Source organism: Paroedura picta, chromosome 11 (genome assembly GCF_049243985.1).
Source record: "Paroedura picta isolate Pp20150507F chromosome 11, Ppicta_v3.0, whole genome shotgun sequence".
Classification (NCBI taxonomy): domain Eukaryota; kingdom Metazoa; phylum Chordata; class Lepidosauria; order Squamata; family Gekkonidae; genus Paroedura; species Paroedura picta.
In genome coordinates, this window is record NC_135379.1 from 27286695 (window position 1) to 27358783 (window position 72089).

At 43.4% G+C, this 72089-nt stretch overlaps 1 protein-coding gene across 6 annotated transcripts; it reads right to left on the bottom strand.

Moving 5' to 3' along the window:
* Positions 1–12885: 12885 nt before the first annotated feature.
* TMEM196 (transmembrane protein 196) lies at positions 12886–32105 on the bottom strand. Of its 6 annotated transcripts, none has more exons than XM_077303830.1 (6): positions 31166–32105; positions 20460–20516; positions 19168–19422; positions 16522–16595; positions 14674–14755; positions 12886–13593 (listed from the first exon to the last, which is right to left on the bottom strand). In XM_077303830.1, the coding sequence occupies exons 1-6, from the start codon at positions 31313–31315 to the stop codon at positions 13531–13533; spliced, it is 681 nt and encodes a 226-aa protein (XP_077159945.1). In that variant the 5' UTR covers positions 31316–32105; the 3' UTR covers positions 12886–13530. The 6 variants fall into 6 exon arrangements, with proteins under 6 accessions (XP_077159945.1, XP_077159944.1, XP_077159943.1 ...); XM_077303829.1 differs by having other exon boundaries at positions 31154–32105; XM_077303828.1 differs by having other exon boundaries at positions 14674–14752; positions 31148–32105.
* Positions 32106–72089: the final 39984 nt, after the last annotated feature.

Genomic DNA, 72089 nt, shown 5'->3' on the forward strand with positions numbered 1-72089 from the left:
TTAAAACGATGAAAGACTTAAAATGACTTAATTTCTGCTCTACATCCATCTCTTTTCTTTCTCATTTGAATTTTTCACTCTGTGTATGCGTGTGACCGGGGAGGTGGGCGAAAAAATAATATCCTGTTTCTTGGAATATGCCACCAAACTATGCATCTAAGCTACTTGAATGTTCCGCATGTGAAACAAAAATGGATTTCCCTTAGGGCTACAATTACCACAAGTACACTGAGATTAATAATGGAATAATGGTGTGTGGGTGTCTGAGATCATTATTAAGCAATAAATAGAAGATTAAAAACTGGTTAGAGGATTTAATGGCTACATGAAAGAAATTGAGCAAAAGTCTCACTAAACTCCTCCACCCCTTGGTTTTCATTGGTCCTAGAGACCTGGCTACCTGGAGTGCTTAGTCATATCATTTATTTTTAGAAAATAAATCCAGGCATAATAACATATAGTGTATTTTTTCTCCATTTGTATTGCCTGTATAGCTATGACTTTATATCAGAACCTTTCTCTCTTTGTCTTGCATTCATATATGAACACAATCCAGCCAAGCTTAATTAATTTAAACTCCACTGATTTCCATGAAAGAATTAAGCAAGTGCTGAAAATCTCATCCTTTTAAATCAATAGTAATGTGAAGTACTTAACTTTGGCTAGAGGTGCCCTGCGTTATTAAGATAGGTGTATATATTTGTGTAGGCCTCTCTGAAGTCAAACTAAACTATTTCCTGGCATGCATATTTCTGGGGAAATGTGCCCAATTGTAATGTCAATGGCTTTGCTTTAATCATGCATTTGTAATTACTTTCACTTCCCCTACATTAATGAGAAGATCGTACAGCACTGATGTATTGATTTAGAATGACAGATTCTTGGCTATTATATGACTGTAGTAAGAAATGGGAGATGGGTTTCCATGGTAAAGAGGCAAGAGTTCATAGGTTTAAAAATGAATGTGCAGCTGCCAAGTTACAAAATAGTGTATAGAAGTAAAAGTTTGTTTTAATTTCTGCCCTGCTATTATAAACATGAGAAGTATAATGTCAAAACCTGGTGCCTTTGAACAAAGAGGTTAGAACTAGACTCTTGATTTTAAATAAATGTACTGTTTTAACAATCATGTTAATATTTGCCAGGAAACTAGGGAGGACCCTCAAAAAGGTCAAATATTAACTAAAACATCACTTCAGATAATGTAAGAGAACACCAGTGTGCCCCACATAAAACACATTCTGGCTTTAGTTGAAAGCTCTGTGGAATAAAACTTAACTTGCCTTATCGAAATGAGGATATCAAAAATATGATCATAGAATCAAAGAGTTGGAAACTATCTTGAGGGTCATCTAGTCCCACCCCCATACAATGCAGGAACTCACAACTACCTGCCCACACACAGTGACCCTAATTTCATTTCCAAGTGATTTGCCCCACCAAAAATCTCCAGAATCCAGACTGGTCTGGAGGAAATTCACCTACCAACCCACAGTAGCAATCAACAATTCCCTGGGTATGCAAGGAAGGGCCACACGAGACAAATGCTGATACATCCCTTCCTGCCCACCCACTCACAATCTGCCTAAGTTCATAAATTCATCATTTCTGTCAGATGACTGACTAGCCTCTGCTTAAAAACTTCCAAAGAAGGGGAACCCACCACCTCTCAAGGAAGCCTGTTTCACTGAGGAACTGCTCTAACTGTCAGGAACTTCTTCCGGATGTTTAGCCGAAAATTATTTTGAATTAATTAAAACCCATGGGTTCTGGTCCGCCCCTCTGAGGCAACAGAAAATAATTCTGCTCCATCTTCTATATGACAGCCCTTCAAGTATTTGAAAATGATTATCATATCACCTCATAGGTGCATGAAAATGTATCTGTTCCACTTAGTATTTCTGGTAAGGCCTAGGAGGAGAAGCTGGTCTCATGGCTTAACTCAATGCTTCACACCCACTCAGGGCGGCTGTCCTGCCCCTGAGTGCCTCCTCCTCCAGCCAGTTTGTCTGTCTGTCCAGCAGCCACCCAATCACCTTCCGTCCCCCACCCCTGACCACCCCCTCCTCCTTCCACTTCCCTCTGAGGCTGGGAGGCTGCAGATCCCTGCCATGTGAGAGCTGCTCCTGCCGGTGAGTTCCCTAACAGCTGCCTGCAGCCTTTCCAGGAGGGGGAGGCCATCTGCAGAGTTCTTCCACCCAACCCCCTAATCTAGTGCCTGTTGTATTCCAGTCTAGCACTTGGATGGGACACCTCCAAGGAAGTCCAAGGTTCCTACAGGCAGGCAGGCAGGCCATGGCAAACCAATATCATACTGACAGCCCTTGCCCAGCAAGTCTCTGAAGGCAAACAATGGGTTTTTCTGGAAACCATGGACCACATCTTCTTTATTTTTATGTTACATACTGTAATCATATCATAGAATTCAGAGCAGTCAGTGTGGGGTATTCTTATCTGGTCAGTAACCAGATCCAACCTTGTTCAGCTTCAGTGGGGTTGCTGCACCATGTTTCTTCTGACCACACTCTGCGACCCTCAGCTTTAGTTGCCAGGGGATGAGGCATTTGTGTGATATTCTGTATTTCCTGTTTCTGCAGTCCCATATATGAGTCTTGGTATATTTTCTCGTGCTGTATCTGTAGAGTCAGCTTTGCCTGTGTGCCCTACAGTGGCGTGGCAATTTGGAGCACAGATGAATTCCTATCTCGTCCTCGAAAAATGGAAAAATTCAGGACTAAGCAGGATTTATTTTAAGAAAGCTGTGTTACCAAGCGATATTGCTCAGAATCCAATCATATCACAACTCTTTATTACAGGCTGACAGTTGAGAAATAACTTGGCAAGGAGAAATCATGGCCTCAAGGCAGGCTCTTGATCTGCCTGTGGGCCTGGGAGTCTGATTCCAAATTGCTTTGGAGAAGCCTGGCCTGGAACTTCAGCCTCTTTCTGCCCAAGCAGTTGGTAATTCACCTAAACCCAATTAATCCGTACTGTAGACAGGACAGTGCCAATCTGCTAGCCGTATATCATAGGCCCCAATTTGTTCCTCATAATCTGCGCTGGGTTTTTTCTTATAATTGGCCAAATTCAAACCATCATTGCTCATGAAACAAAGTAACTAATGTTGCATAAATCAGTAGGCATTAAGCATTCTGCAGACTGTCAAAACGTTAACAAGCACCATAAGGGAAATTTCACATCATTCGGATACACTCAGCTTAATCTTCGGGGAGTCACTTGAGGCTATCTTGAGACTGTATTGCAAGTTACAGAGAAGGGCTGATTCATGCAGTACCTAAAATAAGAAGTCAGGGAGGCCCTGAGGTATATCTTTTTCACTCTCTGATAGACAGCAGAGATAAGGCATTCTCATTTGTGGCACCCATATTTATGGAAGAGTAACAGGAACATCTTGCAAGTGAGATCTTGATAAGTGAGTTGCTGGAGTTATCTCCACATAGGAGCCTACTTGTAAACCAAATCTTAATTTGGGGCATGAATGTACACCATGTACACCAGCAATGTGATTCAGTTCTGCTTCCAAATTGGTCAAGGACATGCTCAGAACTCTGATTTGATTTTGTTTTATTAATTACATAATGTACACCCTGCCTTTCTGCCTTCATCAGGCTCATCTATGTGGTTAAAACAATTTGTTGTTGTTGTTATGTGCGAAGTCGTGTCCGACCCATCGCGACCCCATGGACAATGATCCTCCAGGCCTTCCTGTCCTCTACCATTCCCCGGAGTCCATTTAAGTTTGCACCTACTGCTTCAGTGACTCCATCCAGCCACCTCATTCTCTGTCGTCCCCTTCTTCTTTTGCCCTCGATCGCTCCCAGCATTAGGCTCTTCTCCAGGGAGTCCTTCCTTCTCATGAGGTGGCCAAAATATTTGAGTTTCATCTTCAGGATCTGGCCTTCTAAAGAGCAGTCAGGGCTGATCTCCTCTAGGACTGACCGGTTTGTTCGCCTTGCAGTCCAAGGGACTCGCAAGAGTCTTCTCCAGCACCAGAGTTCAAAAGCCTCAATTCTTTGACGCTCGGCCTTCCTTATGGTCCAACTTTCGCAGCCATACATTGCAACTGGGAAGACCATAGCCTTGACTAAACGCACTTTTGTTGGCAGGGTGATGTCTCTGCTTTTTAGGATGCTGTCTAGATTTGCCATAGCTTTCCTCCCCAGGAGCAAGCGTCTTTTAATTTCTTTGCTGCAGTCCCCATCTGCAGTGATCTTGGAGCCCAGGAAAATAAAATCTGTCACTATCTCCATTTCTTCCCCTTCTATTTGCCAGGAATTGAGAGGGCCGGATGCCATGATCTTTGTTTTCTTGATGTTGAGTTTCAAGCCAACTTTCGCACTCTCCTCCTTCACCCGCATCAACAGGCTCTTTAGTTCCTCTTCACTTTCGGCCATTAGAGTGGTATCATCTGCATATCTGAGGTTGTTGATATTTCTCCCTGCAATCTTGATCCCAATTTGTGACTCCTCTAATCCCGCATTTCTCATGATGTGCTCTGCATACAAGTTAAATAGGCAAGGCGACAGTATACAGCCTTGCCGAACTCCTTTCTCAATTTTGAACCAGTCAGTGATTCCATGTTCAGTTCTCACTGTTGCTTCTTGACCTGCATATAAATTTCTCAAGAGACAAATAAGATGCTCTGGTATTCCCATCTCTTTAAGAACTTGCCACAATTTGTTGTGCTCCACACAATCAAAGGCTTTAGCATAGTCAATGAAGCAGAAGTAGACGTTCTTCTGGTACTCCCTAGCTTTCTCCATGATCCAGCGTATGTTGGCAATTTGATCTCTAGTTCCTCTGCCTCTTCGAAATCCTGCCTGTACTTCTGGAAGTTCTCGGTCCACATATTGCTGGAGCCTAGCTTGTAGGATTTTGAGCATAACTTTGCTAGCATGAGAAATTAGTGCGATGGTGCGGTAGTTTGAACATTCTTTGGCATTGCCCTTCTTTGGGATTGGAATGTAAACTGACCTTTTCCAATCCTGTGGCCATTGTTGAGTTTTCCAAATTTGCTGGCATATTGAGTGTAGCACTTTTACTGCATCGTCCTTTAAGATTTTGAATAGTTCAACTGGAATGCTGTCACTACCACTAGCTTTATTGTTGCTCAGACTTCCTAAGGCCCATTTGACTTCACATTCCAGGATGTCTGGCTCCAGGTCAGTAACTACCCCATTGTGGTCATCAGGGATGTTAAGCTCGCTCTTGTATAGTTCTTCTGTATAATTTTGCCACCTTTGTTTGATCTCTTCTGCTTCTGTGAGGTCCCTACCATTTTGGTCCCTTATCATACCCATCTTTGCATGAAACGTTCTCTTCATATCTCCAATTTTCTTGAAAAGATCTCTGGTCCTCCCCATTCTATTGTTTTCTTCTATTTGTTTGCACTGTTCATTTAAGAAGGCATTCTTATCTCTTCTAGCTTTTCTCTGGAATTCTGCATTCAATTGGGTGTATCTTTCTCTTTCTCCCTTGCCTTTCACTTCCCTTCTCTCCTTAGCTATTTGTAAAGCTTCCTCAGACAGCCATTTTGATTTCTTGCATTTCTTTTTCTTTGGGATGGTTTTAGTTGCTACCTCTTGTACAATGTTGCGAACCTCCGTCCATAGTTCTTCAGGCACTCTGTCTATCAGATCTAATTCCTTAAATCTATTTGTCACCTCCACTGTGTATTCGTCAGGGATATGATTTAGTTCATACCTGAGTGGCCTAGTGCTTTTCCCTACTTTCTTCAATTTAAGCCTAAATTTTGCAACAAGAAGCTCATGATCTGAACCACAATCAGCTCCTGGTCTTGTTTTTATTGACTGGATAGAACTTTTCCATCTTTGGCTGCAGAGCACATAGTCAATCTGATTTCTGTGTTGACCGTCTGGTGATGTCCATGTGTAGAGTCGTCTCTTGGGTTGCTGGAAAAGAGTGTTTGCTATGACCATTGTATTCTCTTGACAAAATTCTACCAGCCTGTGCCCTGCTTCATTTTGTACTCCAAGGCCAAACTTGCCTGTTATCCCGGTTATCTTTTGGCTTCCTACTTTAGCATTCCAATCCCCCATGATGATAAGCACATCATTTTTGGGCGTTGCTTCTAGAAGGTGTTGTAGGGCTTCATAGAACTGATCAACTTCATCCTCTTCAGCAGCAGTGGTTGGGGCGTAGACCTGGATCACTGTGATGTTGAATGGTTTGCCTTGGATTCGAACTGAGATCATTCTGTCATTTTGGGGATTGTATCCCAAGACTGCTTTTCCTACTCTCTTATTGATTATGAATGCTACTCCATTTCTTCTGCGAGATTCTTGTCCACAGTAGTATACCTGATGGTCATCTGAATTAAATTCACCCATTCCTGTCCATTTTAGTTCACTGATTCCTAAAATGTCGATGTTCAGTCTTCTCATTTCTTGTTTAACCACGTCCAGCTTGCCTTGATTCATGGATCTGACGTTCCAGGTTCCTATGGAATAAAAATCTTTACAGCATCGGACTGTCTTTTCGCCACCAGTTACTTCCACAACTGAGCGTCCTTTCGGCTTTGGCCCAGCCGCTTCATTCATTCTGGCGCTACTCGTACTAGCCGTCTGCTCATCCCCAGTAGCATATTGGACACCTTCCGACCTGAGGGGCTCATCTTCCAGCGTCATATCGTTATGCCTATTGGAACTGTCCATAGAGTTTTCATGGCAAAGATACTGGAGTGGTTTGCCATTGCCTTCTCCAGTGGATCACCTTTTGTCAGAGCTCTCAGCTATGACCTGTCCGTCTTGGGTGGCCCTGCACGGCATAGCTCATAGCTTCACTGAACTACGCAAGCCCCCTTGCCACAACAAGGCAGCGATCCTTGAAGGGGGGGTTAAAACAATAAAAACATACATTTTCAAAGCCTCATCTTAAAACCCACCCAAACCAAGCTAACATTTTAGATGTGCTTGGGGTATTTTTTTTAGTTCTTTTAAAAATATTTCTCTTTATTATCCTTCCGATACTTCTTTCTTTTCTCTCTTTTTAGTTATATTTTGGCTTTTGTTTCCTTTAGCAATGCTTCCATTTCCCCCAAATGACACAGCAGAATAATCAGATTTCCCTTGCTTACAATGGCTGTAATTACTTGTGTGCTTCATGCACTTCACACTGATAATTCGTGCCAAATTCCAAAGAGTGAGTAGTTCAGCCTCTGAGTGGCTCTGCACATTTGAGCTGTATTCAGCATGGCACATCACTGAGCAGCCACTATGGGCATGTACTCAATATGATTGGAAGTTTGACAAGCCGGAAGATTCCTTAGGTCAGAGACAGATGGATGATGTCATTGATGGACTGTGCATCATTTGAAATCAGCTGCATTTCAAGCATCTGCGCTGATTTTGTAACTAAATGATCAGCAAAATTCATCATGTTGCCACATGTTCAGAAGTTATTGACCAAACTGTGCTTCCCTGGCCCAAAGTATTTGTGGTCCCGTGTAGAACACACAGTGAACACACTCAGCTTTGGGAGTCAGGCAGGCACAGTTAAGAAAATCCTTTCTTCAGGAACTATTTTTTTCCCTACCAAGTGGGGAGCAGGGAGCAGCTGTAGGAAAGCATCCTGAGAATGAGTGTGCTCAGAACATCGGAAATAGAAGGAAGGGAGGGGGAGGGGGAGAGTTGGTTCTTATATAACACTTTTCTCTACCCGAAGGAGGCTCAAAGCGGCTTACAGTCGCCTTCCCTTTCCTCTTCCCACAACAGACACCCTTTATCAGCGCTGTGGCGAGCCCAAAGTCACCCAGATGGCTGCATGTGGGGGAGCGCAGAATCGAACCCGGCATGCCAGATTAGAAGTCCGCACTCCTAACCATGACACCAAACTGGCTCCATTTAGAACAATGCCATTTAGAACACTATTTTTTTCCAGTGGTTTGAGGGTGCTGCTTTTCAATTGGACAAGGAATGGTCATCCATCCTCTGATTTTGATGAGAAACCAAGGTTACGTGGTAACTCCCCTGATCCAATTGAGATGAAACCCCAAGGAAAGGTCCTGCCTGCCAGGTTTGAGACTGACAGGAGAAAGTCTTGCTGTTTCAGAGACAATTACATTTTGACTTGCAGAGCAAAGTGTGACTGCATTGGCCTGCCCCTGAGTTTTCCCAGCATCCTCAACTAGTCAGTGGGCAAGGGCCTATTGTTTACATTCTTAAATAAAGTTTGCAAGGGCAAGCAAGGATGCTGTGTAGGATTGCCAGCCCCCGCTGCCTGCTGGCCACCGGTGGGAGACGAGGGGCAGGGTTGCCAGATCCAGGTTGGGAAACACCTGGAAATTTGGGAGTAGAACGCGGGAATGACAGGGACTTCAACTGGGCACCCTCCAAAGCATCCATTTTCTTCAGAAGCACTAATCTCTATAGTCTTCAGTTATGCTTCTAATACCAGGGGATCCCCAGATCCCTCCAGGAGGCTGGCATCCCTAACGCTTCATCATTCTCCACTTCACCATGCTGCAGGGGATTAGTTCCAGCATGTTTCTAAGACAGCAAAGAATCAGCAGTCATTTCCCAAGACTAGTAATTACCATTATCTAAGACAGGGGTAGTCAAACTGCGTCCCTCCAGATGTCCGTGGACTACAATTCCCAGGAGCCCCTGCCAGAGAATGCTCCTGGGAATTGTAGCCCATGGACATCTGGAGGGCCGCAGTTTGACTACCCCTGAAAGAAAACTGGATTTGAAAAAACAACTTGGTATCTGTTTGGATTATTTAATATCCAAATGCACAGGCAACATGGTGGTCCATACAATTCATGGTACAAGACCATCTGGATTTCTTAAGTTAACATGTTTCTCCCCTGCTGTCACAATAAAATGTCCTTGACGTGGGCTCGTTCTATTGTAGTAATATGAATTATTGGAGAGAGAAAGCTATTCAAGGGTATTTCAAATTGTCAGGGGAAGGCTGTTTATATAACATTTTATGCATCTAGTGAAATAATATATAGTCTACTCCATTTGAATAATATTTGAATAGGCTTCACACATTTGCTATTCTAGCTGAAGATGTTTAATATATGGTGATACTTCCATTTTTTTAATGGAATCTCTGGCATATTATTCTTGGCAGCTGGTTTTGCATGTGTCAGAGGTTTCATCCTGAGCATAAATGTATTACAGAGTCCTTTGCCTACCTGTCTGTATTTCGTAAACTTGGCAGCAATGTCTGAGAAGGCAATTTAATTATATTTCAGGTTTATTGTCCTTGGACCAAATCCCACGTCTTCAAATATACATAGATGCATGTGTCCTGAAATGTTGCAGAAGTTGTGTCATTTTAGTCCATGACCTGCATGTCGTCCAGTTCACCTTTCTCCGTCAGCAAAAGCCAGCATGGTTCCTGTAGCTTAATGTGCAGAGAAACTCACCCTGCAGTGATCACGTTGCCCATGGAATACCTCAGCAACAATGGTATGGCATGAGCTAATGACTGCACAAGTGGATGAATTCCGACCAAAGAGTGACCATTTCAGGCTGCAGCTGGAGAGTGGAGACAAGAAAGGCCTGTGCCCCTAGTGCAAATCCCATCCATCAGTGGAAATTAATGATGGATCCAAGGTTCATGTGAGAAACACCACAATGACAGTGGCAACCATGCCATTCCAGGTAGAAAATTCCCTGGTATCTTTGATTTCTTGGCAGCTAAAGTGGCAAAAGAGCCTCTTGTGGCGCAGAGTGGTAAGGCAGCCGTCTGAAAGCTTTACCCATGAGGCTGGGAGTTCAATCCCAGCAGCCGGCTCGAGGTTGACTCAGCCTTCCATCCTTCCGAGGTCGGTAAAATGAGTACCCAGCTTGCTGCTGGGGGGTAAACGGTAATGACTGGGGAAGGCACTGGCAAACCACCCCGTATTGAGTCTGCCATGAAAACGCTAGAGAGCGTCACCCCAAGGGTCAGACATGACTTGGTGCTTGCACAGGGGATACCTTTACCTTTACCTTAAAGTGGCAAAATAATTTACCACTCTCATCATTCTGGCCATGTAATGTCCTGCCATGAACCCTTCCATAAGTTACCTGCCACTCCTGTATCTTATACCTTGCCCTCATCTTCAGCTACCATGATCTTTCCCTTCTCCAATCCCATCCCCTAATATATTTCTAACTATGACTTTTGGTTCTCTAGCTCCAGCATCTGCTCAGCCATCTGTCCTCCTCAGGCAGTTCCTCTCTTCCTTCCCACTTCCTTTGCCTAGAAGTGTCTCCCAGAAAATATGCATGATGGGCTTCTCTTACATCTCCCCAATCCCTTCTCAAAAGCCTACTTCCTCTCTGAAGCCTTTGCACAACTCATTCCTTCCCTATTTTTTATGCAGTTGAAATGAATGAGGACAGCATAAGAGCATAAGAAGAGCCCTGCTAGGTCAGACCCATAGAGCAGTGCCTCTGAATGTGGAGACTCCCGTCGGTCACCATAGCCATTGAGAGACTTATCCGTCATTAATCTATCTCAGGGGTAGTCAAACTGTGGCCCTCCAGAGGTCCATGGACTACAATTCCCAGAAGCCCCTGCCAGCATTCGCTGGCAGGGGCTTCTGGGAATTGTAGTCCATGGACCTCTGGAGGGCCGCAGTTTGACTAAAAGTAAAGGTATCCCCTGTGCAAGCACCAAGTCATGTCTGACCCTTGGGGTGACGCCCTCTAGCGTTTTCATGGCAGACTCAATACGGGGTGGTTTGCCAGTGCCTTCCCCAGTCATGACCGTTTACCCCCCAGCAAGCTGGGTACTCATTTTACCGACCTCGGAAGGATGGAAGGCTGAGTCAACCTTGAGCCGGCTGCTGGGATTGAACTCCCAGCCTTATGGGCAAAGCTTTCAGACGGCTGCCTTACCACTCTGCGCCACAAGAGGCTCTTTGCAGTTTGACTACCCCTGATCTATCTAATCCCCTTTCAAAGCTATTTGTTCCTGTGGTCATCACTATGTCTCTGGCAGCATTAAAACACACATTTTAAACAGACTCTGTTTAAGGTATTTTCTTTTGTCAGTCCTGAATCTATTGCCCATCAGCTTCATTGGATGCCCTCAATTTCTAATATGGGTAGAGGAAGAAAAAATGTAGATAAACAGCCAGATAAATCTGCACCCCAAATTTTTGTTAGGAATTGGTGGAGGGCCACATGCTCTGATTCAGATGAGGAATACATTATTATTATTATTATTATTATTATTATTATTATTATTATTATTATTATTATTATTTGATTTATTACCCACCACTCTTGGCACACTGGCTTATGGTGGCTCATGCCCAGAAGGCAGCAGTTCTCCAGGAATTAGATTGATGGAGCAGTTGTAGGGATGGCGAGGAGGGAGCCAATCAGTCGCTCTTTCCTCAAACATGTTCCCAAAGCTTTGTACTGGGTCAGAATTGTTGGCGTGCTTTGGCAGAGTACCGCCCTGGAGAGCATGGTTCTGAGGCAATCAGCCCCAGGCAAACAGGCTGTGCTCAGTGAGCAACAGATCAAACAAAAGACCTCAACAGACCCAGACAAAAATATCACTCTCCAGCAGGCTACAAGCATCTATTCACCCACAAACTCTGTCTCTCACAAAGCAACTCAATTAATACTCCCCACTTTCTCAGAAGTTCTCAACTTTTTTACCATTGAGAATCCCCTGAAACATAGTTCAGTAGAGAAACCCCAGAAGTGGCGCAACCATGCAAAATATGATCAGGAAGCATAGCTGTGAAGCACCTGCCCGGGGCTCCCCCCCTTCCCACTCCATCAAGGTCCATTGTTGGCCATTTGGGGAGGAGTGGGTGGTCATGTCACTCAATAAATGTTTAACAAATTTGAAAAAGATATTAAAATTAATTAATTCCCTCATTCAGAAAACCTTTCCAGGGCTGTCCAGAAACCCCAGGGTTTCACAAAACCCTGGTGTAGTAGTTAGTAACAGCTGCGTCTAATCTGGAGAGTTGTGTTTGATTCCCCACTCCTCCACAGGAAGCCTGCTGGATGACCTTGGGCCAGTCACAGTTCTCTCAGAACTCTCTCTGTCCCAACTAACTCGTACGGTGTCTGTTGTGAGTAGAAGAAGGAAAGGCCATTGTAAGCCACTTTGAGACTCCTTTGGGTAGAGAAAAGTGGGGTATAAAAACCTCCTCTGTCTGTCTTTCTTAATCACAAGGGTATAAACATGTTAGCAATGATTATAACGATGTCAAAATGTAATGTGAGATTATCTTGTCTAGACTGGACCTCCTCATCTTCATTTTAAGTTTTATGTGATACTTTTGAGCCAGGGGTCACATTTGTCAAATCAGTACCCTTGACTTCCCTTCAATCTGTTTCATATTCAGGTTGAATCCTCCGGGTCCAGGCACTTAATCAGAACCTTTCCCTGTTGCAAGACTCTCCTTGCACCAGAAGAGTGCAGTGTTAGCAGAGTGAACTCCTGGGAATCCAACTCCCTGAGCAACGTGTACAGTGCCACAGAGATGTATAAATGACCCTAGACAGGTAGCAGGAGTGTGAGGACAGCAGTGCAGTCCTAAGCAGCATACCCATGACCATTGTCTTTAAATGAGTTCAAAAGGTGGGTTGTAGTGTCATGGACTGGAAGTCCTTCTCCGCATTGACAGGTAATCTGCTCAGGACAGCAACATGGCTGTTATTAAATAATTATAAGATATTTTGGTTTGATTAATGATACTATATTGTGCAGACTTTTTTGTATTTTGTTTACTTCTCTATTTTGGGAGTCTCATGTAATGAAGACAGGATCGATAAGTATCCTATCAGCCCCCACAGAGAGGGGATAGGCCAGCTAGAATCAAGGTGTTTAAGGAACATTTCCCATACTGATCTAACATGATAACAAGAGAAGTCATTACATTTTTGAAGGTTTGATTTTATTTGACATCTTTTATGAACGTTATGAAATATACTTCACAAATTGGAAATATTTACAGTTTCTTTTTTAAATATTTACAGGCTCTTTACAGCAAGGCATTATTCAAGTTTTGACTTATGGCATCCTTAAAGCATTCTGTCTTTCAAAACAAAGACATCAGTGTGGTTGTGGCATGCTCAGAATTCATTCATTAGTCTCTGCATGTGAAAGGCAAGGCTTTCATTCCTACCATTGTGCAATCCAGCATTTTTGAACCCTCTCCATTTCCCTGTGCAGGCCGAGAGTTTTTAAAAATCAACAAGAGAGAAATAGTCCACAAAGTCAGTTTTCAATAGTTCCAAAGATCTATGAAAAATTATTTGGACCAAAAAAAAATTAGGGAAGTGATCATTTCCACTTATCTTCCAAATACGCAGTAAAATATATCTCTGGCATATAGAAGAGGAAATCCAAGAAACCAACTGAATGGGGATGCCACTGTGCCATTTTGAAAACTGTGAAATTGTTGCAGATCAAAGTGGACATTTGTTTCCATGCCTTTATTCAAAGTTGTTGGCATCTACTTGTTTTCCCTGTAAAGAGAATCCTGAAAATAGTTGTCCCGTGAACATAGTGAATCATTCAGTATGCTTTTCCATTATAAATTAAATGTGGTCCTCCATTGCTCATGTTGTCTGTCATTTCCTGTAAGAATTGAAATCATTAATTAAAATTCATGTCTCATTCATACGTAGCCAATTGGAAGGTTTAAGCATTGTAAGGTCTGCAGACTGGATTCAGCTCATTCTCACTTTCCTTTTGAGAAATGTCCCCCATGCACATGCACATGCAATAACCACCCTGATGTGAGGGGCTCTATGGCAACAGTTTAGTCATCTACAGGGGAAAGCCTTGATAAGCTGAATGCAGATCACCTCAGCGATCACCGAAGCCCGAGGCAGCCAGCGCTGCAGTGGAGAGGGGAGAGGTGCAAGCTGGGGTGCCACCACTGGCGCCTCCCCTCCGTGCTGTGGTGCTAGATCCCTCTGGCTTCAGTGATCACCAAGGCAGCCGAAGCATGCCAAAGTGCTCATCCCAGTCTAAATATTTAGATACATACTCTATGATGCGATGCTGGTTATCATAAATTGTGATTGGAAGAGCTCTGTTGGTGAACATCCTCCAGGCACAAACTGATACTCTTTTACAAGAGCAGCAGAATCTTCTGTACCAGTGCCAACCTTAACCATTCCAGCATGCAGTCAGAATGTTAAACTAGACCATCCCCTAACAGCCCTTTGCCAAACCTTAAGGTTTGGGTGGCCAGGGAGGTGCCTCTATGTCTTGTCAAGACTTAGCTAGTCTTTCCTTGCATTCCTCCCCTGTAACTTTTCCTTCACAGTGGTCTTAATGCTGCAGATTCTCTCCAGGTTACGACAGGTTGCCGCTGCTTACCTACATGGATCTCATCTCAAAGCTGGGCTCTCATTCCTACTTCTGCTGGGATCTCTTCCCTGATTACTTCATGCAGCTACACAGCATCTAGCCCTCTGCGGCTCTTTCACCCACTGATGTTCCTCAGCACCAGATTATTCTTGAGTACAGGCAATATAGCTAATGAAAAGCCTTCACCTACTACAAGCAACTCTAGAAATGATTTCCCTAAGCAGCTCTTCCTTGCAAGTCTACTCCTAGCCCTGCCATTTTAGATGTCTTCAGGAAGATATTGGGTCTATGTTTGAATCATGAAAGAAATGGCAGTTCAGTTTCAGTGAGCACTTCTACCTTGGTCTCGGCTAGGATTTCCAGAAAAGGTGCCAGATAATGTCGACTGAAGTGGGGGTTTGGTGAAGAAGATACTCGTCTGCTGGGAAACAAAGTGAGATGTTGCCTATGAAAGCCAGTGTCATGCAGTCAAACAAATATTGGAAGAGGACTAAGGAATTATTTGGCCACCAAATCACAATCTCAGTTTACATTTCCCATTTGTAAAATTGTAATTGTAGAGCTTGTTTACATAATTAAAGAAACAGCAAGGGAGATAACAGAAGGTGTAGCCGTAGCTGGACATTCAGGACTCTTCCAGAAGATCAGACATTTCCCCTGCTTTATTTCTAATTCTAAGGATTCTACTAGAATATTTTAACCTGACACCCTTATGCTCTTCCTTGGATCAATTTCAGATTATAAAAATTTTGTTCTTCTCATGGGTACCACCATCTCCGGATACCGACTATTTTTTAGTTCATTACCACACTAAACCACTGGAAGGAAAAAGGTTCCTGATTATTCATCCGTGCTTCAGCTTCAGGTATGCCTTCTCATTATTAAAACAAATCCAGGGTTGAAGTAAGATTGAAAAGGGTTATTTCATGATCAAATTATGTAAACAAACTCCTAATAGCCTACCTCACATGAATACTATGAGGATGGACAAATTAAGGATGGTAAGAAAAGTTCAATCTAATGTTTTACTGCTTTTGTTGGCTAGTGAGTTTTACATTCTCAGATTGTTTTCATTAATCATGGGCATAAATATAATTATTTGAATTGTACTCCCCATTCAGTTATTAATGAATTGTTATTGTTATTCATGACACCACAGCCATAATTTAATTTATGCACTGAGATCTGAGAATACCTTTCCACTATGCTTTCCTCAGGGGAACATGGGAATGCTTGAATCTGACCAGTGTTTCTAAGGCATGAAAGAGCTAATAAAGAAGATGTAACTTTAGATCATGACCACATCCAACAGAAACCATTTGGATAACTCCAACTTGAAGCAATATTTAAACTGAAAAACAAACTTCCAAATGTTAACACTAGCAGTGTGCATTCAGTTAATTCAAGTGGGGAAAAAACACCCCCAAAATTTTGGGACCACTAAATAGCCACAATTAGCTTGCATTTAAGGGCTCTCAGTTCCTTTAAATGCCTTTGGAGTGAACTCTTCACTTGGAGAAGGCATTTAAAGGGAGGGCAGACACTTTAAATGCCTTCAGAATTCACTTGTGCTTCTGTGGCTTGCAAAAGGCATTTAAATTTTAAAGGGACCATGTTAATTTTAAAGTTTAAATGTCTTTCCCCCCCTCCATTGGAAACAATGGAGGATGGGGGCACCTTCTTTGGAAGCATATAGACTTGGACTCCTTGATGTTATGTTTTTCAAACTTGGGGGGAGGGTGTTGAGGAGCGATACCAGCTGCTACGCTGCAAATTTGGTGCCTCTACCTCAAAACACAGCCCCACATAGTTCCTAGAGCCCCAGATATCCTCAGATTGAGTTCCTATGTAGACCAATGAATATAATGGTCTCCACAGGCTACAATGGAGTATTCTCAAATATTTACCAAGTCTGAGTACCATACCAGTATTGGGATTTGAGAATATCAGGAAATATCAATATTTTTTGGTTTCAGTGTGCCCAAACACAAAAAAATGCCATGTTTGTTTGTTTTTGTATACCCCTAGTTAGCACCTAATTGTATAGTTCTAAATGCCATTCACAAAGGAAGGTTTCTGGGGTGTGCTCAAATCATTGACCAATTTCTGATTATATATTTGTCTGAAAAGCAGAACTTTTTAGGATGACAACATAAGAACATTGTCACTCCCTAGCATTCAGCATACCTGGGAGGCAACTCTGGTGTCGGGGGAATCACCGGGCAGCTGGGCAGGTCGGTTATTTCAATCCCCCTCAATCTCTATTATAAATATAACAGTTATGAATAACCAGAAACATAGAACCAGAAACATATGCATATGCATGATGCTACATCAGTATCCAAACATATCAAGAGGACTTCGTTGTAAACTAAAAAATTAGCAATAGGTCTATCTTGGACTGAGCATTGTTGGACATTGAGAAGACTTGGATCAGATATTTCAATGATCCCACCGCTTACAAACATCCTACATTCAAATTTGCTGTGTCAGGGAAGAAATATTGATGGAATCTTCTCCCTGAGAAGCTAATTTATCTAGTGGCTACAGGAAGGGCATTAACCTATTTTGAATCTGTACTAGCCCTGTGCATTTTTTAATAGTCTAATGGATCCCCCCCCCCACACACAAAAATGCCCAAATTGTTACTGTTGTTAATGCAAATAGGAAAACAAACCCCAGATACTTCTTGATATATATTACCCTGCTCTGGTTTCTGTGCATGTCGTGTACCTTTGCCTATTCTTTTATGGTTACAAAACTGCAAATCTCAGTATATATTCTGCCATGCTGCCTGCCTTTCTTAGAGTAACAAATGAGGGCCACACCCTGATTGTCTGTTCTCTTACCTGCCTTCTGGATGCTCCAGATGCATTCCTCTGTTCACAGTACAAGTGTGCCAGCTTTCTGGAGAGGACATTTATTTGCCCCCCAAACTCATACTCCACAGCCTTTCTAAAAGCTAGGAAAGGGTGGAGACTGATGCCCAGCCTCCAGGAGCAGCAGCAGGAAGGCCTGATTTATTCCAAAGTTCCAACTAGTCTTGAGAAACAGGCACTTATCAGGGTATGATGTGCAGACTGAAAGGGGAGTATAGGCTCATACCAGGTGAGGTATGAAGGCCTTAAATTGTAAAGAGTTTTTTTAGGTAAGTACTTTAGACTGAACCTAGAAACAAATCAATAGGTAATGCAATTGCCGTAACCCAAGACATCATGTTCCTATTGGCTGAACCCTGTAAAATTGATGAAATATGGAGTAGAATGTCATCAGCATATTGATGCCTCTGGATTATCTCACTAAGCTGCCCATAGTAGATGTTAAACAAAATGGGTATGTAGCCTTGCAGAACACTATACTTAATAGGCCATGCGACTGATTCTGTGTCTCTGATGGAAATGCTCTTTGTTTAAAAGGCCAAAATGATTGGAGTCCTGTATCTATACTCCCACTTTCCAATCAATGAAATAGAATGGAATGAGCCTCCATATAAAGGCAACCAATTGGGTCTAACAGGATCAGTAGAGGAAATATGCCCTGACCCAGGCACAAGTATTCAGGCAAATTTGAAACTGTCCTATAACTGGCTGATTGATCTCTTGCTAGAGATGGATTTTCAATAAAGGTTTCACGGCCATCTCTTTAATGAGAACATTTCCTTCCAGCAGACATGTATTAATGAGCCTAACTCTGGTAAAGTGAGTCCTATCCTGGCAAGGCTGAATAAGCCAGAAAGGGTCAGGATTTGTTTGGCAGGTGATGGTCTTACCCCTGCTAATGAGAAGCTTCAATTGCCTTTCACTGGCTTACAGTTCCGGAGAGCTTCAACCCAATATTGTCCATAAAAGACAAGCACTGTGTAAAAAAATGGGATTTGGCAGTGAAAGTTTAATTTGGCAAGAGGTCCAGTCCCCGAAGAGCCTCTTGTGGCGCAGAGTGGTAAGGCAGCAGACATGAAGTCTGAAAACTCTGCCCATGAGGCTGGGAGTTCAGTGCCAGCAGCCGGCTAAAGGTTGACTCAGCCTTCCATCCTTCTGAGGTCGGTAAAATGAGTATGGTAATAAAACGGTAATGATTGGGGAAGGCACTGGCAATTGAGTCTGCCATGAAAACGCTAGAGGGCGTCATCCCAAGGGTCAGACATGACTCGGCTTGCACAGAGGATACCTTTATCTTTGCCTTTTACCAGTCCCTGAACATTTCACCCAACCTGGATGGAAAGCATGACATTACAGCTTTTGTGTTTCCTTTTGAAATCTGTCCCCCATTAAAACCAATGAGGAAAAATGAATGAATGATATATAATAAAGTAAAAAACCCTAAAATGTATAGAAATGAAATGAAGCAAAAAATGAAAAAATATTGCCTACCCCCTAATCCTCTGCTTGCAGTGTGAAGTTGCACAGTCCAACAATAGATAATAGATTGTGTGACTTGACTTTCTGTATAATTTAACTCTATGGATATGTTCCTGATTTGCAAACAGTTTAGCAGGAGACAGAAAGGAATTCAATAATTTTCATGCAATGAGGCCCATTAATTAAACAGCCCTTCCTTCTTTATGAAACTCTGTATTAAGTGGCAAAGCACTTAGAGAAGTCATACAATGGAACAATGCAGATAATGGATGTATTTTGTTGAAATGGGTGTACTGTAAAAAGATCTAGTTCCTAAAAATAGCTTTCTATAACAGAATGGAACACATACAGCAGAGCGGTATTTCATTTCCCAGTTATATCTCAAAATTGAATTCCCCAACTGCCACTGGAATATATTAGCACCCTGAGTTGTTTGGGGAGAAACACAATAAATCAGGACATATTCCCAACTTACCTTGTCAGCCATTTCGTGGGAGTGATGCAGTGAATGCTCTCTTTCTGAAAACATTCGCCTTTGCTCATAGCTGGCAAGCCGGCAAGTGAGCCATGAAGAAAGGGTGCAGCCCCCAATCCCAATGCATGCCAGGGACATGGATGTAACGTGCAAGGAATAGAGAGTGGAGGATTTCTTGCTCAGTGCGCGAAGGAACTGAAAGTTTAATATTCCCCCAATGAGTCCACAGATACAGCAGGCTGAGAAAAGGATCATCTGGTAGGAGACAAGAATTGAGTACATTTGAAGAAGAAGAAGAGTTGGTTCTTATATGCCGCTTTTCCCTACCCGAAGGAGGCTCAAAGCGGCTTACAGTCGCCTTCCCTTTCCTCTCCCCACAACAGACACCCTGTGGGGTGGGTGAGGCTGAGAGAGCCCTGATATCACTGCTCGGTCAGAACAGTTCTATTAGTGCCATGGCAAGCCCAAGGTCACCCAGCTGGTTGCATGTGGGGGAGTGCAGAATCGAACCCGGCATGCCAGATTAGAAGTCCACACTCCTAACCACTACACCCAACTGGCTCTCAATGTTATCTGGAGGAGAAACGTCAGAGATGTTGAACATGTATGAACAATGTTTAAAAAGTAGGTACTATGCATTATGTTGAACTGTCAGCTACTCTGTTCACCTGGTCACCACAGAAGGCCACCTCAGGTAGATCTCTGTAGCTTGGTCACTTGGGCAGGCACCTGTAGAAACCAAGCCAAGGCCACCCAAGAACAGCTGATTCACACATGAAGTTCTAAATATGGTGTAGTCTTCTCCCATAATTCTATCAGCCAAGATTCCAAATAAGTGTTTGGCTTGAACTGGGAAGACAAGTATGATTAGAGACTCCCCTAGCTTGCAAAAATCCATTTAATGGGATTGTTTCAATGCTGGAAGTCACTGACAGATCCTTTCTTGGAGGGGCTGCCAAATAAAAACTATGTGTTGATTGGCAGAAGGTGAATTCTTTCATTAGAATGTGGACTACTTTCACTACTTGTGGACAGGATGTGTCATTTGTGTTCATTCTAAATTGGTTCCTCACTGTTCCCCATGGCCAAAAGGCACTATGATGGGACCGGTGCAGACTGCATAGCCTGCCCTGTCCATTTCCTGAACTCACTGTGAGGTATGCTAGGGTGAAATGAATGCCCTGCCCCACTGTGAAGGCAAATTGGGATGCTCTAGCAGTAAAGAATTCAGAATGCTTGACAGTTTGCATTTCCCCCACTGATGACGTATTTCAAATCATGTGAAAACTTACGACAAGTCCTGATTTTTTTTTGGCACACAGTATTCCACATGCTCCACAAAGCAGAAACTGTAAAGAGAAGAGAAATTGTTTTATAGCAAAAGGTCTGGATCAATAGGTTAAACCCCGCTGTATTATAAAGCAATGCAAGCAATAATAGGATTGTTCATTGTTTCAAATATATCTGTTTCTGGATTATAAAGTGACTCTTTCAAGGGAAAGCAATTTATCTATAGTGCATAATTAAGGAAACACAGAAAGGGCGTGTTACTAGCTTTGTGACTTCCTATTGCCTTTTTTCTTAAGTCCGTTCCTCTGCTAGGCCATTCCTGTGAAATTTTAAATATTAACCATTCTAGAACATTTATTTATATTTGCAATCAAATAATCTTTGTCTGTCCATCCTGGCCTTCCTCCAAACAGCTCAGAGTGCCAGAGTCTCCTCTCCCTCGCAAGAAGGCGTTTGAAAGCCAGTGGCCTGGGCAAGGCACCAGGGACAATGTTTGTCATAAATATTTGTAGCAACATGATAAAGTCAACTGAGTGCTTCACTTCAGAATCTAAAACATTCAGTGAAAAAAAAAAGAAAATTAAATTTCGAAAACTGGGCATCCAAATTTCCATGTCTGCATGGTTTGAACAATTAAACCTCATAACATCCACATATCACCTCCATAGAAAGCTCTCTTCCCTCCTTCAGTAGTTACATTTGAAGACTGGATTGACTCAGAAGCCACCATTTAAAACTGGGGGGATTCATCAGAACTCATTGTTTTCTAAAAGGGTTGATTCTGCTTCAAGCGTAACCGTAACCAAACCCAAACATGGAAACTTTATATAGCCTTGAAGTGGTTGATTGGATCTATCAAATCGAATTTCAAAACAATGTCAAAGCTGACTCAGGTAGCCATATGGTGCCTCTATTTTTCCCACTTGGGGCTTAAAGTAGCCTGGCATGCCTTTGTGGATTCAGGAAATGGTGCTGGAAGAAGAGGGAAGAGTCAATCCCTCCCACAGTGCCTTGGCCCTTGTCTGTATTATCCTTCCCGCTCCCCACAGCTCCTTTTTGTGACTAAATTACATTCTAGAATAAAATCATGGATTTCTCAACATCATGTGTTGAGTGTCCCTAAGTCATATTGGGTGTAGTAGACTTTATGAGTAAATAGCACAGACTCTGGCTGCAAGTAGTGGATATGAAAGAAATTTCTAGGAAAGACATCAAGCCTGTATGCTTATAGGCAATCAGCATGACTAGAAGGAGATGCAGGAGCATGCCACCAGCCTACCGTTTGCATACTTTGTGGAAAATGCTGTACACACACAGACTATGACAATGTAGGCCTTGTATGCATGGTTAGAGAGTCTGACTGCACAACTGGAACTCTGTAGATGCTTTGTGCGTGTGTCAAATTTCTTGAAGGCATCCCTTGGTGACAGGGAAGAAGATGGTGGGTAGAGTCCCACGGTGCATCAGTGCAACAGGGTTTTTAAAAGAGAAAATGAAGTGCTGAGTGTGAATAATGCATGCCACATGGGACTATGCCATGGGAAAGTGGCTGTCATGCATCTGCGTCCAGATTTGGACAAGATCAGCTTTGTCCGAACCTAATTCTACAGTTACAGAAAGAACTGGTGAGAGACAAATTTTGAGAATGAAAAATGGCTGCTTCTGTTTTGACAGTTACCCTAAATGAGAATGGCATTCTCGCTCGCTCTCAACTAATTTCAGAAATGAGTCATCAGACATTTCTGTAGAAGTGACAGAAATGCCAATCTGCCAAGTTAACAGTTCTGTTGGTGCCCTTGGCTTTATTCTCCATCTTATTCTATGTTACTCACTTTCCCGTTGTGTCCCCCAATGATACATGAAGATAAATGAAGCTACCTTATACAGAGTCAGGCCAACAAGGTCAGTGTCATCTTCTGTTACAGGTAGCAGATCTCAGAGTCGGCGTCTCTGGCAGTAGTCTTCCTCCTCACCACTTGTTTCCTCCTTTTAGTTAGAGAGGCCAGGGACTGAGCAGGGAGCCTTCTGCATACCAAGCAGATGCTCTACCATTGAGCCATCCTTCCACTCCTAAATTGATTAAGTGGCTTACATAAGGATTCCACCAGAGGCCCAGGTTACAATAGAAGCAGTATAGTAATAGAAATGGTAGGTAAAAAATCACCAATGAGGATCTAACCAAATAGCACCCATTTATAAATATGGGAAATGCTCTGGTTTGGACATATTTGAAAGAGTGGAAGCACGCCTTGCTGACAAAAAAAAATGAATACAAAAGGTACAAGTGGTCTGTATGGTCAATTCCGCACCAGTGGCATCACTCCAGGCTGCTGCCAGTGCATGAGGGGCATGTTTTGGCAGTGGACCCAGTCTGCCCTGGATTTGTGCGTCCTAATGGATGCAGCCAGGGTGAAACGGTTCTGCCACCCGGGGGGGAGGGGACAGTGGGGGGGGGGGAGGGATTGCAGGATGGTTCTCACGCACTCCCATCTCCCTACAAAACAAATTGCCTGCAGGGCCAAGTGGGCCATTTTCTGTCCCCTCCAGGCTTCCATAGGGTGGGGAGGAGGCCCGGCTCTCCTGCATCCACACTGGCCACTGCTGGGCTAGGCCCTGTTGGCCCCTTTAAAGTGGGGCAATGGGGGCTTAAGATGTGGGGGACCTGAGAGAGGCCCACCCTGCCATGTGAAAGTGAGGATTAGCCCCACTGCCATATGACCGCCCTTCCAGCCTTTTCCACCTGTGTGGAATCTGCCTATGAGTTTCAGGTTGAGCGAGACTTTTAAAAAATAAATGATGAAAACACAGAGTCCTCTAAACCTTAACCCTATACATACCTGAACAATGCTAAATTGGGATAGGCCAGTACCTCCTGAAGTTGCAGCATTTAAAACCACCTGTTACTTCAGTTCTCAGAGCCCAAGACTTCTCAACATCTGGCCAAGAGGGAGACCCTTTGTAAAAGCTTAGCCCTTCTTAGCTAGGGCCAAGAGGCAGTGTAAGAGGAAGAGCAAGGGAACTTCTTCCTCATGTCCCGAGAATGTCTCTCTGGGGTCAGTCCTGATATTCCTGACTCACAGAGAGACACGCCAGTATCATGGCTTCCTCAGATTCTGTTAGGTGTGACGATGCAGCAGGGGTTAGCCAGTAAATCTTCAGTCTCACTCCAGCCAGATCCATTTGCATTGGTGGACTGATGACTCATCCCCCTTACCTTTCCTTTGTGACAACTATGAACTTGGAAGCTGGGTTACAGTACACAGACAGAGCACAGATCCAAATATTGGAATATAAATGTGATCTCTAGAGTGAAGGGCATTTCTCCACAGGGCCCTTTGTGTCTGAAATGGGAAAGAGGGTTTCTTTGGGCAAGGAGTGCAATCCTGAGGATTTCATCCCATAGTAAGGGTGCAGTTGTACTGATGTAATTGAAACAAAAAGAAAAAACCATTGGATTGATTTCCTTATATACTTATTTCTAATGGTGCAATTAAATAATTCCATATAAGCTTTTGAAAAAACAACAACATCCCAAAGCCAACTCCAACTGTAGCCATGGGGAAAAGCCTAGACTTAACCCAAACCAGAGTTCACTAGGACTCAACCCCAGAATTTATTTTCATTGCCAGGGCTTACTTAGCCTGAAACATGTCAAGTGAAGACAGGATTATATAGTGTGACTCTCCAATAGCAGGTAGTTCATTACAGCCTTCCTTCCACACCTGTTAAATTAAAGAGCTCCCAGATGCAAGAGTATAGTCAAGGCAATCTCCTGCTCCATAACACCTCGTTTGAGAAATTAAATACTGAAGAAAGAGACAATCGGTCCGTCAGCAATGTTGTATGTGATGTACATGATCCAGTTTGGTGGCGGTGAGTTTTCAATAGCATTAGGCCTTTTTCTTTATGCTTTCCATGGGATTTTGTATTCCTCTGTATTTTGGGTATGTTTGTGTGTAGCAGCTATTTGTATTCATGTTGTCATCCTGTTAACACTGTGTGTTCCGCATGCTCCTATGATTGGCTGTGCTGTTTCTATGGAGAACTAGCTCATTCCCTTTGAATAGTGAATTTTCAAAAAAAATATCTCACTGTGTTTCTGTTTACCTCAAGAATCTAATTGCAGTTCACACTCGATTACCATGATGAGCCATACAAGCAGAAAACATTAAGAATGGAATGGCTGTATTCATGGACATCAGAGTCTGCAACATTTTAACACGTTAGCTTGTTTCATGGCTGAGACAACAGGCACATTCACAAACCAATGGGGAAAAAAGAGGCAAGTTCTATCAGGTTGATCTTCAGCTGTAGCAATGTGGTTAGACTTGCCTTTCAATGTGTGTGTGTGTGTGTGTTGCCTTCCTAGCATCCATTCTCTAATATACTGAGAACCATCCAGAATTTTTACCTCAAAAGGGCAGTATCAGAAGGCCAGAGCATGTTTCCTCTTCTCTCATTCTTTGCTGTTAAAGATAAGGAGTATTCTGACTTGAATCCTGGAAAGATCACAGAGGCACATTTGCCATTGCCCCATATAGGGATGTGCATGAACAGGTTCACAAGCCAAATATCAGTACAAACTTGGCCTGGTTCATAGCCCCCGAGCTGATGTTTGGGGAAGACAGCTTTCCCAAACATTTACCAGACCTTTGTCCAGTTTGGTTTGACTGTTTAAACCTAAGCTGAAGGTTCAAGGTGGTGGCAGATTACAGTGGATAAGTGATAGGGTTGTGAATGTCATGCATAGTGCAGTGGGCTGGACTAGATAACCCAGGAGGTACCTTCCAACTCTATGAATCTATGATTCTTTCTATGATACTAGGGTGGGTCCATCCATCAGTTGTTAGGTTTAAATGGATGTGAGACATTTAACTCATCCATTTTGTTCCCCTTACTTTAAAGTGAGGGGAATTGAACAGATAGGTAAAATAGCTCACAGCCATTTCAGCCTAATGGCAAATGGCTATGCCCACTCTGATAAGCTGAAATGGCTCCATGGAAACAAGGAGAAGCAAAACCAACCGGTGAAATGGCTGTGAGCCATCTAAATCTAACCAGCCTGTTGGGTTCACCCATTATTACAGTATTTGCTGGCGTATAAGACTACTTTTCCCCCCTGAAAAACATGCCTCCAAGTGGGGAGGTCGTCCTATATGCCGGGTGCACTTCAGTTGGGATAGACATAGCTGCCCATAGTGGCCCATAGTACTGTAATGTAATGTAACAAGCTCTATATTTTGAGTGGAAACGTTGGGGGGTCATCTTATACGCCCAATCGTCTTATACATCGGCAAATACGGTATGTTTAAATAGCTGTGAACTATTTACCAGGTCCGTTTTGCTTCCTCTCCTACACACTTTGAAGCAAGGTGAAGCAAAATGGATGGGTTATTCCCCCCTTTCTCCTGGTCACAGCAAGCCACAGCCAGGAGAAAGGAGGTCCCAACTGGCCAGTTTGGGTCATTTTGGTTTGGGGTTTCATTTGGAATTACTCTGAACCCTAAACTGAACAAGAATGGATAGGTTTGTGCCCATCCCTAACCCCATTCCAAGGAGCTTTGCTGGACCTAGAAAGAGTCTGTGGAATCTCGCTGAGTTGGAACTCTTAATGTCTTATTCTGACCTGGATGGTCAGGCCAGCCTGATCTTGTCAAATCTCAGAAGCTATGCAGGGTCAGCTCTGGTTAATATTTGGATGTGAGACCACAAAGGAGGCCCTGGGTTGATACACAGAGGCAGGTGATAGCAAGCACCTCTGATTTTTTCTTGCCTTGAAAACCTCCATAGCTCATCATAAGTCAGCTGTGATTTGACAGCACTTTTCACCACCATTAATGTGGGCAGTTGAAAGTTGACACTAAACAGCTATTATCTGTGTCTCCACAGCATACTGGAGCATAGTTCTGTGGAATGGTGTGTGGTTTGCTAAGAGAAAATTCCCAGTTCTGTCCTTGGCATCTCCAGTTAAGGGATCTCAGGTAGTAGGTACCTGGGAAAATACCTGTCTTCAATACCTGTATTGAACTGGTGTTGTCCTGTAGATTCAACTAATGTTTCTAAATGCTGCCAACCCTTATCAAAGCACAAAAAGTTGTCCAAATCATGTTATTCTTGACAGAATGTCAGCACAGTGTAGTGGTTCAAATGTCAGACTAGAATTTGGGAGTCCCAGTTTCTAATAGATCACTCTACCATGGAAAATCACTGCATAACATGGGCCAGTTACTTCTCTCCACCTAACCTACATATCAATGCTGTTATTTTTGGGGATAAAATGGAGCAGGAAAAACAATGTTATAAGCCCCTTTGTGTCCACACTGAGGATAAAAACAATTGAAGTGATTCGTATACCAAAAGTTCCTATGAGATATCAATTATTTATTTTTTCAAACTCTTAGTCCCCTCAGTAGCACAGAAAGCTTGATAAATCATAGAGTTGGAAGTGGCCATACAGGCCATCTAGTCAACCCCCTACTCAGTGCAGGATCAGCCTGAAGCATCCATGATAAGTATCTGTCCAGCTGCTGCTTGAAGCCTGCCAACAAGAGGGACCTCTTTAGGCAGCTGATTCAACTGCTGAATTACTCTGACTTAATTTTTTCCTCCTGCTATCTAGCCAATACCATTCTACACTTAGTTTAAAGCCATTACTAGAGATCCTATCCTTTGCTGCCAGTTGGAACCATTCCCTGCCCCCCCCCCCAAGTGACAACCTTTCAAAAATCTAAAGAGAGCAATCATATCACCTCCCAACCTCCTCTTCTTCAGGTTGAACATTCCCAAGTCTTTCAGTCTTTCCTCATAGGGCTTGGTCCCCAGGCCATGGATCATCCTTGTTGCTCTCCGTTGCACCCTCTCGGTTTTGTCCACTTCCTTTTAGAAGTGAGGCCTGCAGAACTGCATACATTACTCCAGATGCAGTCTGACCAATGTGGTATACAGTTGGACTATGACATCTCGCAATTTTGATGTGATACCTCTGTTGATTTGTTCATCACAATATCTGCAAAATATCTGTCTCACAGTCTGTTTCCAATTGTAAACAAGTTGCCTGTTATTCACAAAACCCCAAATCATCATCTTTGAGTTGTTTTTATGTTTACAGGGCAGTTACAATTCTGATGCCAGAATTGCACAGTAAACTCATGGTGAACTCCCTTTTCAGAACTATAGTGCCCTGACCTGGATAGCCCAAGCAAGCCAAATCCCATCAGATCTCAGAAGCTAACGAAGGCCAACCCTGAGTAGCATTTGAATGGGAGACCTTCAAGACTTGGATGGAGTTCCTCCAAGGAACACTAGGGGTCATGACACAGAGGCAGGCAATGGCAAAAAACTTCTGAACATCCATTGCTTGGCTGCCAGACAATCCTCAGATCTCCTGGTCACACCAGACACACCATATATGATAAATAAAATAAACTTTGGTGAAAGGTGAGACCCCAAAGCCAATCCAGACCTCAAAGGTAAACTCTTGGTTTAGATAACTGGGCCTTGCATGTGCCAAAATAATATAAGGATTGGATTTGTAATGTGCTAACTCTGAATGCATTATGTTGGCTGTTGTGAATCTTAATCATCTTACAGCAATAAAAATATTTAACATGGTTACTTAATAAAGGTACATGTGGCTAGTGAGGAGGCAATACGTGGAATGTGTGTGTGATTTAAATCAACCCGGAATAAGATATTCAGAGTTAAGGTTTCCATAGTAACCTTCCCTTTAGCCCCTTATGTGTGAAACTGGGCTTCTATCTAGCTGCAGCTATTTAAAGGCAGAAATAGGTCAAAGGCCTTTAATTACATTTCCGTGTTCTGTTATTTTAGGAAGTGTGCATACGGATAGTGCTTTCCTGTGATGGGTGTGCTCTTCAGAAGTTTGGCAGCTTGTTTCATCCCGCTCTCCTTCATCTCTTTCTTTTACTGTATTTCAAACTACAACAGTTAGGACAAAGTCTTTGGTTTAAGTCTGCTGTGTCGTCATCTCAAGTATTTCTACTTGGAAGAAAATCCCAATAAGTCAGTGGGGCAAATCTCAGAATAAATATGCATAAAACATAGTTAAGGAGACTTACATATCCATAGTCCAAGCTTACATTGCTTTGAAGCCATTAATCGGGTAAGTTCATAATGCAACTGCCCCCCAAACAGTAATTTTTAGAAACATGTTGGGCCATTGATGAGTAATTGCAAAAGCCATTGAGGAGACTTCCAAATGTAGAACACATTGGAAGGATTCTCAGAATGTTAGGAGGTTCCAAGTAAGCATCTCATCATGATAGAGGAAATGGAAGGTATCCCCCTAGACTGGAGTGCCTCCTGATCTCTTCTAAACTACTTCCTCCACCAGTGAAAAGGAGGGCCAAAAGTGACTGTTTCCTTTGAAAAAGAAGTGAGTGGGTGCCAGAAAATAGGTGACTTGGCATTATGCTTAGGATCTCTGTTCTAGGCTACATTCTAGATGACAAATACAATTATAAATACACGTAGATGGATATGTAGACAACTGACATGAATGCCCAGAAAAATAGATCAGTGCAAGATACTCACACACTTCTGTTCTCTGCTATAACACCAATACAACTTGGCGAGTGCTGAGTGCAACTCCTATAGAACAGTATTTGTTTGCATCCATAAGAACATAGGAAGAGCGCTAGAGCAGGGGTAGTCAACCTGTGGTCCTCCAGATGTCCATGGACTACAATTCCCATGAGCCCCTGCCAGCAAATGCTTTGTAGTCCATGGACATCTGGAGGACCACAGGTTGACTACCCCTGCGCTAGAGGATCAGACCAGTGGTCCATCTAGTTCAGTACCCTGTCTCACACAGCAGCCAACCAGTTCCTCTGAAGGACCAACATACAGAGAACAAGGCCTTCCCCCAATGATGCCTCCTGACCCTGGCATTCGGAGGCTGAGTGCCTTTGAATGTGGAGGTTCCCTTTAGTGACCAGGCCTCGTAGCCAACAATAGACCTATCTTCCTTTAGTTATCAAATCCCTCTGTAATGCCTGTTACCATTTCTACATCCTGCAACAACAAATTCCAATTTTAATCACTTGCTATGTCAAGAAGTATTTCCTTGTCCATCCTGTTTCTACTTTCCACCAGCTGCATTGGATGCCTTTGGGTTCTGTATTCCGGGAGAGGGAAGAATACTATCAACTACATGTAGCTAGCAGCCAGTTATCCTCAACTCTCTGTCTTCTGAACTACCAGCCAAAGGTTTAACTATCACTCTGAAAGCTATTCTGCTTCACATACATACCCACAAACACTTGTGCTGAGAAGGTGAAAAAGTGCCCAATCAAAATCATCTATAGGTATTTTGGATGCTGCCCCCCCCCTGATTTTTCTGTTTTTTCAGATTTCATGAATGTCAAAATATAAACAAATGTACAAATCAGAAATTTAAACAAAAGTCTGTGCAATCATTGAATTCAAAATTAGAGGAATTAGGCATGTATACATATTTTCAGTATTATATTTTCAACTATTGGTTTAAAAGGGAGGCAAAGAAGATCATAAAACCTCATAAATGTCCTTTCTTTCTGATAAAGTTTGAACTAGTACTGAGCCACTGTAGAGACAAGTACCTTACATTTCAAGATTTAATGCATATACATGCTCAAACCGAACGCACCTATCCACTTGTCCCATTGTTTTCAACTGAAGGGACAGCTGCCACTCCAGAGTACCTGGATTGACAATGACTGTTCATCACAGCCTCAGCCACATGGGACAAATTCCAAAAAGTTGTCTAGAAATAAATCCAGTAACAGACAACTGAGAAATCTCATCCCTGTCAGTGAGAATTAAGCTTAATTTTCTCAGGGCTGGACTATGTAAGTGTCAAGAAAATCCAGTGAAAGAAATAGGACTGAGATCCTAAGAAAGCATTTCATGTCTAGAGTGCCTTGCAAGGATCATAAGGGCAACTCAAGGATTCCAATGGAAATTTGTATCATGTAAGTTCAATGAACCATCTATTAAAAGGAATGTTAAAATGTCATCAGTCTCAAGATATTTGATTTGCAGTCATGAAATATGTCAGTTAAATGATGCAAGAGGATGACAGAATGAGAAATGAACATTCTTGGACATCAAAAGAGTCTGTCCACATTTTAAATCTAATCCTGACTAGCAGATACAGTTGCTCCTGATGACAAGAAAAGGGATGTCATGCTTCACAAATTCACTTCAGTTTCCCTCTCTTTAAAATAAATAAATAAATAAATAAATGCCCTCTGCAGCCGTGCCCTTGAGAATACGTGAAACCAGCCTTTCTATCTTTAGACCACCATCTGGCATGGTGTGCACGGAGTGGGGTGTGGGGAAGAATTCTCCTGACCCACCTGGTAGACTTCAGGCTTGCAAAGCACATGACTCCCAGTGTTCTGCTATTTGGAGTCACGGAAGGTGTGTGCATGGGGGGGGGGGGGGGTTGGGTTGGGTTATATGAGATGGAGAGGGATTCAAGTAAAGTTCAAGATTTTGCCCTAAAAGACTTCGGGGGAGGAGAGGGAGCAGATGACACCCTAGATCATGCACCTCAATAATGCACAAAAGCATGCACACTAGAGTAGAAAGCATGGGAGGGCGGGGGTTGCGCGAACGAACTGGAATTAGCACAGACCGAACATCAGCACCGTCAAGAGTTAAAGAGAGAGTGAAATGGCTAACGTACACACACCCCGCTCCATACCGGAGAAGAGTCTCCCAGCTGAGGCGGCTGAGGCTCCGCAAGGACCAGGCTGAAGCTGACCGCCCCCACGGCCACGCTGGAGACCCCCAGCCCTATCTCCAGCACGGAGAGCACCAGGAGGCTGCCGATGATGTGGCTGCTGGTGCACATCTTGGCTCGGTCATCGTTCCGACCCGATCAGCTCCCAAAGCCAAGCATCCGCCGCCGCCGCCGAACGCCAACTTTGGTCTCTTCTTCGGCAGCCGCGAGAGAAAGGCCGGCGGCCCCAGGCGGAGAGTACCGCGTCTCGCTCCGAGGAGAGCCCGCGCGAGTCCGGCGAAGGAGTCCGGCGCTGGGTCCCTCCCGCCCGGCCCGGCCCGGCCCTGGACGCCTGGGGAGCCCAGCAGACAGTGCGCGCGTCGCCGCCACCACGCAGATTCGGGCTCACAGCGGCTCCGCGGAGAGCTGTCCGAGGTGCTGAATCCCTCCTCCGAGCCTTTTCCACGCGCTCTCGGAGCGTCTCCTCCAGACACTTGCTGATCACACGGCGCTCCTCCGAAGCGGCGGCATCGATCCAGTTCCGCGAGCGCCTTTCTGACGATGCTGCTTCTGTGTCCTCCGGCCTAGCAAAGACAGATTCGATTCAGCGGCACGTTCCTTTCCTACAGAGCTGGTGTCTTCTGCTAGGAGGGAGAGAGAGAGAGCCGACCTTGTCTGATCGCTTCCTTCGCTCTCATTGGAATGACCTCGCCGAGAGTCGGCTGAAGGGAGGGGACACAAAAAGGGGAAAGCCCAGCCCCAAAAAGAGTTGGGCATGAGTCATTCTGGACTCAGCATTCAGGCAAGAGACTCCACAGCCGCTGAGCCTCAGAGACGAAGGGGAAACCAACCTCAGCCCCGGAGATCGAGCACGTTTGTTTCTGTCTCCAGCATGCAAGCCACGGGTCCTTTGCACGCGTTCCTTAGGGAAAGATGCCACAGAGCAAGTGTGAGAATCCCTTTCTTGGTCCCGAGTAGTGCTTGATGAAGAACAGGACACGAGCTTTGGGGTTACATAAATCTTTGGGGGAGAGACAGATTCGCACGCCCCACCGCACGTTAATAAAAGGGGACATGATCTCATCCTGATACTAACAAATCTGACGTTGGAGCTCTTTAAAGGAGAATAGCAGAAAGGTTTGGGCAGAGACATTATTTAAAAGATTGGGTGGGGGGAAGTCTGGCTTTTCTTGGGCCACTTCCAGATGGAGCTAGTCACAAGTGTCCGCTGCTCTGAATCACTGTGGCCAATCTGTGCAATCTGCATGGGGACAGTGCCAAACCCTGCATTTATCATTGCTCCTTTGACGTAGTTAGAGACCATTTCTGAAGTCATTTCTCCAGCAGGGAGCTCGGTCCCTCACTGTTCACAAACCCCACAGTTTTATGTTAATTTGGGTGTGTGCTCTTTTGTCCCAGTGGTCATTGTCTAAGACCAACAGTGATATTAACAATGTGATTTCTTTACAATTTCTTCATAGACTTGAGTCCATCTTACTCAGGCCACATTCATGTGTAGGCATTATTGAGTGTTTTCTTTGCCTGGGACATACTGAGTCCTGATTCCCTTTGTTGCCTGTGGATATTCCAGGATAACAGTGTGGCCAATCTGCTTTACCCTCAGAATCAAAGAATTCCAAAGAAGGTTCATTGGCCTGTGCCCAGCTCTACTTTACTGAAAATATAAGGGCACAATTTGGGGTGGGGGAAAGAGACCATGGTGCCTTCTACCAGTGCCTTCCCCACCGCACCCCCCAGTGCTGGCACAAATGCATGAAAAACAGTGCAAACGCATGAGGGATATGAAAGAGCTGACAGGAGACAAAGCAAAAAACAAAACAAAAAGCAGTGCCTTTTTGTGCACACATACAAGGGAAAGGTGTTCCAGGAGCCTGCTTTCTCTGTGGCAGGCCACTTTTCCAGATGTATAGTGTTTTGAAGTCCTTTAATTATAAAAAATTGAGGGGCAGCCCACTCAGATTTACCTCCTCAGTAAGAATTGTTAATATGCTAACATGAACAGTCAGAAAGTGTTGCCCTCCCCATGGCCTTCTTCTTATGCTTCTCACTAGGGCAAAGCCCATTGCATTCAGGAATACAACAGGCACTAGGCCCTTGGGGTGGGAGAGTGGAGTGGAGTGGAGTGGTGTTCTTTGCATGACTGCAGATTTTAGCAGGGGCGTTTTGTGGTGATTGTGATGGAACTTGAAATTCTGGGCCACCTATCCTCCCACAACTTCAACCGCATTTTATATAGGTTACAGATGTAGGTTCTAGAGGGGAGGTCAAGTGAAGAATCACAGCAAAATGTTCCAAGTCAAGGCTTCTAGAATAATCCAGATCCCAACAGAGGAATTTTTGTATTCATCATGTAAGTTATTTCTATCCTTCCCTCTCAGTTCAAAACAGTCACAAGGTGATTTCTTTTTCCTCTAGTTCAATAGCATCATTTTTAAGGATCACTTTTCAGTATCTTTGCCTTATCAGCACCAATCTGATCATTTGTGCCATAATCTCCTGCAGTGTGGAAGGGACTGTGAAGAAAAAAAAAACGTGATAAGGATATAATTCAGAAGTATTTGTTAGGGGCCTCATAAGCACTGAAGCAATCTCCTGAAGGAGGAATCTGAATACTCAAAAGTAGCGATCGTGTCCATCAGATCAAAGTGAGCTCTGATTCATGAAAACTTATGCTGGGATAACTCTAGCTAGTCTCCAGTGCCACTGGACTCCTGTTTTATTTCATATCACAAGTGTACCTCTGCAACTCTCCAGTGGCAGTCTTAGCGAATTGCTGGCAAGCCCAGACTGTTACTTTGATCCTACATCTATTTGCTTAGAAATGAATATCATGAATTTCAAGCTGGCTTTTGTTCATAACCTTAAGAAGGACTTTATTTTTAGACTGCATAGGTCTTTCATTTTGACAGCTAGATTTGATGTCCTAGGAAGGGAGATCAGAAAGCCCCCCCCCCAAGGAATCTGCTTTTAACTAGACTTCAAACTGATAAGACAGGCACAGTTCAACTTTAGAGGATTATGCTTCCTGGGAGGGATGGGTAGTTGCCTGAACCTTCCTGTCTTTGTACCTGAGCATGTGTATACATGCACACCCACCACTTCAAAGCCTGATTCCACTGTGAAGAACCTGAGCAGAGTTCAGTGCAGATCTACAGAAACTACCTCTGAGTCTGGCTTTTTCTTCCTTTCAATCAAACAAATTTCCATTAAATTCACCTTCAAGGCCATTTCCTAATCAAAATTTTGGCCTCAGTATTGCAAGACTGCACAGTTCTATCAATTTCAGTCACACTGAAATCAATGGGCTTAAGAGTGTTTACTCTTCACTCATGAAAGGCTTGCTTTTGGATCATAGCTATAAGCGCAAGCACAATCTGGTCATAGTTTAGCACTTTTAAATCCCATTTGTCTTGAGAGCAGAATGCATAATCCATATGCATAATTCACTTCCATGGAAATTGATGGTACAAAAATGCTTAGTCTGACAAGATCTTGCCCTACATTTGTAACATAAACTACACAATTGCCTGGCATGGAAAATCATTCCAAAGTTTCTATGACTGCTTGAACAAAGGACATGTTTTAGAATGGTGGGACTGGTCGGGACCTTGATCATACTTTCCAGTATAATCTAACACCACAATACTGTGCAATATTAGGGCACCATCTGTTTATTTATTTTAAAATTTATACCCCACCTCTCTTGACAAATGTCACCTCGAGGTGGCTTACAAAATAAAAACCATAAAACAGAGTAACCCATAAAAAAACCATTAAAACATTAGAAAACAGAGAAAACATAAGAAAACAGCAAGGCTGCACAAGCTGATTAAAGAATAAATAAAGGTTTATTCAGAGATTAATTTGCTAGGAAAGAGGAAAGACAGAGAGAGGCTTCTAAGTACATCCCTAACTGAGTGAGACGGCGAGACTGAATGTGGCACTTCTGAAAGGAAGGGGGGAACTGCCCAGAGAGCAGCAATCTGGATACAGACAAGGAAGGGCACTTAACAAGAATGCAGGTGCTGCCCTCACTATCCTACCCAGTTGTTTTCTTGCTGCCCCTGCAAAATCTTCTTTGTACACCAGACATTGCCTGTTCCACCGCTATCCTGTCAAAGCTAAATCATTTTGAAGTTACATCAATTGCAGTGGGAGAGGTAAGCATTGTGATGCTATATCTCTTCAGTTAAGCTCTGTAGATTTAAACTGCCCAGTTTTGACTGGATCTTGCCAGATCCGCTATTGATTATGAAAGGAGACCTGTTTGACTCACTCAGGAGGGGGCTGGGGAGAGTGCAGTTTGGACTGCAGTCCCTGCCCTCAATGAAAACTGTACTGCAGACAAAAAGAATTGGCCCTCTTGCCATTTTCCATTAATTCTACTGACTTCATCAACTAGCAGCTGACATCTAAAAAACAAAAATCCAAGCACAGCATAAAAAAACCATGAAGACAATATTTATGTGGAAACAGAATTTAAAGGGAGCCATATGGCTGGTGGGGAGGGGGGGTGAGATAGCAGTGCTGATAGTGCCTGTGGTCACAGTACATGTCAGGAATACAGGAAGAAGATGCAGCCAGGTACAGCTTGGCCCTCCAGCAGACTTTTTAAAATTGTGTTTCCATTTATCTTCGTTGTAGGTTACAAATGTTAGAGAGGATAAGATATGAGATCTCAAGTCTTGCAAAAAACAGAATGATAGAAATTTCAAACAGTGCAGTGCAGCAGGATAATACATGCAAAAATAGATAATAGCTTCACAATAATCCTGAGAGGTAGGTTATTTTGTAATCCCAATCCTATCACATTGCTTATTAGATCTATGATGCTACTTGATTGCACTGTTTTTAACCATTTAATCATCCTTGAGTCTCAGTGAGCCTATGAATAAAAGAAACAAAACAATTTAAAGGAAGGAAGGAAGGAAGGAAGGAAGGAAGGAAGGAAGGAAGGAAGGAAGGAAGGAAGGAAGGAAGGAAGGAAGGAAGGAAGGAAGGAAGGAAGGAGAGATAAATCATGTTTTACAATCTGTGTTGGGCTTGTGCACAGTAACTGCACCTGTCCATTTCAAATAAAAGTAGATCTCCATGTGCTTACCATATCCTCAGCCATTCTAGAACATTTCCATGGGATTATGCCAGGAAAAAAATAATAATAGTGGTACAGGTATTGCAACCTTACAAAATCCTTAGATTTTTGTATTTCATGCCTTCAGTGTCCTAGAATCATAGAATAATAGAGTTGGAAGGGATCTCATGAGTCATCTAGTCCAACCCCTTGCACTATGTAGGACACTCACATCCCTATCGCTCATCCACTGTAACCTGCCACCCCTTTGCCTTCACAGAATCTAGCCTCTGTTTAAAAATTTCCAAAGATGGAGAACCCACCACCTCCCAAGAAAGCCTGTTCCACTGAGAAACCGCTCTAACTGTCAGGAACTTCTTCCGGATGTTTAGATGGAATTTCTTTTGAATTAATTTCATCCCATTCGTTCTGGACCATCCCTCTGGGGCAAGAAAGAACAATTCTGCTCCATCCTCCATATGGCACCCTTTTAAATACTTGAAGAGTATTCTCCTGGAAGGAGAATGTTGGTATTTTCCTGCTTACTGGGAAACACAGGTAATACAATAGTCTGCCACTGGGGCAGCTGCCACTGTGACCTCTCCAGTCTCTCATAGGGGCCAAAAACCTGCCATTTGCCCTGACTGAAGTTCCACAGGGCCTGCAGCTCTCAAATTACGGAATAGCTACAAAGTACAAGATTGATTTTAGATGAGCAGCCAGGAAACCCGTTACATTAATCACTATACTTGTTCCTTCAATCATTTCTTTTACTTTCAAGATTCCTTCCACCTATAATTTGTAGGGACTTTTGCACCTGGCTTTCAATAATTAAAAATAGAAATACTGCAATGTGTGGAGGCCAACAGAATACTGATGAGATAATTGGAAGCATCATTGGAGGTTACCAAACAAAGGCTGGATAATCAACCACTGGGGATGATCTAGCTTTGGGTTCACTGCACTAAGTAGGTTGGACTGAATGGCCCATAAGCCCCCTTCTTCCTCTTCTTCGATAATCCAATGTGGGCAGAAGGACTCTGTCTCTGTGATTCCCTTAGTATTCCTCAATTCCTCTTGGTGAAGTATTTTGAATCAATTTCATTTCTCTCCTTGGCTATGTTTCAGGGACTGAACAGGAGGAGTCCCCTCTAAGGTACAGGGCTTTACATAAATCCACAGACTGCATCAAAAGATTTTGTTCTGCTAATAGCAGAGACTGCATTAAGTGTAGCAGTCTTTGTGCCGTGAGAGTGTGTTCCATCAGTGGAATTCTCTTGTACCGTTTCTGCACTGGGAACTTCACTGCCCCAGCTCCCGTGCAGGAGAACAAATCGGGGACAGATGAGGCGCACCGAATGCTCCCCCATGTGGGTGCAGGAAGAGATGGAGCAACCTGCCACGACTAAAACTCCAGCCTGCAGCTGGGCATGAAACCTCCAGTGCATAAACGGTCTTGGTGAAGGAGAAAGGCTGTCTGCTCTAGAAGTAGGACCCACCGTTGCAGAATATTTGGACCCAGTGCATCAATGACAAGCCTATCAGTAGCACAGGCTGTCAAAATCCTGTGTTTTCTGCCATTATTTAGGAAGTTTATGTAATTAGGATATGTAGATTCAAGTGGGTTGCTGTGTTCGTCTGAAGCAGCACAGCAAAACAAAATCAGCCCATTTGCTGTGATTCTTTTTCCTTCTCCCTTGAAGCTGGATTCCCATCTGCATGTTAAGACTGTTTGATGTTTCCCTGTCCTCACTAGATTCCCATGGGGGGCAGGGTTTGGGATATAAGCTAAGACCTTTGTCTACAGCCCCAGTTTCAACAATGCCTTGATGAGAGCACTTAATAAAGAAATCTTTCACGAATCGCCAAGAGTTTGCTTTTCTGGGTAACTGAAGATCGTCAGACAGGCAAATGAATGGAAGTAACCTCTGTGTTGAGAGGTAGTTGTTTGGAACTAAACCACAGAGGAAGAGTTTTTATGGGCTACCTGATTATGGCCACTGCTGACAATGTGATCTGCTACACAGTTTTCAGCATTTGGTGCCTTGAGGTGGCTGATTAACTGAAATTTAAATCCTGAGCCTGTTCAGCCGGATTTGAACTTTTTCTTCAGGCTTTGTTGTAAGTCTCCTAAAACATATAGATCAGTGCTGTGGCGAGCCCAAGGTCACCCAGCTGACTGCATGTAGGGGAGCACAGAATCAAACCTGGCGCACCAGATTAGAAGTCTGCACTTCACCAAACATGTCCATGTTTGCTTTATAGAATCATAGAATCATAGAATAATAGAGTTGGAAGGGACCTCATGGGTCATCTAGTCCAACCCCCTGCACTATGCAGGACATATGTGTGTATGTGTAGGCACACGTACATACAGAATCCTTAATGTTATGATCCCAATCCAGCTAAAGCAAATCCTGAAATCGGGTCTACAAGTTAATGTTGGCGAGGCTAAATCCTCTTGTTTCCAGTGGGATTTTCATAACAAGCAAAGTTATTAGGAGTCGGGTCTTCAGAGCTTAAGAACCTGAATTTCTTATAAAAATGGAATGCAGTAAAATATTTAGTATTTATGAAAGTCTTCCAGTGCTCAAAGCACTTCACATGATCTAATTCCTTGTAACCCTTTCTAGCTTCTAAAGGCCAGTAATATTATTCCCTTACACCAGGAGTAGTCAACCTGTGGTCCTCCAGATGTTCATGGACTACAATTCCCATGGGGCCCAGCCATTTTCTGGCAGGGGCTCATGGGAATTGTAGTCCATGCACGTCTGGAGGACCACAGGTTGACTACCCCTGCCATACACTACAGAAAGACAGTGGCTTTCCCAAGGCCTTTTGTTGAATCTGTTGAATTTCTTCCAGAGACCAGGAGACTTCCTGGATCCCAGCTTGTTCTGTACCTATTATACTACATCAGCACTATTCTTTGACCACAATCAATCACCAAAGTGGCTCCACATGAGACCATCAAAATCAATGTATTATTTTACTGCCTTTTACTTTTGCTGATGTCGTAGGCCTGCCTAAGGGGAAACAGATGCTCTGTCAGGTGGACAGCTAAGAGGACATCATAGCTAAAGCCACCCATTTTTCAAGTTTTTAGTGGACAGCATGAAAGGCAGAAACTTGCACATTTCAGAAAAAGATAGGTAAGAGCTAAACTACACATTTTGTGTTGGGATTGTTTGAAATGCTAAGCAGCTGTGGGGTATTTGCATGGAGGCTGGACTGGGAATTAGAGCTTAATGCTTCCCCCACACCCCTGGCACATTCTGATAGAAATGACCTATTCTGGGGCTGCTTTTTGTAGGTGCAAATAGGCAGGCAACTCTTTTCCTTGGCTTCCAGTGATCCTTAAATGGATTCCTTCCTTCTGGGAAGTAAAGACAAGTCAACTTTTAGCTGATGTACATCATCTGATCAACTGCCCAATTGGGTTGGCTTTGAAGGATATAATGTCAAGTACATGTACAGAATCCGGCCATCATAGACATTCCCCTGTAACATATTTATCAGGGCTCCTGAATGAAAAATCTACTTCATGACTGCATGTTGAGCATACACCTACTGCCCAAAGTCTCTGGTCCAACTGTGGTGTTACAGGAGCAGGATAATGGCTGCAGCCTCAGCATTCAATCTCATATAAATCCAGTACTACAGGATGTTTAATCCACATAGATCAAAGCAATGTTGGAAGAACCATACTAGTGCCAGAGATCTGATTGGGAAGATGGCATGGTTTGCATGGTTCTTCCCATGCTCTCCCACACTTCCTGTTTGTACATTACTGGTGTAGGAGGAATCAGGCCAGTTCAAGTGTCTTTTGTCTAAATTTCACCTTCTTATATATTGCACATGGGATTTCCCTTGGAAAGTCTCAAGACAGTTCAATGAATCAAAATTATATTGTTTAACTGAAATGCATCAGAGATCTTATCAATTCAGTACTGGGAAATCTTCAGTGGCTAACAGCCATATTTCAGATGGTGATGCTAACTTTATAAAAACAATGACACTGTAATTCTAAATAAAGATACCCCCCTCTAAACCCACTCAATGTAGAAGCATGAAAATCCATTTAAGATTGCACCACAAATCACTTTGAGGATCACTTACCTTGAGTGCCTCCCATTTTCTGAAGTTAGATGGGCCTCTTCTGAAGATACCCTTCTGTCATGGTGGCATGAAACTCCATCCCTAAGAAGGTTGGCCCTATGGCTCTTTCAGTAGCAGACATGAGCTTTTGACAGTGATCACTGCATAGGGTTCAGTTTCTCATAGCGTTTGTTATACTGCCAAATTGCTGATGTTCTTAACTGCCAGTTTGGTGGTTAGGAATGCAGACTTCTAATCTGGTGAGCCAGGTTTGATTCTGCACTCCCCCACATGCAGCCAGCTGGGCTTGCCACAACAATGATAAAGCTGTTCTGACCTAGCAGAAATATCAGGGCTCTCTCAGCCTCACACACCTCACAGGGGGTCTGTTGTGGGGAGAGGAAAGGGAAAGCTACTGTAAGACGCTTTGAGACACCAGGTAGAGAAAAGTAGCATATAAGAACCAACTCTTCTTCTTCTTTTACAGGATGGTCCTCTTCTTTTGATGGTCCTCTTCTTTGGATGTCCTCTTCTTTTGATGGTCCTACTTGTGCTTTCTTTATGTTAATGATTTGTTCAAATGCTCTGTATAGACAGAAGCATTAAATATTCCAAGTTGCCTGGAGCGTTTATTAAAGTGGAAAGATCTGATTAAAATATCATAAATAAATAAAGCAATGATGAAAGATGGAAACAAAGCATGTCAGAAGCTGGTATGGCATTTCACGCACATGTAGCCATTCTACCAACTTCCCACATCAAGAGAGGAAAAGGGCATTATTCTAACAGTATGGCAAGGTTATCACCCAGTGCCTTTCTTAGTTTATTATGTTATGACCTAAAGTTCTTGGTGAAAGCAAACTTCAGTGAAAAAGCATGGAATTAATGGAAACTGGCTATGTAAAATATTTGGAGTGCTGGTTATTAATCTTCCTCTTGTACAGAGGGACCTCTAAGATATAAATCTTTTTATAGGAAAAAGATATATTATGTTGACAGTGCTAGAGATCATGTGTATCTAATTTTTTAAAAGATGCCTAATGAAAAGTTGTTAGAAAATTGGTCTCCCTCTTGATTATGTTAAATGTCATCCATTGGTCTGTCCACATCTGTCCACATTGTAGGGCATTTTCAAGGTCAAGTCACAATGTCTTGTTAGGAACCTTTAGGCCCCAACAACTGTGTGTCAACTGCAAGGAAGAAAAGAAAGCCAGCCCTGCAGCTTACTGGGCGCCTGAACATTATGGGGAATGCATGGATAGCTGCCAGGTAGCACTTAGTAAAAGAAACATATTACCATGATGTCCATTGTTGCTTGGTGTTCCCCTTCATTGGTTGTTGCTTGTATAAGGTTGTAGGAGGTTGCTTGTAGTTGTCTGAAGAAGTGTAAATGCACACGAAAGCTCATGCCTTTGTTATGTGTGCTGGACTGGCACACAGTGCTCAACACCCAGTGAAATCCCTCATTCCTTCCAACTCTATGATTCTATGATTCTCTCTCTCATTGGAAGCGAGGGTTTAACACATTAGGGGATCCTCTGATGGTAACACCGAGACTCCGCCCTGTCCTCAACCATATGGCCGGCAGAAGAGCTCTGACTTGCAAGCCTTGCAGAAAGCTGACAACTCCGACAGGGCCCTTAGCTCTCCCAGGAGCACATTCCACCAGGTTGGAGCCAGGGCCATAAAAGCCCTGGCCCTGGTCGAGGTCAGACGGATGTCCCGGGGGCACAGGACAACCAGTAGATTCACACTCACAGAGTGAAGAGCCCTGCAGGGGGCATAAACAGACAAGCGGTCCTGCAGATAAGCAGGACCCAGACTGCACATAGACTTAAAGCTTAAAACCAGAACCTTAAACTTGATCCAAAAGCAAACTGGTAACCAGTGCAGATGTTGCAGCACTGGCTGAATATGGGCCCTCCAAGATGTTCTAGTGAGGACCCTAGCAACCGCATTTTGTACCAGCTGCAATTTCCGGATCAAATCCTAGTTTGTTTTTCTGCTTACCTAAGTCCCCCAAATGCACAAATGGATGATAGGAGATGGACCAAAGAGACTGTGTAGAAAGTGGAGTGGAGGTCTGGTCAGATCACACCTACCTTACAGCTTTAGTGGTTTTTCCTTAGGATGTCAGGTTAGTTGTTCCTTGTGGATATAGTCTCCTATGTTGCAGAATTATTCTGCCCTTGGCAGTGTCCATATATGGATTTGTGGTAGGAGTCTGTTTTGGTCACTAGTGGTGTCCCATTCTGATGGAATGGGTTTGGGTGGAGGAACATATGTGCCAGGGTTCTGAACACTGCTTGCCCTGCAACTGGGCTGTGGATGTTTTGCCATCTCTGTTTTGCCATCTCTTTGATCCTCATGGCTTCTGCAAACATTCTGCATGTTTCTGTAGGCTCAGCAGTGCAATCATGTCCGTTGCTCATTGCCCTGAGTGATTGTCTCACATCCCAGAATTGAAAAGATTATTAATGGAGTGTCGGTGTAATGCAATTCATTGTTTACTGGGTCCCTCCCGCCCCTTAAAGGATATTCAAGAAAAAAGTGTCACTCGGCAAGATTATTTGTTGAACAAGCATTTTAACTACAGCGATTTGAAGACTCGTGTACTGAAGGCACATAAAGGTTAATAAATGATGGACTCTGAATTATTCCCATCTGGCAGCAGCTATCCTGGAGCCGAAAGGAGCAAAATCACCATCTCTTTTTCTAGCTAATAAAACAGTAGGCACTAATTAGCTGGCTCTAATTGATTCTGGAACTCTCTGATCAAAAAAACCTCCTGTGGTTTATGAGAAGAATTAAGGCTTGAACAAATTCACCCAAAGGTATGATATGTGTAAGTTAAGACAACTACCATAACCGTGTAGGAGGAGCCACTGGGGAATTAAGACATGCACACTTCTTAGCATTTTAATGTATAAAACAGTAACAAACCTTTATTTTATTTTAAAAGTAAATCAATTTGCCCTTTCTGGCATAAAATCTAGTATACAGCATATCCTTGCTGTGATGTATAAAGCTGACCACATTTGAGAAAAATCATATGCAATTTAAACTTTTTTAAACTGTTAGAATGATTTTCACTGTTTTGTTGGTGAATACCATATTTCAGCATCCAGTATTCCAGTGACTGCAACAGTTTTTGCCCCAAACCCAGGCATGAATCCACATTTAAATGTGTCTGTATAATCCTCCAAGACCACCTAAAGGTTTGAAGCCACCATCCACATTAACTGCTTGTTTCAAAGGACACCACTCTACAGGGAGGTTTTATCACTCGAAGTAACCAGCCTGATTCACCTAGACACTGTGAATATGGCAGGAATGACAATAGTCAATTGGTAAATATTTTCTAGTAATTTTCTAGGTCCCTCAATAAAACTTGAGTGTAGATAAAAAGGTAAAGGTATCCCCTGTGCAAGCACCAAGTCATGTCTGACCCCTGGGGTGACGCCCTCTAGCATTTTCATGGCAGACGCAATATGGGGTGGTTTGCCAGTGCCTTCCCCAGTCATTATTGTTTACCCCCCAGCAAGCTGAGTACTCATTTTACCGACCTCGGAAGGATGGAAGGCTGAGTCAACCTTGAGCCAGCTGCTGGGATCGAACTCCCAGCCTCATGGGCAGAGCTTTCAGACTGCATGTATGCTGCCTTACCACTCTGCGCCACAAGAGTATAGATACAAAATCTGGATGACTCACTCTTCAAACTGTCACACTTGACTATAGCAGCTTCATGACTGAACTTCCCTTCAACTGAGTTGAATAATACAAATGTTGGAAAGTTTAACTTTTTAAATGAAATAAATATTACCGATCCACTTAGACTTAATGAGATGCTGGTCACTATAAATGCAATATATGTAGAAACTAATAAATAAATCAATAATGTCCACTTCATGAGGATCTTTATTCATTCAGAGAATGTATAAGCTCAGAAGACTTTTGCGGAGGGAGAAAACGGAGACTTTGGAGAGGCCCCGTAAAGCTAGCCTCATACCCAAACAGTCTACAAAGCAAGTGGGTCAACATCCCGCTAAAGAGCCAAGAAAGTAACTGAACAGACCACCATCCAGTCCCAGTGCTGCCATAGGTTTCAGTTGTAATTACAGCAGAGAAGAAAACCTGAGCGTCCTTCAGGATTACATCATCAGAAGTTGAAACAGAATTTGAATGTCAGCAGGAAGCATTTGGAGGACAGAGTTTGATCCTCTGAGCTCTGTGGTTCTAATAGGAGAAAGTGGAAAAAATGACGTTCAAAAAGGAAAGTGTGGAAAAAATTATTGTAGTACTAAGAAAATAACTTTATATCATATCCATGAAAAAAAGGGAAACTCTGAAAGTGAAAAGTAGGGCAACATGTTATCAAAACCACTTTGCGAGAAGGAATGTCACACTGGTGGTCTTATCAGATCACAGGATCTGAAGAGTGGGTTATCTCCAGCCAGGCCCATCTCCTTGTCGTTTCTACAACTGAATTTCTCTTCCTCCAAATCTGGTACTACAAATATTGAAAGGTTATCTTTTATAATTGGAATAAACAGCATGATTGTACCTCACTCTTCTGAACAACCTCTTAGTATCTTTCTTTTCTTCATGTTGTTTTATGGTCCTTCTGGTCATGTCAGATGTTTCCATGATAGCCTTGTTCACTGGTGACCTTCAGGGCTGTCTCTCTGCAGAAGCGAGACAAGTCTTGGGGTGCCATGACAATACAACCCCACTGGGAAAAGCTCAATTGTCTTTCTTGTTGTACCTGTTTTCTCCCCCCTCCCCCAAATGGGATCAGATTTCTGACCAACTTCAGGAATCCTTCAAATCGGTTCTCTGCCTTCCTTCCTTCTTGATCTCCTTCCCCTGTTCATTCAAGCTGAAACCTAGAGCAGCACAAACATCTATCTTTCCCTAGTGGTTTATACATCCCTCTAAAGTGAAGCCTTTCAGGTTATATATCCAGGTTATAAATCAGGTTATAGACCCACTTCCCCTGTGGAATTCAGTGAAATGTACCTGCATGCAAATAATGTGATGTACTTACACAGATGCTTTGTTCAACAACATGAGTTCAACTCAGGCGTGTAATATTTATATGTTTGCCCTCCTTCCACAGCTCATTTTAGTTTTGTTGTATCATAATTAAAATTATATGGCGATGACATAGATGTTATATATTTGCTATATGGGCCATTCAGAACTGTCCTGTGTTATTTGCCATAAATCTCCCATCTCCATTCAGTTTATCACCCAATCTCATAAATCCTCCATCTCTTATCTAATCCAAACACAATTTGTAGCCAGGCTATATATCTCTTTGCCTGGTAAGCTTCATTTCTTTCTCTGTTCTCCTGCCTGCCACTTCATTCTTAAATTATGCAGCTGTAGGATCTTGCACACATTCTTTTAATTAAGGTTATTGAACAAACAAAAAATGTGCTTTATCATGAAAATGGAAAGGTGATCATTATGATAAAATGGGGGATTTGTAAATCATATCATACATTAAAATTCACTATCTAGGGTCTACAGAACATCCATAAAAGTACAAGGAGAAATCTATACAATATGCTTTACATGTAAGGTGCATCAGCCGTTGAGTAAAGAAATATCCCACGCTTTATTTCAGTTTCTCAATTGTATATTGTATAGACAAGCTCAGAAGAAGCTGAGCTTTGCTGCATGAGCACAGAAATATTATATAAATGCTTTGTTTCCCACAGTGGCCAACAAGGTGTCTTCAGGAAGAACAGAAGATGCCAGTGGCCTTCCTCAGCATGCCTGTCTCATCAGCTAGACTCCAGAGAGGCATTGCCTTTTGCCATGCAGATTTTTCTCCATATGCTTCTGTTGGCGAATGCAAACAGCCAAGAAATGTCTTCAGCAAAATGTTTGTCTAAATATTGTCATCTGTTTATAGTGCTGCAACCTGCCCTCCACATATGTGCACATGACTGCAGCTCTTTCCCCTCCTCCACAACCTACAGAAAAATTGCTAGGAAACACAGCCGAGAACCAGCTTGCTTGCAGCCTAATGACCATATCTTGCACTTGTTACAGTTAGCACACAATGTGAACCTCCTGCTCTTCTAGCTCAATGTGAACCTCCTGCTCTTCTAGACAATAAACATCAGATATCCATGATGTGACAGTTTAGCACGGAGATACATTTTGTTCATGACATAAGCTGTTAAAGGGTTACAGCAGCGGGAATTTTAAAAAAATCCATCTATCATTGTTTACTACAGCCTGCCTTTCTCCCCAATAGGAACCCAAACCTGCTCAAATGGCCCCTTCAGTCCTGTCCTACACACAGACACACACACACACACACACACTCCTGCCTTCATTGCTAGATTGTATTTTACCGCTGCTTGAGAAAAACTATGCCAAATCCAAGAGGTTTCATTTGTGCAATAGGTGGTGCAAACTTTTGCAGAAGCATATGTCTGAGGCCTACTGTAGACACTGTCCATCAAACATTATATGGACTCTTGCTCAGGGTCTTGTGCAACTCCTTGCCACAGGGTGACCACTATTGTATTCCTGCTCATGGCTCGTAGGTGGCAGTTGGGTGTGCTGACAAAGGATGATCTCTCACTTCCATTCTCTCTGCTTGTTCGAGGGTTCAGATACCCTCTTAGCTGAGCTTGCCATGTGGCTATGCTGAGTAAAGGATCTGCTTTAACTGAGTAAAGACAAGGATCCTACTTCCTTTACACATCCTACAGAATGCCTCATCAGGCAGGCCATTCAACTGGATGGAAGCCACAGCACTTTTGCCAGCTCCGATTTACAGGGTGGCACCTTCAGAACGCCTTGCTCATATGAGCCTCTCTAGAGTCAGGAAAGATATGCACATACTTCAGGTATGCGCATCCTCAACCATGAAGGCCAGGTGTCTTCAGCAAGCCAGCCCCTAAACCAAACTGGCTGTTCACACTTTGGTCCATTTAATGGTCCAGTTTAGTTCTCCTGATGTCCTGTCCTGCCTGGGGGAAGTGGGATGGGAATGACAATCTGAAATTGTTGCAAAATGGTGGCATTAGCAAAATAGCTGCTACATTCCACATGACCATGCCAGCAACTGTTGGACTCCAATGTCCAATCAGGGCCAGCTCCAGGGTTGGGGGCCTGCATGGCAAGATGGGCCAATCCAGTGATCCCATGCCCCATACCCTCACAATCTAAAAGCAGCTAACATTAATCCATCTCCCCCTCTCGGACAGTACTTGCTATTCCTGGTTTTCATTGTTCTCCCTCCGGGATGGCCCAAACACAAAGGACCCTGGTTGCTAGCTTTCTCTCTGCAAGCCCACAAAGAGAAGGCGTAGTGGCTGCTGCTTGCTTCAATATGCATGCATGCTTGCCTGGCCAGCTGCCCACCCTGTGCATTCCAAGACAAAAGGAGTTGCATGATGGTGATGAATGGGCCTCAGGAGGGATCTGAGGTGACCCTCCCAGGTCCTCAGGGCCCAGGTTAGCTACTCAGTGATGCTGATCTCTGACTGTGTCCAGTATTCATGCCCAGCACTAATATCCTCTGGAAGTGGGACCATTACTTACAAGTCCCTGAGGAAAAGGTTAATCGGTTTTCATTCTGAGCTGTGGCAGCAAATGGAAGGCAGAGAAGAGAAGATGAATGGACTTCCTGAAGCAGGAGAAGTGAGCATGCAGGAAAAATTCACGGGGGAGGGGGGGTGCGTAGCATCTAAAAACAAGGAGGAAATTTTGTTTTTACTTCAGCCAAACATGACATTGTATTTAGTTTGCTGAGTTACCTGGCAACATGAACGGCAGCAAAGCTTGAGGGATCGAAGTCAGTATGATGGAGAACCAAGGCTTAAATGCTTCTAATGCCAAAGGGATTAGACATGCTGGCCTTCCCAACGACGAGTCTTCCAAAAATTAAATGCATTGACAGTTCCACAGTCTGAGTAAAGGGAACAGCCACTGAGTCAACCACCATAAAATGAGATCGCATCAGAGGTCTTCGTCCCTGAATAAAAGCTCTTCACGCAAGAGTTCAGCGGCTCTTAGCTGATCTCTCTGCGGAACCAGCTCCTGCCCCTCCACAAAACCATCCTCCTGAGTATATTCAGGTCACTTTGGACACTTGACAACTCTTCTGAGAGTCATCTCAAATCCAGACTGGCTTTCTGCAGGATCTATTGTGAGGGTGCTGCTTTCAACTTAACAGCCAGCATTGTTGTCTATTTGCAAAGTCAAAACAAGTTTTGGATCATTTGTTTGGATGGACATTTAAAACAAATGAGGTGTCTCCCAGCCAGAATGCTGCACAGAAAAAAAAAAAAAAAAGGATTAGATCACACTAGTTGTTCTGTTGGTAGAAAAGGGAGGAAGGGTCCCTTGATCACCCCAAGTGGCTCTGCTGGGAATCAAGTTTGGTGTAGTGGTTAGGAGTGCAGACTTCTAATCTGGTGAGCCGGATTCGATTCTGCACTCCCCCACATGCAGCCAGCTGGGTGACCTTGGGCTCACCACAGCACTGATAAAGCTGTTCTGACTGAGCAGTGATATTAGGGCACTCTCAGCCTCACTTACCTCACAGGGGGTCTGTTGTGGGGATATGAAAGGGAAGGCGATTGTAAGCCTCTTTGAGACTCCTTCCAGTAGAGAAAAGTGGTATATAAGAATCAACTCTTCTTCTTCTTCTTCTTTTTCATCCTGGGAACTGCGGGTGCCAAAGTGATGTGGGGTGGGGTCTGTAGCAGGGAGGGAAAATGGGAGTTCAATCAGTTCAAACTTTATTACAGTCATTCAGACCAAGTTGTATGAAGTTAATACATACAAGACCAAAAGAATATGGTCATTTGATATAATGCAGTTTAGAACAGATCATAATATAGAGCTTAAAATGGGAGAGATTGAGCAGAAAAACTGGTTTTGCACGTTCATCTCATAAAACCAGTACACTAGGCAAAAGGGTGGAGGGAACTGAGGTAAACAGCCTGCAGGTTTAAGCAGTCTGCAGCTGTCAGATTTTTAGCTTCAGTTCATTGACAGGGGCCTTATTTAGCCATTGGCTCAACTGCGGAGATGTCAGGCCAAGGAAAGAAAATAATGACATTCTTCTCATACATACAGCACCACAGCAGAATTCGTACAGCTTCATTCAAACAAATAGCTCTGAGTCTTTTAAAGTTTTCAGCAGTCAGACTTTCCACTTGTCTTTCCACTCTGAATTCATCGTTCTTAAATGTAGATGATTCCTATCTGGGAAAAGTATTTTAAAATAAATCACACAAATGTCACTTAAAAACCCATACCTTATGTACTATCTCAAAGGACTATACATACATTTTCCCTCTTTGTTTCTACCTGCAGGGTTCAGATTGGCCATTAATACCATCAGTGAAAGTTCTTGTGGGCCAATGGCTTGTGGGGCTGCTTTCTCAATGGGGCCATCTCACCAAGTGGGCAAGAGGCACTGTGGCTGTGCCTTCCAGGGAGGTAGGAGCTGCCACAGTCATGAGCTGGGAGGCCCCCTCCCCCTGGCACAATGCCAGAGTTTGGCAGAAGCTGCAAAGTTTGTGCCTTCTCTCCCTGAGGGCAGGATGTGCTGGGTTCATTTGCTGCTTCCATTCCTCTCTCTATCAGGGTTATGGGGCCAGGAGCATGCTGGAAGAGCCATTTTTTGCTTCTCAGTCTGCTCTTCATCTGGATGATAACTTCTAAGTGCTGAGCTCCTAAGCAAAACTGTCATCATTCCCCAAACGTACGACTGTAACCAAGGACTACTGAATGCTGTACAGTTACTATCTTGCCTCTATTTATCATGAGTGTGTAAGGTCTGGTGAAAATCTTTCTGTCTTATACTTTTTCCCATTCTAATCAGGATGGTACTTTTAAAGACCTGAGGAATATGGGCTTCCATAACTGGGCAATGAGTGTTTCCCGTTAATGCCTACCAGCAGGTGCCAGAGGGAAAAGGAAGCATTTCTCAATTGCCAAAGGGCATCACGTAAGTACAGTTTGAGGGCTCATCTGGAGCATGTGCTGGAGAATATCACTGGTATTAATGGATGAAGCCACCATGTGAATATTTCACTTCCAAGGCTACATTCATAAAAGATGAATGTATCATTTATGTGGCCTACAATCATGCAGCTTTAGTTAGCACAAACAAAACAAAAAATGAAGAATGCCTGCTTGTCCAAGTATGCGTGCAGCTGCACACAGCTGTGTGGCTTCCAACCCTTTTGTCTCTTTACCAGTAGCCTGTTCTCCATTACACTCAAGTCACAAGAGACACACAAGCCGAAAAAAGGCAGGAAGCCCCGAAACAAATGTTCCTCCTTTAAAAACAGAATGCCGAAGATGGCCTTGCAACTGATCCCTGCAAGTATTGCTTCAGTTAACATGCCACACAATTATTATATTCCGCTTGGGGATGTGGTATTGTGGTTAGGAGAAGGAATTCCAAGCTTTTGTTTTGGCTCCTATGCTTAGTGGTAGGAAAGCCTTTGGCAGTCCACAGGGCAGGCTGCCTTGAGTTTCCAGAACTGAAAAAGGAAAGACAGGATCCCTTCCCTGCCTCCCAGGAAGAACACCATTTCCAGGGGAAGACCCATCTGGCTCTCACCCTCAGCCAGAGCAGCTATAAGGAGAGCACGCTCCACTTTTCTCACAGCTGCACAAGGAGAGCAGGTATAGAGGGAAAGATGGTCTGGCTTCTGCCTGCAGCCAAGGGATGTGGAGTAATTTCTTAATAAATTGTTGGGATGGTATTTGTAAGTCTTGAGGATCATGTGAGCAAAAAGGAGAGGGTATATAAATCTTTAACTCAAATAAATAATCTAAAAATAGAAGTTTCAGTAAAAAGCTATGCTCTGGAGCTGAAGGTGTAATAATAGCTTTCCATGGGCTATTATGATTCCAAAAGAACAGAAAAAACATAAGAAAAACCCTGCTGGATCTGTCCAGTGGTTCATCAAGTTCACAATCCGGTCTCACACAAGAGCCAGCCGGATCTTCTACAGGTCCATCAACAGGAAACAGAGGCCTTCACCTCATGTTGCCTCCTGACACTTGGATTAAGAGGTTCCCTTTAGTCACCATGGCTACTGGCCACTGATAAACCTGTCCAGCTTAGTCCCCTTTTAAAGGTGTCTGTTCATGTGACCATCACTACAGGATCTGGCAGCTAATTACGCATAGATTCAGTATGTGCTGGTTTAGGGAAAAAATATGGCTGCTGTTCAGAAATCTCAAGACAAATTTTTGCTGGGACACACTACTAGGAACATATAATCATTGGATTCAGGTGGATAGCCATGTTGCTCTGAAGAATTAGAACAAAGTTTGAGTCCAGGTCCTTCAATATAACTTTGTGCCCACTCAAATTAATACTCTTGCCCAACAAATACTCCATTATGGAGAAGTAAAAACAAATATAGTAGGGCTCTAGCTGTATAAACCTGAAATCTGAACAAGATAAACAGACCCTATCCCACCCTGATCTAAGAAGTGAGCAGAGCTGGCAACTCTGGTGTATCAGTTCATTTTAATGTTTTAATTATTGGTTATTGTTTAGATTGCGAAACCCTCCCCCCTCCAAGACTGCTGGGTTGAGAAGGTGTGGCATAGAAATTAAATGAATGAATAAATAAAGGGTCTGTACTGAGTTCTGAAATTCCCGGGTATGTACCCTATATACTCGCGTATAAGCCTAGTTTTTATGCACCTTTTTTCACACTGAAAAAGCCCTCCTCAACTTATACACAGGTATATATGGTAATTGAAATAAAAGCCTCCTTCAGCCAACCAAACATTGCATTTGTGTACTGCAAATCTGTACTGCAAGCTGAGCTTGCTCTGTCAGCTTGTAGGACATCAACGGTTTGACTGAGGGACTCTGATCTTTTTTTCCTTTTGCCTTCAATGGCAAAAGGAATGGCAATTCTGGATGGGAGAGCCTGTGATGATGGAGCATTTCCCACCCTCGGCTTATATGCAAGTCAATGAGTTTGCCCAGATTTTGTGGCAGAATTGGGTGCCTCAGCTTATATGTGGGTCAGCTTATACGTGAGTATATAGGGTAATCGTGGGATTCTCAACATAGAAAATAAATTCAATTAAGGAACATTTCATATGTTCTTTCTTTCTTTTTCTTTTTTTTAGAGGGGGAGGGTTTGTCTTAATGCCTTTCCTTGGAAAGCATACCCTAATTTTAAGGAACTATTGGGTAATTCAAAACACAATACTTGTTACAATATGATCAACCGTGTCCCAGATGTTCCAGTTGAAATCTATGTACTACATAGATTTTTAAAGCCATCTTGATAATTACAATTATTGTAACAATTGTTTTGTGCTCTCCATAACTAGGAACATTTATGCTTGATTCCTCCCATGGCGTTTCTGTAATTTATGGTTGGGACCACATTGGCTATTTAGTATGGAATTGCCATGATTAGTTCACTGAAGTTTTATGGATATTCCAGATCATGCTGGAGTCAACCAATTATTACCTGTTCTTTTTGACAGCTGGCTTTTCTCTGGGGGTCTCCATTAATCCACGTTTCCTTGGGCTGGAGCGGTGGAGTGTTAAATACCCTTTTTCACTATCTCAGCCAAAACCACTGATCTGTTTTCATTATTTTTAGTTTGCAGTCACATTGTTATGATCATAAACCAAAAAAACAGTGACTTGGTTTGCTACAAAATAAAAAACAGCAGGAGCAAAGGATTTGGACTGTAATCCTGGACAGGAGGCGCAAACCTTTCCCTCTGAGTTAAATGCGACAGAGATCCCCCCTGCAGCAAGACAAAAAGAAAGGTTGCCTGATTTGTCTTGCTTAATTGTGCCCCCCCCCCTTTTTTTTTGCATGTGCAGACTTGATTCCCAAAATAAATAATTGCTTTTAACAGCTCAATCAGGTCCAGCATTCAAGAGGAAAAACTCTGTTTCTTTCAGATCCAGGATGGCTTTGTGGGGTTTCAAGAAGCCTTAAACTTTGCTGTTACCACAAGTTTCTTTTGTAAAACTGCCTGCCACAGTTTTGCTCTCTGCCACACCACAGAAGTATCCCCCCCCCAATTAAAGGGGTGTTATTCTGCATTTGTCAATGTAAAGAGAGAGAGGGGGAGAAGGAGAGAGCAGACCTCAGTCTCTGGGGTTGGAAGGGGCCTAAGGATTTGAGCTTCATCAGTAAGGGTGAGACATTCTTAATATCCTCTGGTTTATTTTGCTTTTGAGTGAGGCTTATGTTTTGGCAAGATAATCGCCCAGTGACAGCTGGTTAACAACATCCAGTTAGACATGCACATTTTTCTTCTGTTAAGCGAATACCTTGTACCCATGTTTATCTGCTCCTTTCAGCTCAGATGAGGCAAGCGCAGGGACTGCCTTGAGATGGGCCCTGAAGAAGTCTCCCTCTTCGGAGGGAGTCAGCACACTGCTGCCTGCGACTAACAGATACAGACCTCATGAGAGGAGCCTTTGGCGGCCTGGCACAAGGAGGACAAGGAGCAATTAGTGCTGGAGAGCTCAAGAAGTTTAGCCCCATTACTTTGGGCAATGGTTTAAAGCATTGGAACATTATGCATCTTTCTGGCTTTGACCGCTTTGTTTTCGGCATGGGAGGAGATGATCCTTCACTATGTTCATACGCAGAATAAAAGGCTTGGATCTTAATGTGTTTTGCTGTCAGTGCAGCAGCTGCAAATCTGATGCAACAGCTTTTCCATCAGCAGAGGAGCTTTCTGTCAATTCCCCACTCTCAGTATTTGCTAACTGCCCAGGTCCTTCAGGTCCCCTGGCCTGCAGGGGCAAAGTTTCAGGGGCCACAGAGGCTGCAGTGAGAAAGGTGAGGCAGGGGCATTGTTTCCCTCTACTCCCATTCTATTCGCACGGCTTTGAGTCTAAGCCATAGTTTGGTGTATTGGCTACAGTCCCTGTGCACATATTCTAATGGATACATTTGCAACCTGCAGGTGCTTGGGTATACCTTTTTTGGGAACAGAGCCAGAGCTTGTTCAGTTTACAGATGAAACCAGGGTCCACTATCCAGATTAATGTGGAGTTTAAATCATATGCTCAGCTTTATGTACATGTAATCTAACATGAAGACTCCTCAGTGCATGTATTTAAAAAATCAAGTGTATTCAATGGCATAAAATACATCAGAATCCAAGAAGTCTGTTCCTGCTAACTGCTGAAGACTTTTATCAATCTAAATGGATTGATATGCTTAGGAGTCACCTAATGAAAATAGGTTTCTCATCCAGCGACCTCCTGAAGTTAAATGACAAACAAGCCAAAAGCATGTTCAAACCATGAGTGGTTGAACTGTTCCAGACTGACTACATGAAACGACACTAGAGTCACACATGTGGTAATTTCCTATTTCATACTGGTGAGTGTCTGTGGGTGTGCATTTTCATACTACTTCCCAGCGAACACTTACACAGAAGTATGCTGATCAAATTGTTTATAAATCTCTTAATTTTACATTTTTGCTAGATCATTTCTTATACAAACTGTGTTATGTTACCAAACTATGGGAGGCTACTGATATGAACCCAAGATGCAGAGGAAGGCGCTCAAGACTGGCTAAGGCAGCAGGGAGAAAGCAGCCCTCAGAAGAATCAAGCTGTCAACTAGACATGTGCCGGCTTTATCCTGAGTGGTTCTGAAGAGGAAACTGAATTGAGAGAAAAGTGTGCATCATATGCATTGTATTCGCTATATAGCAAGAACATTATAGTATTTACTGCCTTGAATATTTCCCGGTCAAATTTTGTGTAAGGGAAGAAACAGCTTTTGCAATTTTTTTGAGCTTTATTTTCTTGGTGGGGGGAGATGCGTATATAATAAAGTAGAGTAGCCATCATTATATATGTCCTCCATTCTCAAGTGTTCCAGGTTAAAACAAATGCATCTGATAACTGTGCGTATTAACATTTCATTCACACAAAAGCGTTTCATTGAAGCTGAGAAAACCAAACATTAGGCCAAGAGCAGTGAATGAGGGGTTTTTTGTTTGTAAGTATCTTAGACAAGGATTATGTATGACACTCAAAAGATAGGATAAAACTCATCTAATATAAATGTTCAGTGAATAACAGAAGAAACTGTAGTTACTCTGTATCTTCTGCTTTACTGATTTCTATTCCACACAGAAATATGCTTAATGGACTTGAGTGTTGAAGTGCCAGGGTGTCATATTTCATCTCCTTCCTTACCTCTCTTTTGTTTGGAGTAAAATGCTGGCATGAAATCCGTTGAGCGAATGCCAATGAGGAAAAGGTAATCCCCTCCCCCACACAAATCTATCAGAGTAGCTTAAAGGTGCAGGCCTCACATCCATTCAGTTCCATGGGGGTTTTGCCACTGAATGTGGTCAAATGTACTGTGCAACCTAAATTAGAGTGGTGTGAAGATGCCTGCCTAAACCCACCTCTAGAACAATGTACAGCTTCCCGCTGAGCACAGGGCAGCTGCAGTGATTCAAATGAAAGGAGGCCTTATACGAAGAATCGTTCTGCTGCTGTCCCAATTGCCATCACCAACAACTGGCTCATATGCCTTTGAAAGCTACATTTGTTGCACATCAGTCAGGCTAGCTTTTTATTTTGTTTGCCGTGTGCCATGCAATGTGTGTTCTTTTGTCAACAGCTTCAAAAAGCAACTATTGGTGGATTGCGTTAAATGTTTGCCCATGCTTAGAGTAAATGGATTTCAGTGACCTTAAGAGGGCAGGCCACATGTGGGAGATACCTACAGCCATTTCACCTATTCTACCCCCTCGGTCTGTGTACTTAGTATTCTTTTTTACTTTGCAAAGCAAGATATTATTTGTTCTCAAAAGGCACTGCTTATTTATAGCTGAACCCTGGAAAGAGAGTTGCCTTCTGGACAGCCCTGAATCTCCCTTTCCCTCTCCTGAGATCCTAAATGGAGCCCTTGATAAGAGAGAAAATGTGTGATTGCTGAATGTACTTATGCTGGATCTTGAAAGCTAAGCAGGAATGGCATTGGTCAATATTTGGATGGGGCCCAGCCAAAAACACAATGGGCAGTCTTAACTTACCTACAAATAGCGCCTGATGAAGTGGGGTTTAGCTCATAGGGTTCATTCATTCATTCATTCATTCATTCATTCATTTATTCATTCATTTTTATGCTGCCACTCTCACAGTAGTTCACAGCAATGATAAAATACAATAAAATACCATAAACCCTCCTAAAACACCCTTTACATTTCAGTTAATCAGATGGTGATCTAGTTCCTATAAAGAGTTCTAATCTCCCATCCCCCCCCCCCCATTCAGCCCTTGTTCCCTTCTGCTGGGAGCAAAGGACTGGATGTAATCATACCCTGGGGAGGATCCTCCGATGGTAACACTGAGGGCCATTTCGCACGGCTTCAAAGTAGCAGAATGGTTGCTATTTGGAAACGCTACTAATTTGCCATAACCCACGACGTCGTAGACAATCTGCAACAATCCTGAAACCAATCAGCAAAAAGCGCTTCGTTGTGGCGCTTTCAGGGGAATCCAGAAAAGTGGATTCACCCTCCGGATAGCGATACACTCCTGCAACCAATCTGCAACAGTAGCGCTAAAGACCTGTGCGTTACCATTGTTGCTGGTTCTTCAAAGTCCCTCCCCCTGGCTCTCTCCTCCAAACTTCCGGCGAAGCGATCGCCATTTTTTTTTCTCCGAGCGAGCGGGGATAAACGCACCGGCGAGCCTCTTTCTGTTTAGAGGCTTCCCTGGCTTCAGTCCTTCACCTTTAGTCACTAAGCACAAACCACTGAAAAGCCCGTTTGCTGAAATAAAGTCCCTTTATTTTTTACAAATAAATTCAGCCGAAAATCGGGCCCGTGAGGGGGGGGGGGATTTTTTTTTTATCACTCGAGGCAGCGTGCAAACGATCATACAATCAAACGACAGCTCACATTAGGCAGCTGGATGGGTCTCTCCGTAGCAACGAATCTACCTAGATTCGTTGCTATGGGTCGTTTTTTTTTTAAAAAAAACCTTTCTTAAAGGGAAAGGGGCTGTTTGGGAGCATGCTAACGGCTGCCCATTGGCTGCTTGACGGCCAGGGGCGGGACGAGCTTGGCAATAGCGCTTCCTTTCTAGCGATTTCTTCCGAGACCGGAAGCCTGTGGGAAACGCTAAAAAACGCAACTGATTCCACTACAAAGGCAGGTATGCATAACGACGAATTCCACTATTTTAAATGGCGATTTTTCATTCCACAAACAATTTGCAACAAAGATCCCTGTGCGAAAAGGCCCTGAGTCCTGAAGGTGCCACGAGTTTCTTTGGTAGTTCACCTTTCCAAAGTCATTCTACTCCTAACAGCTTTGTTTAAAAAGTGGTGTTCTTTACCATGGACGCTCAAGTTGAAATAATCAGCAACTCTAACTGCAGCAAATATTGCTTTAGAATGTCAGCCTTTTCAGCACGCTCCCTTAAAGGATATTCTGCACATAGTCAATATCACCGAGGTTGTACCCAGTATACTGAAGAAACATCCATTTCAGGAGCGGCTTTTTCTTCTGGTGCTGAATATCTAATACACTCCCCTGAAGCTTGGGACTGCACACAAATTAGTAGTAACTTCAGTCCTTTTCAGAATTTAGCAACCCAAGAACCCCAAATTTTTCCTACACTCCGAAACCCTCACTTCCTCCTTCATGGGTACATGCCACCAGGATAGCCCCTACCCAAAGTACATGCAGCAAGTTGCTTATTCCCTGTGGAGGTTTATGGCCTCTTCCAACCTCAGTACAATACACTGAAACCCTTATTAGCTTCACTGAAAAGAAAATTTAAGGAAGTTTTCTTTATTTTCTATTCACCGTCCACAAGGTCATGTCTCAGAGAGTAGCTGATGCTGTCAGGCTGTGGTGGAAGGACCATGGCTCTCAGATTCTAATCAGCCCTTGACAGGAGAGGATTTTGCATTAGAGATTGCAAGAAACATCCTCACTGGTTAATATAATTTCTAGCAAAGCGCTCAAAGAGGAAGGAAGAGGTCTGAAAGGACATGTAGAGCTGCTCACAGAAACAGATATAGAAAAGATAAATATCATGCAAAAACACAAACTTCTGGACTTCAGTTAAAAAAACACAATTTCTATCTTTTTTCAGGGCAAAATAAAGTGAAAACTAGTTCAGTTTAAGGCTGGAAATCACCGCTAACTGGATTATAATGACTTCATTAGAACTCTGTGGTGCTGCTCAATCAGTTTGAGTTCCTAGGGCCAAGTTATCGATTCCCAGCAAGTGCTCGACCACTTAGAGTTCCTCGGGCTTGCTATTGATTCCCAGCACCAATCAGCATTTTTCCGACCTGCGCTCCAAGCTGATCTGGATGCTAGGCGATTGCAGGCGGTGGCTGCACTAAGAACTCCCACACTTGGAAAATAATGGGAAATTGCCTCCATGTCCTTTCCCTGAGGTGGACTGGACAGCTCTCGTTCTGTTCCTAGGAAAATGAGAGGACTCTACTTTGACATTAGTTGTACAGGGACACAAAGAGCTCACCCCCCCCCCATCCCTCCATCCTTATAAAGAACTCATCCCATGGAGTTTCCATGTGGATTCCCAGGCATCCCCAAAGCCCAGAATGAGAAACACTGCCTTGGTTAATGCATCCCAGGCTGCAGAGCCTCCTCCTTCTGTTGTAGGTCATGCAGATGGCTGTGTTGGTTATGTTGAGAGCCAGTTTGGTGTAGTGGTTAGGAGTGTGGACTTCTAATCTGGCGAGCCGGGTTCGATTCTGCAACCAGCTGGGTGACCTTGGGTTCGCTACGACACTGATAAAACTGTTCTGACCGAGCAGTGATATCAGGGCTCTCTCAGCCTCACCCACCTCACAGGGTGTCTGTTGTGGGGAGAGGAAAGGGAAGGTGACTGTAAGCCACTTTGTGCCTCCTTCAGGTAGAGAAAAGTAGCATATAAGAACCAACTCTTCTTCTTATTATTATTCTTTACTTGAGAGGGAGGGGGAGATACAGACAGGCCAGGTTTGATTTAAAAGGCAAAGGCTCTCAGCAAGACAAACCATGTTTTCACTTTTAAGGATTTGCAAGTGCTGTTTGTTCCGTTCCAGACATGTTCCGCTTAAGGAAAGGAGCTTGTTTAACATAGTTCTATTCTACAGCCAAGATGCTGAACTCCTACAAAGGCTTAGACTGACTGGAACAGGCTCAGGATAGTCTGACATGAATGTTATTTAGTTTGAAGACCCTGAGGTCTTAAATGGGGTTGGTTAAAAATAAAACTGCTGACTCTACAGTGTGGGTTACTCTGCATTCCTGCTTTTATTTTTAACAGGAAGATGTCCTTGTCTCTAAAGATCTTCTTCCCTAATGTACTGGGATAGTTTGAGTTGTATTATTCTGACATCATAAAGATTTAAGCACAGCACTCTTGTGACTAAAATCGATAAATGGAAGATTTTTGCTCTCTGCAGGGAATTGCTTTTTAAACACGGGATTCAATTACAGATCAACATGTGTCTGGTTAACACTGCTTGGCTCAAAACTAAAGTAGGGAGACTGGTGGATGCCTGCCTTTTGGTAAACTGCCCCTTCTCCTATTGCTGGGCTAGGAGCACATTGTTTCCAGTGTTCTCTTAGCTCGCTGAGGAGGCCCTGAGCATCAGGCATCAGTGCCCCAGCAGTGAAGGTATTGGTGGGAGGGGTAAATGCAGGGGAGTTGGGACCACTAATAATGGCTGGTACCACCTCCTATCTATCCACTGGGTGAAGGTGTCAATGAACACTGGTCAGCTTTACAGTAGTACAGAACGCATCATTGTAAGGTCTTCAGCCTATGTCCAGTAGGATGGTGTACAAGCGCAGGCAACAAGCACAGATGTCACTGGGCCACCTAAAATAAGATTAGGTGTGTTGGACCTGTGTTGGACATGTGGCTGCCTTTGCAAAGATGCAAAAAGGGAAGCTACAAAAAGTTCACATGTATGTCAACCCTGGGGCTGTCAGCTCCATGTTCGAAAATATCTAGAGATCTGAGAGTTGAGCGTGAAAGAGTGAAGTTTCAGGAGGGGAGGGCCTGCAAAATGGAGCTCTTCCGCCAGGTCTGTGGTTGAGGCCCAATGGCAAGGAAGATCAGCCCCGCCCCCTAGGAGTGGCAGTAGCAAAGTCAAGCCTTTGGGTGGAGGTGGGTAATAGTAATAGTAATAGTAATAGTAATAGTAATAGTAATAGTAATAGTAATAGTAATAGTAATAGTAATAATGAATTTCCATCCACCTTCCAAAGCAGCTTTCAAGGACCCGATGCTGGCAACCCATGCCCATACCCAACTATGCAGCCTTTGGCAAGGGTCCCAGTCCATAGCTGAGTATGCAGAGAAGTTCAGGCACCTTACAATCAAGATACATGACTGGCCTCATGAGGTGAAGTCACAGTTCTTTCAGGACGGGCTAAACCAAGAGCCCCTTGATTGGGCCCTCCAGCATGATGACCCTAAGACTTCTGGCTGGCTGGGGAAGTGGAAGACCATTTCCAGCAAGTACACTTTGCTCGGCAGCTCCAGAATGATCCCATGAGGAGAAGCGAGTCATCGAGGAGATCCAGAATGGACCCAGTGGCGAGCAGCAGGGCTATGCCTGGGATGCAGCATGGCCAGCTATTTCCTGGTGAGTTGCTCAACAAGATCTGCTGGAAGAGCTGGTGTCAGTCTTAAGGAACCACCAACCAAATGACCTGGATGGATGGAGAAGACTGGGGTCAGCAGCAACAAGGCTCCACAGATGTCTGATGCCTAACCAGTCCAGGCCCTGCTGGCTCCGGTGGCCCTGACCCCACCAATGAGTTCCAGGGAATCGTAGGAAGACTGGGGAGCCAGGACACAGCCAGGAAACTACCCTGACCTGCCATGAAGCATGCCCAATGACAGGTCCTGGGAAAGGGACTGTGGTGAGTGCACCTAACCCCCTAGTACTGGTTCCAGAACCTGTGAGCAACCCTCACAAGGAACTTTGTTTGACCTTTTGTGGGATTCTGGACTTGGGGTGTTCCCAGATATTGATCAGTCTGGCACTTCTGCACGGACTGGAAATTTGCCTGGAGCTCCTGGTGAGACCAATGACTTTCCCCAAATGGACAGGCATCCTGCAGGGGGTGGGGGGAGCAGCCACACAACCACTGGAGCAGCCACTGGACATGGGTGTAGGGGAGCACAGGGAAAAGATCCAGTCCATGGTGGTACTGGGAGCAGACTACCCACTCATTAAAGGTTTCAATTGGCTGTGGGAGCACAGCCCAATAGTGGACTGGTGCAATGTTTATTGTAGGGAGCATGTATTTATTGCTGGGAGCATGTATTTATTACCAATTCAATGCTAACCAGTACAGAAACTAATTCCACAATCATGAGTCTTGTTAGTGTCTATGGGGGGCAATCCTCGCAGTCTCCCTAACCAAAACATCACACTGTCTGTTGTAGATTGTTCTTCTCCATTACTTCAGAGAAGGCAGATAATGGATGCCTTACTCTGCAGTTCTATTCCACCAACTGGATTTAAAGACTGACAGCCATGGAGCATATACTCCTGTGTATCCTGGGGCACAATCCTTCATAACTCACTTGTTAAGCAAGACTGAACGTTGTGAGGGTTGTGGTGAACTTTCTCAATCTGCTCCTAAGCTATGGGAGCAGGCTGAACCTCAGGTAGCTGCCTTGTGGTAGGCTTACATAACTTTTTCCCCTTAAGGAGAAGAGGAAACTCAGGCTGCAAAAATGTCAAAAACACTTAACATTTCAAGCTGTTTAAATGCAGAGTCAGCTGTACCCTCAGCAGATGAGCTGGAGTCTGGTTCCTTTGGCGAGTTGCAAAAATGGGACATTTTAATCTATCATCTTGTTTCTATTTATCCAGCTCAAAATGCTATCTGGAGTGCCATAGCTGTATTCCAAAATTAGCATCCCGTAAGCCTAGAGGCAAGGCAAGGCAGCTGGAGAGTGTCAACATGCCCTGGGCTGCTTCAGGTTCCAGTGTACACACAGCAGAGCAGATGTTGAGACAAGGCTGTGAAACATGGCTGCTGTCGAGGCTGCAAAACTGAGCTAGGCAAATGGGAATAGCATCCTTTTTTCTGAATGGTTGATACCCTCCCCTCCCTTCCAGTTTTGCTTAGTACTACATGCTGGAAATTGAGTCAGCTTGGTGTCCTAGTTAAGAGCAGCAGCCACTAATCTGGAGAGTTGGGCTTGATTCCCAGCTCCTCCACATGCAGCCAGCTGGGTGACCTTGGACTAGTCACAGTCCTGGTAGAGGTGTGGTCACACAGCAGTTCTCTCTGAGCTCTTTCAGTCCCACCTATCTCGGAGGGTGTCTGTCGTGGGGAAAAGAAGGGGTATAGTAACAAACTCTTATTTTTGTTGTTCTGAGAGCATAGATGATACGGATCAATAGTGGGCAGAAGACATACAACTGGCGGGCAAACCATGCCAAGAAAATGGCAGCCCAGGGGAAGTCTTCATAGAGTAATAACATTATTTATTCATTATTTTATCGATTTCTTCCCCACCTTGTGTTGTGCTCAAGATTTAATCTTCTAGAAAGAGTTAAGAATTATGCAACATAGTAAACATCAGTACTCTTGGCTTTCAGTACTCTGAAAGCAACACAACTCCCATCCTTTACAAATATCGGCTCAGCTCAGATCTAATAGGAAATCAGGTATTACTTATTCTAACTTGTGACCATTCCTTTAAGTATGAAAGATGATCCCAATATTGGTATAGCCACTGAAAAGGCTCTGCTTCTCACAGTCACAGATTTGACTTGGGGGAACTGTCAACAAATTGTTGAACTGATCTAGACTGGTCAACGGGATGATATGGAAAGATGTGGTCTTTCAGAGATATGGGTCTCAAGTCACAAAAAAACTTGAACAGATAATACCAGCATATTGAATTTAACCTAGAAGGAGCTCAGCAGCCATTGTAGCTACATTGACACAGGTTGTATATAGTCTCAACACCCTACCCTAAACATAAGTAAATAAGTAAATAATACAGCTATTATTTATTTTAGAAATTTATTTTCTGCATACGCTGCCAAGAGCAGAGCTGGTTTATGCAGAATTCAAAATGCAATCTCAGTGCCCAGTTAACAGCCAGCAACAATGGATATGGTCTGTGACAATGGCCTCCTTTCCCAAGGTGACAGTGGCTATCTGATCAATCCATGATGACACTTGAAATTGATTTAAGATACCCTTGGGGCCATCACGGATCCAAGTCTTACTCTATAACTTGTAGGGATGTTTTTTCCCTGTGAAATGTTGCTGGCGAGTCATGGGTTTGATATATCATAGTAGGCAGGCAGCAGTTTATTGTCTAATTAATGGTTATGAATCCATCAGACCTGCGACATCTTGCTAAGGCATAGGTTATATGGTTTGGGGGGTGGGGGGCACTCTTCAGGCAAATATATAGATCCCTAACCATTTGCTTTTTTGGGGAGACAGTTTCCCTTGCCATTGCCAACAATAAGAAATCTCCACTTGAGCTTACAGAGCTGCATTATCAGCTGGTTTTCTTGAAACTTTTCTTTTGCTACCCCTGAACAATTTTGATAGAGAGGGCCGAGCCAAATTCTTTGTCTTGATTGAATGCAAAGGAATGAATTGTGTGAGCCAGCCCATCCTTCCTTCTTTTCTTAATAGATTAACGATAAATGGAGCTTATTTATCATGTCATGTAGAACTGACTCAAGGGCACATTAGCAATGGACAGGGGGAGAAAACCTTTCTTAATAATGGAATAATTAAAATTCTTCATTTTCTCATTTGCACTTTTAAAATATGCAGCAGTTTTCCTGAAGGGAGGCCTGTAGGAAAAACATCCCGAGATCAGGTTAAATTATTAAAATGAAAAGCAAATTTTATCCATCCATGCTTCCTCTTAGTATTTGTGAAACCGGCCAGGGAGTGGAGCGAGTCTGGGGTGTCCGAGTTGGACTAGGGCTAATCAGGGTGCAGGATTGGCCCGGCCCCGATGTACCCTGCCCTCCTTGACGCAGCCCATCCTCCCTAGCCAGCCGTAGCCTGGATGCACCTGAGCCTACCTTCCATGCCTCACACATGTGCCACGATTCTCCCTGCCACGACCGGCCACCAGGACACACCAGCGACTCCAGCGATTACAGTAGTAATCAGAGAAACACCCTTCTAAGATTTGATGGGCTTAGTGTGGATTAAGATTCATGACAATGCCTTGTGTTTCCTTTATTTGCAAAAAGATAGAGTATATTTCTATTAAATGTAAATGTTCTCCATGATCCATTTACAGTAATATCAGGGCTCTCTCAGCCTCACCTACCTCACAGGGTGTCTGTTATGGGGAGAGGAAAGGGAAGGTAAATGTAAGCCACTTTGAGCTTCCTGGTAGAGAATAGTGGCATATAAGAATCAACTCTTCTTTAAAAAAAAATGGTTGCCTTTTTCTAGCAGCTACACCAGGGGTCCCCAACCCCCGGGCTGCAAATCGGTACCAGTTCGTGGAACCCTCGGTACCGTGCCGCTGTGGGGGGGAGGGAGGCACAGGTGCGCCAGCAGGCGTAAACGCGCAGGCATGGCAACTCTGTGCCTGCACGTTTGCACCCGCCAGTGCCCGCACCTCCCTCTCCCCCCCCCTGCGGGACGAGGCTTCACTTCAGTGGCTGATCGTTCCCTGCGCAGCATTCACCACGCTGCGGGGGGGGAGGGAGGCACAGGTGCCGGCATGCCAACGGGCACAAACGCACAGATGCAGCAGCTCCACACCTGTGCATTTGTGCCTGCTCTACACTATCTGCACCAGGGGAGATTGTAGGCAGGAGGGCAGACACATGGCATATTTAAAACATGTAGCCAAAGTCACATGTCAGAACAAAGATTTCCAAGTTGACCTGCAGAAAAAAATTATACAAGATATGACTGTAAAGTAGATCTTTAAAATATTTCTGAAAGAGAACGTTTCATCTCTGAACAACTCCTGAAGAATACCCCTATTGTCTGAGGCATTTTGGAATTGTGATAGTGGATAAGGAGAGGAAACGCCTATAGTCTTAGAAGCTACTTTATTCTCTAGATCCTGGTTTCAGGTCTTGAACTATATTCACTGGTCTCTGGTGGTGATCTAGTTCTGACCACACTAAATAGTAATGATCCATAGCAGTCATTGGACTTTGCAGAATGGCCCAGCAGCGATAGCAATATAATTTTAAAAATTATAATATACATATCAAGATGCATTGTTTTTTCTTCCCTTGGAGGTAAAACTGTAACCAAATAGTTTTCTGGCACTGATTTAAAAGTTGTTCTAGAAGGTGGCAGAACAGAATTTTAGCTGCACCTCTGCAATTCTGCGCTTGTGAAATCACGAATTCAAGTTGATCAAGCACATGTCTACTCATTCCGGAGATGTAGCAATCGGCTGGCCTTGTGAATTGGCCCTCCCTTGTTCGCTTTCTGGTCACAAGTGGCTTGTAGCTCGATTGGTAAATGTGGACTGAGAGGAAGAAAGGTATGTTTCTGCTTCTCAGCCACCTCAGCTCCACAGGGGGTCATCTTATGGCTTCCCTGCCCCATGACCATGTTGGCAAGATGACTGGGTTTTAAAAAATATTTCTATATCACGTATATATCCTTTTAAAATTTATTTTTGCAACTCTAATGCCTTTGAGCCAGCAGCCAGTCACCAGTGGATGCATTTTCTAGTCTCTGCCATGCTTCCGAACGCTGCTTTAAAATGCTGAAAATATATTTCACTTCATCTGTTGATAAGAAGAAAATGCTCACCATCGAGCACCTTGAGATCACAGCTGAGATAATAACACTGACATTTCATCAAGCCCTGGCTGGTAGCTACTAGGTCAAATGAGGCCACTACCTCCATAGTCACAGCAATCACTCAATGGCTATGATCCATGGCTTAGCACACAATTTGTGTAGAAGAGGAACCCAAGAACATCATCAGATGAGGATGGTGGCATGTTCATTTTGCCCAACAGACACAGATAAATCAGTTGATTGATTCAATACAAATCAGATTTCCAACCATTAAAAAAAGGAATGTAATTTTCTGCATGAATTGGGTATACTTGCTGAAGTTCTTTTCATTGATGGCTTTTGGGATGCTCCCCTTCCTGAAAATGGTTTTCATTTGAATGATCGCAGATTCAATGCATTGAAAAGAAGTCTTTCCTGGCAATAGATTTAAGAGATGGGGTGGGAAGTTCATTCAGAATCTCCTATCATGCCCATGGATATATTTCTCCTAAGCATGTACTTGATCTATATTGAAATGTAGCATTGCAATCTATGTGATGGTGCTGGACCATGTAAACCAAGTATCCATATCCCTACTACAGCAGTTTCTCACCCACAATGCTCTGGTAGAAGTGTCCAAGAGATGTTACCACTGTGGTACCCAAGCAACAGGGTCACTCCTTGGATATCAGCATCCGGCCTAGATTGGGTAATGTCAGTGTTGTGCTAGGGAAGCTATACTAGGCACATCTCAGAGCATCACAGACAGAAGCACTTTATGATAAGGTGACCATAGTTTAACATTGGTAAAGTGGGACACCATTGACCGGGGGGGTTCTTGATTAAAAATGTGGTCTATATGGAGCAATAAAAAGTTTCATAGAACGCATAGAACACAAAAATAGTATTGCAATTTTTTTTTATTTCAACATACAGTATTTGCTGGCATATAAGACTACTTTCCCCCCCTGAAAAACATGCCTCCAAGTGGGGGGGTCGTCCTATATGCCGGGTGCACTATAAGTTGGGATAGACATAGCTGCCCATAGCGGCCCATAGTATTGCATTTTGAGTGGAAATGTTGGGGGGTTGTCTTATACGCCCAGTCGTCTTATACGCCGGCAAATACGGTAAGTATAATTTGCCAGGTGCCCCCAGATGTCCCTCCAAAACTGGGACAATCTGGTCACCTTACTTTATGATGCCTTCACCATCTTCCCTCACTAGCTGTGACAACATCTTATTACCCTTGAGCTCTCACTGCTCATATATCCTCCCAGTGGAAACAAATAATAAAAAGACATATATTAGCCTAGCCAACTACCAGACTTCACATAAACATATTTCCTGGAACTCATACCTTTAACAGGGCAATTCAGTGTCTATCAGACACTGGCTAGTGATTTGTATGACTAATGTATGGTTTTAATCATGTTACTCTATGTATTACCATACCTTAGTGTTGTCATCTCGAAACTGGTCCCTTTCAAATCCATTTGGTCTTAAGCAGTTATCAGTGAAGTCATTTAGCTCCATGCCTTGAAAAGCTCCAAGGTTACTGCCCTCCATTAAATCCCTAATAAAAGAACAGAAGACATTTTCATCCCAGCCAGTCAGTAATTTTACTTTATCTTGAGTGCTTCAGATGTAAATCAAAATAACTAAGCCTTGGATAGCATGCAAGTTAAGCTAGATGGATTTGTGCATTGCTGTGGTAAAATTTGGAAGTTGGAGACATTTCCTTAACAATGCTAAGGAACTACTGATTTGATGGGCTGCCCTAACATCACATTCATTCATTCATTCATTCATTCATTCATTCATTCATTCATTCATTCATTCATTCATTCTTCTATTTATATTCTCCCACTCCCAACAACGTGACTCGTGGCAGATAACAATAATAAGCTCCACATTAAAATCCCCTAAAACAATTATAAAATCCCTCTAATTCTCATCCCTCCCCCCAGTAAACAGACCCTATGATAAAAACAGTGCCTCAGGGGGCACTTCCCAGGGGTGCCTGATGACCTGGCTGGCTAGCAGGGGGGGGGGCAGATCTAACCTGCACTGGTCTTAACCAAAAACCTGGTGGAAGAGCTCCATCTTGGAGGCCCTGCAGAACTGAGAAAGCTCTGTCAGGGTCCTCAGTTCTCCTGAAAGCTCATTCTACCAGGTCATGACCAAAAAGGCCCCAGCCCTAGTCAAGGCCAGGCAAACCTCCCTTGGGCTGGGGACCTCCAACAAATTCATACCCACAGAGTGTAATGTCCTGCATGGGGCATAAGGAGATAGGTAGTTCCGCAGATATGAGATGACCTTGAAGGTTAGAACCAAAAGCTTGAACCCGATCTGGGACACAACTGGCAACCATTGCAGCTGCCTCAGCACCAGCTGGATATGGGCTCTCCAAGATATTCATGTGAGAACCCTAGTAGCTGCATTTTGCACCAGCTGCAATTTCTGGGTCAGAGTCCAGTGTAAACCAATGTAGAGCCTGATATTAGTTTGTTCTAGAAAAAGACTTTGATATTGCTATAAAGGCATTTTAATTGAACTTTATATAAAAATTGTTTTACTCCTCTCTTATTCCTTAGTCTTTATCTATAAACCAAATTCCTTTGGTATTCAGAAAATGTCAAAATGAGTAGGAGGCAAAAATATAACAATCATTAATGAGAAAATACAGTGTGGGCATAAAGCTGAAAGGGAGTTATATAAGTTCTTTAGAATAGTGTCTGGTTACTATGCTTAGGCCTATCCTCTGTACTTGGCTTAAAGTGGCCCCTCTGAGGGGAGTCAGAGGCCATAATTAAAGGGCTTTAAGCAGTAGACAATTTCTGCTAAACCTGCTCTATATGATGGCCTCTTTATGTCCCCCTGTGTTCTAGTTGTGCATTTGTGAATAAAACAAATATTATAACTTCTCATAAGTCTCCAGTGCTTTCTCTCTCTCTCATCCAAAGACAACCAACACAGGTTAGCACCACCCCTGGAACCTCTTACCACAGTGTAAAGTACAATGTCAGGTAAATTGTCCTATTTAGAAATGTTAGGAATGATACATTCATATTACATGCTGATCTATCTCAGTTACAAATAGGGTAGAATATGTTTGTCTTCCATTGTCTACTGATGCAATTAGCTGTAAGTATATATGTTTAGTAAACACCAGGCCATTTGAGTTCAGAACTGTATAGAGATTCAGCCTGCAAATTTCCCAATCCCCCATCACACCATTACCAAAGAGTCTATTTAAGAAAATACCAAAACTCTTGATAAAGAAGATTAACCTATTTTGCCAAATGAGCAACTGAAAATATTGATTAAATATATTCCAGGAATGAAAGCAATACATTTAAAAGTTTATCCAACACAAAGTTATGGCATCAGGTCTACTCTAGATGAAACCAACAGCCCTACACGTTAGAACATTGTTAAGATACCAGTAAGTAATCCTATAGTAATTGTTTAGGCTGATCCTGCACTGAGCAGGGGGTGGACTAGATGGCCTGTATGACACCTTCCAACTCTATGATTCTATGACCAGCTGTATGCCACCAAGTGCTAACATGAAGAGACTGTGTTTCAAAATAAGAGCCTCTTGTGGTACAGAGTGGTAAAGCAGCCGACATGCTGCTTGAAGCTCTGCCCATGAGGCTGGGAGTTCAATCCCAGCAGCCGGCTCCAGCCTTCCATCCTTCCGAGGTTGGTAAAATGAGTACCCAGCTTGCTAGGGGGTAAACGGTAATGACTGGGGAAGGCACTGTATTGAGTCTGTCATGAAAACGCTAAAGGGCGTCACCCCAAGGGTCAGATATGACCCGGTGCTTGCACAGGGGATATTTTTACCTTTTCCTTTTCCCTTTTGCCAAGAGATACCCTATGGCTCAGTTGTAAAGAGGAAGAAGGCCTGCTCAAGGACTAAAATGGCGGCGGGGGAGGGGGGGAGTTTAGCTCCAATATTTTAAAAATGGAGCTTCGCTGTATCCATATGGATGCTGAGCTTATAGCTACCCTGCAGTTCTTCCTTTGGGGATTTCTTTGGATGTGGCCCCCAAGGCCCCATTTTTACTAGAGGTGCCACTGGTGTTTGTCCCTCGAGTGATGTCTACAGGTGCCTCTACTTTTAGTGCAAGAGACTAGCATGGCTGAAATTCTGGCAAGAATTGCTTAAGGGTCTACAGCGCTCATAGTAATGGCTTAGCTCTGAAACCAGGCTTTTGTTCAGAGATGACATGCTATGACATGCTAGGATCACAGCAATATGGTGAAATGATGTGGTGTCAGACTGGCCAATCAGCACTGGCTTTCCTCCTAGATTAAGGGTGCCAACATAGGAATCTGGGACCTTTATATCTATGAAGTTTGTGATGAATAACATCTCACAAATTCAAAGCTATGGGGAGCAATCAGTCACTCCCGTGGGAATTAATCTTTATTCATACAGGTTCAGATCTGAAAGACAAGGGATGAATGTGTGAGCGAAAAAGAATATTCATAAAGCACAACTGTTTATCTAGTGATCCCATGACAGGTGCCCATAATTTTAGGGATGCTTCCATTCAGACAGCTTGCTTTCACGTGCTTCATAATGCTTACATGAATAGAAAACCACATATTTCAATCTGATCATTTCAGAACTAGTCCTGGGATAATGAACCACTGCTTGTCTCCTGATACAACTTCTTTATTTAATGAAAAATTCACATTTCCTTTCATTGGTGGGAAATGGAAATCTGTTTTTTTTCTTTGTTTTTGGTTTTTTTTGAATCTTTAATGTCACAAAAACATTAGCATTCATTTTCTCCTTATGTACTCTAAAGAGAAATTACTTATTGTATGTGTTTTCTTTCACAAACTCTCACCAGATGGATGATGGTGGCAATAGACACAATACACAACGAGAAAACACCAGAGAGGGAGAGATGGAAATACTGTGAAGCTTGCCAGTAATAATTAAGAGCAAATGACCACACAGACACTAAAGAAAGATGCTTGTGGGTGGGCCATGTGATCCACATGTTGCTTCCTTGCACAAGTCAAAGCACATTCCCAAACAGTGACCTCACAAAACGTGTCCTTTTTCCATGAATGAAGACTGTGTGCTAGCGTTCCCCATTGGCTTTTAAAGGCTTTCAGCACAACTGAGTTTATTGGCTTGGCCTGTCCCACAATGGAATGCATTCTTCAGTGTAGCAAATAGGATGCCAATTTTTGCATGATATGCTTTTTGTTTTACAAAAAAAGTCCCGAGCAAGAATGTAACCATCACATTGGCTCTTCAATGTATGCTTGCAAGTATAAATTTGCAGTCAAATCTGTTTGGAAGCTTAAGAGTCTGTTGACAGTCACTTGGATTCTAACCTCCTTTTCCACTTTGGGAAAGCATTTCACAGAATCACAGAATCATAGAGTTGGAAGGGGCCATACAGGCCATCTAGTCCAACCCCCTGCTCAGCGCAGGATCAGCCCAAAGCATCCTAAAGCATCCAAGAAAAGTTTCTGCCCACATGTGTGGGAGGATTTGAGGCTTTTCTCCCTTTCTGCAGACCCTTCACTTAACTTCCCATGCTGTTTTCAGTGATATACTGGCCTGGAGGGATTTCAAGGGCACACCTGGATACAGCAGGGGGAAGGGGTCTCAGTTCACTGTATTCTGCTCACACTAGATAGAATGTCCTTTAATCCCCATGTTCAGCATGCAGCCAAAATTATGACATTTCTGCCTTTACAACACTGCAAATTCATCTCTTCATCTTCATCCTTTGGTGGAGACTCCTATGGATGTTCCAGTAATCTTTCCCCTGGACTACTTCAACCTTTTCCTCTTTGGTTTTCTACTGTCATACCTCTATCCAATATGCTGCCAATTTTTAAACCTTTTCTAGCCTTTCTCAATCCCTGCATTTATTATTATTTTATTTTATAATATAGCATG

Bases quoted from the DNA above. Each gene is read 5' to 3' on its own strand.
- TMEM196 (XM_077303827.1), bottom strand. From the start codon at position 31,315: ATGTGCACCAGCAGCCACATCATCGGCAGCCTCCTGGTGCTCTCCGTG. The intron at 20,517-31,147 runs GTACGTTAGCCA...TTCTCTTTACAG, and splicing joins CGGTATGGAGCGGGGTGTGT to TTTCTGCTTTGTGGAGCATG. The intron at 16,596-19,167 runs GTAAGTTGGGAA...TATTTATAATAG, and splicing joins CCCACGAAATGGCTGACAAG to AGATTGAGGGGGATTGAAAT.